This window comes from Xenopus tropicalis, chromosome 5 (assembly GCF_000004195.4).
Source record: "Xenopus tropicalis strain Nigerian chromosome 5, UCB_Xtro_10.0, whole genome shotgun sequence".
Taxonomy (NCBI): Eukaryota; Metazoa; Chordata; class Amphibia; order Anura; family Pipidae; genus Xenopus; species Xenopus tropicalis.
The window spans coordinates 116687456-116759544 of NC_030681.2; the positions used below are offsets into that span (position 1 = coordinate 116687456).

Here is a 72089-nt window from a genome sequence, read left to right on the forward strand (position 1 = left end):
AGCGAAAATACAGTCTAGTAGTTTTCTCCATAAAGATACTCACTTGATAATAAACTGCCCATCTCCACTGTTAACCACTCATTATTGGCTCTAGCTGACAAAATATGACAGAAATCTGTATACCTATTGCCAGCTCCCTTTTATATAAAACTACTTAGTTGCTCTAAGCAGTACTAACAGGTTAGTGTATATGTTATTCCAAAATGGCAGGCATGTATGTCCAATAAAATCAATCAATCCCACTTCTTAAGAGCCGGAGAATTTATGGTTAAATAAACTAACAGCTGTTGCTCGTAAACATTAAGTTCAGATACATGGGCAAACCTTGTGCTTATAATGATTCCCCAGCTGCCCTAATGCTCAGGACCTGGAATAAGTCACTGGGGATAATGTGACAAGATGCCAGATAATCATCGTTTATTGCCGAAACAGACACATATGGACAGAAAAGCATAAGGAAGAAGAATTACTTAATGGCAGAAAATTATACAATAATAATCATTGCTGATGGGAATAAACACCACAAAGGAAAAAAGCATAGAAAATGTTACATTTGTACAGTATGCAGTTCACTAACTATAATTACTTACTAACTAATTTAACTTAAAACCAGTTTGTAGAGAACGTGCACTTAGTGTGTGGCATTAGTAATGAGGGAAAGCTTTCACCCAGTATGGATTCACAGCAAAAAAAAAAAAAGATACTATATGTTGACCTAAATAAGGGCCCAGCACACCATAGCAACATGCCTCGGCTACCTACCCTTAGTTCCATCTCTTCCATTCACCTAGTCTATGGAGTCTATGGAGCATGTGTGTTACGGACTGTAGCGTAGAGGAGCCCATAAACTGCCAGGGGTAACCTCTATAGTGTAGCAGGAGAGCCCTGCCAACCCAGTATTCACCAACCACCCGGACTTTCTGCAGTGGAGTTGACAGGGATCCGACACAAGGCCAAAGTTATTCCTGTACCACAGGGATCAGGTCAGACAAGGTCAAAATCAAGCAAATGGTCAGTGGCAGGAATCAGGACAACAAAGGCTTTAGCAAAGTCAGAATACACTAAACCAGCTTGGGCACTGAAACTGACTAAGAAGCACTATTTACATTTGAATTTTGTGCCAAAAGTGACATCAGTCACACCGGGTGGCAGTGCATGCTGGAGTGCGGGGACCAGTGCGCCTAGAAGTAGGGTCCTGGTGCGCCTTAAAATGTGACTGCTACATCTAGACCTGAATAGCCTTCAGCTACCTAGAAAATATTTGTAGCCCTTTCTTGGCTGTTTTGGCCTTTACCAGCTTCTCTTAGGAATAACAATCTTCTTTCTCAGATGAGCCCCACAAAATGATGGGAGTCCTTTGCTCTTAAACAGGCAGCAAGAAATACTTCAGTATATTCACTATATCAGGTACACTGTTACAACATACATCTTGGTGAAGCTCAAGACTGCTCTTTCTAGCTACTTTGTTTATCTCACCACCCCAAGAGCATTCTATAACATGATCTGCTGCTATCCACTGCCTTATTACGGGGTCCCTTTACCTGGCTTTACTAAGGGTCCTCTTCTTTTAGGGCACAGATCTTAGCTTTTACTCTGGTCTTATGCTCCAGTCTCCTGAGCAGCATTCATGCTGCATATCCAAACAGTCATGTGCTCCCTCACCTTAAATAAACGATAGGCAGGACCAACTCACTCTTCCCCTGGGCCTATGGGAGAACATCCTTCCCCAAGGGCCTAGGTTACTTCCCGAGCAGTGACTACTCCTTGTGTACCCTACTTATACTTTGCTTCAGCTCCATGAAATATAGCCCATGCTATAGCCCGGTCCATTATTGCTACACAACGTTATGTCAAATTAAAGACACACAAGCAGGACTGATATCAATATTATAAAAGCTAAAAGCAAGTTTTAGCTTTTCAGCTTGGATTTTATCGCTGTATCTATCTCAATCCTATTGCAGAACAATGAGATGTCTGACTGGGGACTCTACCCTGTGGCATGCGTTTGACAGCAGGAATACTCCGGTTGCTACTGCCTAAACTGATTGAGTAGGTGGAAGAACTGCAGGAAGACCTAGCGGCAATGTAACTTGTTTTGTTTCACATGAATTCACTGAAGATGAAAATCAAAATTCACGTTGAGTTACAGTGCAGCAAACATTTGCTCTCAGGAAGCAAATCCCACAGATTCTGTAGGGTTTAACCCTTTCACAGTCTTCTGATTGGGTAATTCTTTCTCACTCCAGGCCATTTATAAATTGTTCTTTATGCCTGGACATACCATTTTTTCATTGTTTTCTGTAATTCACTTTTTGTATACTAAATGCAGTATTATTATATACTGTATACAAATGACCAGGAACTCAGCAAAACATCTTACATCTTACAATATCTTACATATTTTGGAAGGCTGACCTTAATATTATTATATTTCCCCAGTCCAGGTGGGTGTTTTACCTTTAAGTTAACATTTAGTATGTTATAGGATATCCTATTTCTGTCAACTTTGCAAATGGTCTGTATTATTTATTTTTTTATTTTATAGATTTTTAATTATGTGCCCTCAATTGTCTGCCTCTTTCCAGTTTTCAAATGGGGGTCACTGACCCCAGTAGCCACAAAACTATTGCACTGCAAGTCTAAAATGTCATTGTTATTGTTTTTATTTTGTTTTTTTATTACTTATCTTCTTATATACAGTAGGCCCTCTCGTATTCATTTTCCTGCCTCTCAATCAAACCACTGCCTGGTTGCTAGGGTAAGTAAGATCCTAGCAACCATATAGCTGTTAAATAACAAACTTGAAAGCTGCTGAATTAAAAGTTAAATAACTAAAAAGGAACAAAAAATAAAAATGAAAACAATTTGCAAGTTGTTCCCACTGTTTACTCTGGAATCTGATTAGGTGCAACGGGATTGTATGCTATTCCTAGTTATCTTGTTTATAACTTGATTTCCTTTGGGTGACTAAGTCCAATGTGTTTCAGGATATGAAAGGTTAAATTAATATGTAATTTGTCTAGTAACCTTGTTGCATCCTTGTGGTGGTGCTGGTGCCCATCTGTCTGCTAAATCCAACACCAGCACTTTCAATATGGGGGCTTCATCTCCTGCTGTGGGTCTTTCTTGTCTCTACCTTGTCTATTGCTTCACCCTTAAAGTCGAGAATGGGGATTAAGACAAGATGGAGGAATTATTATTTATATTTTCAACTGAATTCAGTATATGGCAGGTAGCCAGTGTGTATTTGAGCAGACAGGGACTAGGAAACAACTGACATAATGGGCCCTGAAACCCATCATGAGATTTATTAACCCAGTTATTAAGGAAAGGACCACCCTACCTTACATTAATGCCCATTGGGCTCTTATGGAACCATCAACTCAGCTGGATCTGTGCAACCTGGACGAACAATAAGATTATGGAATGCAGAATACCAGGCTTTCTGTGGCTTGGCTACACATGGGCTATTTGTGGGATGCTCTAGGAAACTATGCTTAAAATGCATCAACATCTTGTGCCAATAAAATTGCTATAAAAACATATCCTTGACCTCAAAGTTCGCTTGCCTGATAAATATACTATGTTATAGCTTTTGCGTTAAGAAGGCCAGTTACAGGCCTTAATTTAATTATTAATTAAACTTGGAAATCACATTGAGTTTTTTGCTTATCAGGCTACATTGTAATACTAGAAGTTATAGGTTGTATAATGGTCTGAAACACAAGTGTGTGACTAAAGTTTGGAGAAAGCTACTTACAGTACATTAAAAAGGTGGCTTAGATTTGGGTTGAGCCATTTACTCCTGTTACTTAGATTCATTGTACCATATGAATACTACATTGGCTGCCAAGTGTAATATATAAAGAAAATGGCTGGAACCACTTTAAATTCATAGTTGGATGTGTCTTTTATCTTTAAAAAAATCACTGTTTGTTTTGTGGAATATATAGTGTGTTTCTTGCATATCATAAAGGAGTACAATGTGACGCAAGCAGACTGGCTGAGAGAGATAAGGGGTTCTCTTGCCCTGTCTATTGTGCCCTAAAAACAACAGCCTGACCTAAAAACCATGCAACCAAATATAAATGCTTGACATAGCCTTGTAGTGTGGCTTTGCTTGAATGTGCATGAGTCGCTTTTTATAAAGAACAGTTTTGTTCCAGCTGTCAGAAGTGTTCTAAAACCTTTCATTATTGCATGTCAAAGCACAGTAAGTTTCTCTCTTACTAATTCCATTGCCTGCTCACCTTAGCCTTGGGTTATAGAGAAACCTCTTAGCTTCACTTTAATGAACCCGTAAGATTGCCCTTCGCTATCAGTGAAATATTACAATTCTTTTTGGGAATATGACCTACAGGACAATGCTTTTAAAGTAGATGTTCTTACCATCTGTATGCTGGAAGGATTTTTCCATACCAGTGCTTTGATTACATGTTCTGTGTATAATGTCATTTAAATGTTGGAATGCCCCAGTGGTTTATATTATGCGCCAAAAACAATTCAGTAGGCATGAAATTCTAATCTGCAGGGGGAAGGAGGAATACTTACTATTCTGATGTTAATAGTAATTATAATTAAAATCATATTATTATCCACCATGAAAATCATCTTCACCGTTTAACCTTGAGGTGCTGCATGCATTGTATTGTTGTTATCTCAGTCTGATTGCTTTTAACATATTAAAGGCTTTCAATAAATGTAAAATGAGGTGCTCCCCATACGGAGGTATTATTTGGCTCTACTGATTTAGGGCTCTGGCACACAGGGAGATTAGCCGCCCGCGACAAATCTCCCTGTTTGCCGAAATCGCTTGCACAGCGTGTGCCATCCCACCGGCGACTTACATTTTTGTCGGTGGGATGGTAGTTCGGGGAGATTAGTCGCCCGCGACAAGGGAGATTTGTCACGGGCGACTAATCTCCCCGTGTGCCAGAGCCCTTAGTTGTACAGGTATGGGATCAGCTATCAGGGAACCCGTTATCCAGAAAGCTCTGAATTACAAGAAGGTCATCTCTGATAGACAGCCTTTTAATTAAATTCCACATTTTTAAAATGCTTTACGTTTTCTCTGTAATAATAAAACAGTTACTTGTTCTTGATCCCAACTAAGATATAATTAATCCTTATTGGAGGCAAAACAACCCTTCTTGCTTTATTTAATATTTAAGTGATTTTAGTAGACTTAAGGTATGGAGATCCAAATCACGGAATGATCCTTTCTCTAGAAAACCCCTGGTCTGAAGCATTCTGGATAACAAGTTCCATACCTGTGCAATAAAATACATTAAAATTACACGCGGTCATCCAACCGTAATGTACTTGCTACCTCTCAGCAACAGTCCCATCTAGAGGCTTCAGGCATTACTAAGAACTCCCACACAACACACAGATGTTGCAGGCCTTTAATGGACCTTTACATGTAAAGTCAGATAGGCAGTGAAAAAGCATTTAGAACACATATTTTACATTGCTAATAAATTATCAGTCACAGTATAAGCCAGATTTGTAGAACTGAATATAATTCTGGTACCTGAGGCAAAGAGGGATAGAGTGAATTATTCAGTGTCACAAGGGCTTCCCTGCATCAGGTTCTGTTTAGTCAAATTAGTAATTCTCCATTCTTTTGTGCGCTGAAACCCCTAGAAATGTAATTGTTATCCCAGACTTTGAGATGAGATTTTGATCTGGGCTTCAAATAAAATGATTAACAACTAGCAATACCCAGCCTGGCAAGAACTGGAAACTATAACAATGATTCTTGTTGATATTAGAAAAATGAATCATTAGAAAATGAATTTTTCATCATCATATTTCTTTAAATGTGGTATAATAGATAGCAGTGACATCCAGCCAGCATACAAACACCCCATTTATGTGTAACAGTAGGTGAAGCAGACCCTGCAGCTTTTGGGTAAAGAAGGCCACCAAGTATAGCTCTGGATGAAAGCAAAGGTATGTTTGATACCAGGGTGCCCTAAAAATCTTAGAAGAGTGAGCCCATGTCAGTGTTTGCAGAGCTTTTAAGGACATGCAGATAGGAAAAAAGAATCACACTTGAGGTAGCGATGCCACATTCTGGGGGGGAATGATAGAAGTGAGAGGGTTCACATCAGATTCCTCAGAAGCACAATATATAAGATGTCTTGCTTTTAGAGCCCAATGGGCCTGGTGTGGATTCAGTCTAATGGTTAAGGAGATGTATTTCAGATGTATTGCAACCTTGCCACACAAACATACATGCAGGTTAAATAACCATAACTAATGAACTGACCTATGTGTGTATTTGTGTGTTAGGGACCATAGATTGTAAGCTTAACTGAGGTAGAAGCTGATGTGAATGATTATTTACTATTAACTATTTCTTTAAAATGCAGAATATTAAAGGGGGTTATTTGCCAATGGTTAAGCACATGTGTGGGAGCTCTAAAGGCCATTAAATTGCTGCCCACAAAGGCCCATATACAACTTAGTTGCGTGTAGCCTTTTCCCTGCATGCTCTGTTATTCTGCACTTTACATATGTTTTTTGCCCTATGCAACTTACACATTTCTTGTAAATGATCCCTTAGGGCTAATTCTCAAACAAAGGTGCTAAATTACACAAATGCAGTTGCCAATTGTAACCAATCAGCAAGTAGCTTTGAACTGTCTACTACAAGCTGGAAAATTAAAGCACCCTATTGGTTGCAATTGTCATATTTAGAAATAAAGGATAGTAATATGTGAACTACACCAAAAAATAGCCCACTTCAATATTATATCAGCCTTATAATACCAGCAGCACAAGCTGAAAATGCCTTGTAAAGAGAGATAATATTTGGGATACTTAAAAAAGTATACACACACTTCCAGTATTTTCAAAGGTTGTACGATGGTTGCACCATTCCCATAGGGCACTGTCCTGTTATTGTCTCTACAGTAGAATAGGGGAGCTGCATATAAATATTGCAGTCATTGAAGCTTGACTACATTGAAACAAAATATTTCCCATGATAGCAACCCCTTCTAATTTGTTTCTGATTTTTAGAGTTGTTTACTTGCTTAAACATTTTAATATTTCATTGTTCTGGGACTGGTAAATCAAGTTTGGAAAGAATTGTAATGCCGGCATGGTATCTGTAGGACATACATTTATTATGAAACACAAAGAAAGTAATATGATATTCTGAAGTTGCCTGGGGACCTTGAAAGACTAGAAGTTTGTGGAGAGAATGATAGATTTCGCACAAATTTAATACAAAACTGTTTGCTGTTCAGATCACAGATATTAGAATTAGAATATTACCGTCTCCATCATTAATATTGTTTAAATTTGGCACAATATATAGCAATTGCATCCAGCTGATTAGAAAAGATGAAAGAGAAACACCAGTTGCTAGGGGGCCTAGGGGAGGTGAGGACCAAGTAAGAACATATCCCAAGCATACAGAGCAAAAAAGGCCACAAAAAATAGCTTTAATGGGATATTGTGATACCAGAGTGGCCAGAAATCATAGAAGAATGAGCCCACTCCTGGACAAGAAGGTAGGAAAGAAGAACACTTAACGATTTCCTGAAGTGACAAGACTGTGGGAGCAATGCCACATTATGGAAGGAAAACCTTAGACTCCTCACAAGCAAAAGATCTGAACAAGGCATTGACAGAAAAAAATTGTGGTACAGCACTCGCTAGAATAGTACCCCAGGCCTGTGTGTTTTTCAGAAAAGCAAAATGCCAACCTGAGGCTAGTAATTACAATCTCTGGGGGTGCATGAAAATTTCTAGCCTCCAACCTTTCCTTGTCGGACTATCCATCTTGGTCATAAAAGAATGAGGTATTTGGATGTAGAGATACAGGTGCTGAGACAAAATCAAATTTTAGTTTAGGTCTCTTGAGACCAGGAAGCATTAGACCTATACATAGTAAGAGCAGTTATAAGGGCCACTTTTTAAATCCCTTGATGACCTATAATAGATTTTGAAAGCCCAGGAAACATTGTACCAGGCAAGTTCAGCATAAATATCCTTTTTGGGTCCATTTCCATTTCTTAATGTCCTCTATACAGTGATAATGGGTGAGTGCAGAGGATCTCTTGCCTTTGTTAGCACTGGTTTTGAACAGTATTGACCTTCAAGGAGCCTACAACCTTGCTTTCAGGGGTATAAATGGATGAAAAAATTCAATGATGTACTATGTATTATGAGTACACCCTTAAGCCTCTGCTTGCCAAGATGAATGGAGAAATATAGCATATAGCAATAATGAATAATATATGGTGCTAGTTTAACCTTGCGCCAAAAATTTATATTATTAATATATTCTCTGCATTAAGCTACTAAGACATGCCCTCCCCTTGAAGCAAAACAGGGATTGTTTGTCCATATATTGCAATATACTTCAAGCTGGCCAACTGCATCAAAGTCATCAGTCCTATACTCACTTTTATCTGATTCATTAAGAATTTTACTGCTTCATTTTACATTTTTCACAGGGCACTGCTCCTGTATAAACTATAGCAAAAAAGGAAAATTTGTGCTCACCACTAATCTTTAAACCTTTATTTCACATACCACTTGTGTGCAACGTTTCGAGCCACATTAGGACCTCACATATAGATAGATACAGGTATGGGACCTGCTATGTAGAATGCTTGGGACCTCGGGTTTCTGGATAAGGGGTTATTCCGTAATTGGATTCCATACTTTAAGTCTACAAAAAAATAATTTAAGCATTAATAAACCCATGGTATTGTTTTACTTCAAATAAGGATTAATTATATCTTAGTTGGGATTAAGTACAAGGTACTGTTTTATTACTACAGGGAAAAAGGGAATTATTTTGAAAAATTTTAATTATTTGCTTATAATGGAATCTATGGGAGATGGCCTTCCTGTAATTTGGAGATTTTGAGATAATGGGTTTCCAGATAAGGGATTCCATACCTGTAGTGCAGAGGACCTCTTGTCTTTGTATGAATATTCTGGTGAGCACAGCTTTACCTTTTTGCTATAATAAAAACCAGTCCCACTTTGAGCTGATAAAATAATTGAGTAGTCGGGTGAGACAGGTAGCGGTTCTTGATGGGGATTTTATTTCAGCCTGTGATAGTTCAGTTTTGAAGATCCCCTTCCTTTAGTACAAAAAAAAGAATGCCAACTGACAGACTGGACTTGGCCAAAGACCCAGTAACAGAGAGATATTAGATTCTAACATGAGGTGGATAGGTTTTTATATAATAGGTCAATAGCACAATCATATGGCACTGACATCTTAGCATAGACATATTATGTACTTATATTATGTACATATATTGTACTTTACATCTGCATTGAACTGGTGGTAACTCCAGGGTTCCCCCTGTGTTTTGCACTTATAGTTTCTCCCAGTTTCACCAGCTGAATCCCATGCAAATGTCATTATTGATGCTACACACGTGCAGTTTAGGTACAGCAGGATATTGCTTGAAAATTCACATTTTCTTTCTAATACTAACTAAGGTGATTTTTTTACCCTGATTTTAGGAACATTATGCATACACTACTAGGAAAATGTAAGACATTCTCTTGTACAAATTCATTCAAACATCTTTTGCTGTCTGGTCAGAAAATATTTTAATAACTGAAAAAAAACTGACCTCTATCCAATGGTTAAATCTGCTGAAAATAATGTAGTTCTAGGATGCCATCTGCTGGTAACAATATATACAGGCTTGTTCATCATGGTGAAAGGCCAAAACAATTGTATGTGCCTCAGAAAAAAATGAAAGAAAACAGGTTTTTGGTACTAATAGCATATCATTGAATTCCAACTCATGAGAAAACATGGGGCACCACAGCTGCAATTCACTCTTAGATTCAAGGATTGTGCTGCATTTGAGCTGCACAACTGCAACTTCACCAGCACCTAAAGCAACTGTTCAATAGAAATATTAAACTGAGTAAAAAGATAGGCCGTACAAGATAAAATATATTTTCAATATAGTTAGTTAGCCAAAAATGTAATGTATAAAAGCTGGAGCGAGCAGATGTCTAACACAATAGACAGAACATAACTTCCTCCCAGGGGTGGGCCAAGCCGACCAGGCTCCCTGGGCAACCCGGTTGGCCACCTCGCCCCTAAACCTGCCCCCCCCAGGTGGTGAGGTCAATGACAAGGGAGCGCTGACTAGGGGCAAGCAAGAGAGGTACCTCCGTGGCGCCCCCACTGTTCTGCCCTAGGCAGGTTCTTCTTCTGCCCACCCCTAGTTCCGGCCCTGCTTCCTCCTTTGCATCTCTGAAGGGGGACGTGTGACATAACTCTTCAGTTAGTCTGCTCTTGATCCTAGCACACAGATTACATATTTACATTACATAACATATTTGATTTTGCACAGACTATTTACCCAGTTTTATTTTTACACTTAGAAATTCCTTTAATAAACTAGCCTTAATATGTGTCTACCGGGTGATACCAAGTGGCAGAGTTGGCAATAAAGGTAACAGCACTCTCCTTGAGTCACCACCAGTGATAAAAGTTTTGGAAACCAAAATGTAATGCTCAGAAAAATACCACTGTATTCAGCTCTGCATTGCTTGGCTCTCAATATGCTGCACGCAGGCATTTGGTTGTGTGTTTGTACTATGCTATAAATGGAATGCGGAACATCACATGCCAATATGCTACAACATATTTGGTCTTTTAATAATGGACTGTTAATGCCTCTTTAGCTGTAATATTCCTGGAATCTTAAAATAGTATCTACTGTAGCTTCTGTCCTCCATCCGCCACCCATGAGACTGCATACATAGAAGTGAAAATTTCAGGACTAAAAAATATGTTCAGTTTTACTATGCCAATAAAACTATGCAGATTAATCCTGTGATATTGGAATTGTTAGGTGGATCTCACTGTATAATTGCCATGACATATAATAGAATGCGTAAGCATAGTCAGACACAGAGACTAGCAGCTTTTACATACTAGCAGGATTTCTCTACTTACACAGTCCTCATTCCAAAAGAATCTTCTACGCGTTTCACATATACTGCAACTCACTTACCTTAAAAATGCTACTTAAGTGTCCCCTTTCCCATTGTTCAGTGCATAGTCCTAACTACAAAATAATTCTTTCTATCATATAGGCCACTACGCTTTCTCAGGAGGTATGATTTCATGTGTCACTACTAACCTTAAAAACGCTACTAAAGCGCCTCCTTCTAATGAGGAATTGAGCTTCATACTTACTATACTCAGCCCAGTACTTTATAATTAGTGATGAGCAAATTTTTTCAGCAGGCATAGATTTGCAGAGAATGGACAGAGAAGAGGACAGATGGCTTGAAAGAGGTGCAAAAGAGGCCATTTATGCCAGCCTGGAAAAACCATCCCTGAACAGAGGAGGGGGCCTGCGACACCGCTTGTCACCAACATACAATGCCGCTTTGACATCCTTACCCCGGCGGTTTCACAACAGTTCACACTTCCAGTCATGTACTTAACACCTGCATGAATGAGAATCATGGTACCATTGTGACTGGATCATACCTTCTTACACCTGTCAGTTTCAGCCAACACCTAACTGAACAAGTTCAATGGAACCATTGTGATTGGATGTCTGTGACTGTACTACCCTCAAGGGTTTAAATGCTGGGGAATTCCCTACCAGTCATTTGAACTGAAGAAGCCACTCGGATGAGTTGGTGAAATGTTTTCAAGATAAACACAGAAAAGTCCAGTTGTTTTAGACTTAAATCTACTAGATACTGTATATCATGACCTGGATGAATGAGAATCTTCATAGACATTTTACCAATCTTGATTGTAAGCTTTTCAGGGCAGTGACTTAACTTTGTGCAACTTTTTGGCATTTACTGTTGTGTTATTTTCCACTTGGAATGTCCTTGCCAACTATTTAGCCACAGCCTACACCAGTGGTGCCATATGGATATACTTCCATATACATGTTCAATATGTAGAATGTTCAATATGTACAATAAAAAACATCTAAAGTTCAAAGGGGTTTAGATATAAAACATATTAAGATGAAATGTTACAAGAAGACTAATTATATTAACTTTTATAAGGGCCCAATGCTCTCTAGACTACTAACTAATGAGCTGTATGATTTTAAATAGAATATAGCAATAATATGGAGCTAGCATATACCAAAGAAAAGCATCAAGGGGCTGGATAAAAGACACAGTCCACACACTTGTATGTAATTTCTACTTCCAGAATGTTTGAAAGTTGGCACATTACTTGTTTCTAATATAAAACTTTGCATGTGCTGCTGTACAGAGATGTTTTACACATATATTCTTAGAAACGACCTTTGTAGAAACCACCAAACCTTGGAAAGCTCCCAGTTTTTTTTTAATGTAACATTGTTTGAAGTACATATCTAATGAGGCTTCGGCTCTGTGCAAACAACAACAATAGGATAGAATATCACACAGGGGGTCTGATGGAGTACAATACAGACTAACGGACATTTTTAAGGACTTTACAAAGGAACAGTAGCAAAACACAGCAAAATAATAATGCAACAAAAGTGTTTGTAAAATAATATTTTAAAGTTATACATCCTTAATTGTTTTCATTGGATACATAGGAATTTAGATGTGTGAAATGATTTGGTATGCCAAACTATAGAGCCACGTGACAAAACTGGAAAACTTGTCAGGGAACTGGGAAATGAGGTTCAGTTTTGATGAGTGGAAAGTTATGCACTTTGGTAGAAATAATATAAATGCAAGTTATGCACTAAATGGTAGTGTTTTGGGGGGATCCTTAATTGAGAAGGATCGAGGGGTTTTTGTAGATAACAAGTTGTCTAATTCCAGTCAGTGTCATTCTGTGGCTACTAAAGCAAATAAAGTGCTGTCTTGTATAAAAAAGGGCATTGACTCAAGGGATGAGAACATAATTTTGCCCCTTTATAGGTCCCTGGTAAGGCCTCACCTTGAGTATGCAGTGCAGTTTTGGGCTCCAGTCCTTAAGAAGGATATTAATGAGCTGGAGAGAGTGCAGAGACGTGCAACTAAACTGGTAAAGGGGATGGAAGATTTAACTATGAGGTGAGACTGTCGAGGTTGGGGTTGTTTTCTTTGGAAAAGAGTTGCTTGCGAGGGGACATGATTACTCTGTACAAGTTCATTAGAGGGGATTATAGGCAGATGGGGGATGTTCTTTTTCCCCATAAAAACGATCAATGCACCAGAGCCCCCCCCCCCTCCTTTAGGTGTTTTTTCACGGTGAGGGCAGTGAGGTTGGGGAATGCCCTTCCTAGTGATGTTGTAATGGCAGATTCTGTTAATGCCTATAAGAGGGGCCTGGATGATTTCATAGTATCATAGTATCCAAGGCTATTGTGATACTAAAATCTAAAATAAGTATTGATATTGGTATATACAGATATATATGTGAGTGTCTAGATAGGTCGGTAAGAGTGAGTGATATGTATGTATGTATGTGCACTGGGGTTCACATGGAATGGTTGAATTTGATGGACTTAACTATGTAACTATGTCGTTAATTTAGACATTAAAGCATTTTAGGAATTTCTGCTGGAAAATCTCACCACATATTTCCATATTTTCAGAACAACAAAATAGCCAAATATGCAGGTAGACAGTAAGAAAAGGAACTATATCTAATAATGCAGGTCAGTAGAAAATTAGAAAAGGGATATTGCTGAAACAAATGCATCAGTGAAATACACCCCCCTCAGATATTAATAATTGTTTGTATATTCAGTGACTCATTGAGGGAAGTTGCCAGAATGTAGGAGGAGTAGGGTGGGATAGGGTGCACAGACTTTGCTTTGGAAAGCCTTGGTATATCAGTGGAAAGAATACCCAATAAACTCAAGTTCAAATACAGTAAGTTGGACACAATGCAATGAACATCTAAATTACTGTATATACCAGACCTTGCAAAACTGAACGAAAGAAAGCAAAAAATGAAGGGCATACGTAGCTATTGGTGCAGATCTCAGTTCGCTGAACTAGTTTATCAAAAGTTCTCTTCGTAAATTCCCAGGGCTGGAAAAGTCTGTCATTTCAAAACACTGGAAACTATTACAGGGTGAACTAAACATAGCTCCCATTCTAATGAACTCCCAGCAATGGCATATACACTTCCTAGAATGGCCTGTGACAAGCTGATGAGAGCTTATATTAAATCTGGATTTCAATATTCTTCAAAGCATTTAAGAAAACCAATAGAAAACCTCGACTGCAGAAGGTGTGTCCAGCCTTAGAGTATAATGATGGACATTATATTATTACAGCCTGGAACAGACATAACATATCCATTACTACAATTCTTAGCTGCAATTTATCTGTTGATGCATGCCTACACTATTGTGTGCTATTATACTTACATATACTTTACATTTATACAGTATGAGGTCAACATAAAGATATGGTGTGTACAAATCCCTGTGTGCATTAAGAATTTTGAAACGTATTCTCAGGAACAGAAGAGGCTGATAATACAACATATACTGTGGAAATGCTCTTCATGGGAAGAAACCCAAGATATAGGTGAGGGACCTGTCATATTGCTAGGAGTATTAAAATAATTAGTATTAACAGATCAAAATATTGATCCTAATATTGAAACCTAACTTTAACTTGCACAGTGTTTTGACTGATTATTCTACCAACACCTCACTAAGAAAGCAGCTTGACCAATTCCCATGCAATAAGGCATTTCATTCTGGTGTATTATGGACTTTGCTTACAGCTTTGAGTACAGCACTTTATGTGTGTGGTTTGTGTGAGTGTGTGTAATAGGGAGGAGCAATAGTGTTTATTGTTATTGAAGGTATCAGTGCTTGGCAACACAAGGTAAAGGGGCCAGCAGAACACAACATAAAATGAGGGAGGGGTAAGCACATAAAGGAACAACAACACTACGCAGGGTTTGTAATGCTTGTGCTACTGTTACACTGTTACATAGTAATGGATTTTAGCATGTTATTTCACACAGAGTGGTTTAAAAAAACATTTTTTTAAATATATTACTGTATCTCCCTGACTAGGTTAGTTGTAGTTGTATGAATATTCAAGAATATGATAGTAGTCTGGTTATATATTGGTTTTAGATCTGTCCAATGAAGGTTTTGGTAAATATTTAAAGGAAACCCACAGCTTAACAATGAAGTAGGATAGAAATGCTACATATTATATTTTGGCCTTCTGTACCAGCCCAAGGCAACCCCAGCCCTTTAGCAGGGAAGATCTGTGCCCCCAAAGATGCCCCAGTAGCCCCCCATCTTCTTTTCTGCTGATTCCCTGCACACGCTCTGTGCTGACATCACTTACTGAGCTTAGGGACTGACTCACAAAATACTGTGTATATAAATAGGATTAACTGTCAGTATATAAGGCTGATTAGTAATTAATACAGATAATTACTACATGGCAGCTCAAAAACCAGTGCTATTAGCATCAGACTTTAGTAATTAGCCCCATAGCACCAGCTTATATTACAGGCCTCATTTTCAGCTTGGTAATTGTGACTATCCCTTAGCTTAGCTTCTCAACAGCTGCCCAAAGAACACTGAGCATGTGTATGTAACTGAAACTCCTAGCAAAATCCAAGATGGTGAGCTCCTATACACAAATTTGAAGGCCCTAAATATTACTGTTATAGAGATTCTTAAACTTTTGGCTGGTGGTGTAAGTTCAGTATATAAAATACCACATCTTTACCCATATTTGTTTTTAGGGTTTAGTTCTCCTTTAATAAATAAGAGGGAGTGTCTGCAAACAGTAAGTCATCACAGTCCAAGGGGGGCTCAGGTGCTGTGCCCTGAGCCCTCAGCTGAAGGAGTGGATTTCATCCGGAAGGAAAAAGATCAGGCACTCAAATGAGCAACTCTCCAGACAGGCGTGTAGAAGAAGTCCCAAAATGTTATTTTGCACACCCAAAATCACATTTAGTCATATCGAGCTTAGTTCTCCTTTAAACAATAAACAGATAATTTATTAACTGTTCCTGTATGGGTAAAGCACACTGAATACACAAGTTATCTCACATATATTTTACAACTTATGCAAAATATTCAATATGAAAAAAAAGTTAGAGAAAAAAATATTAAAAATATTAAAAAGCAAATATATTTTTGTTCACATTATGCGGTGCCGAGATAAAAAATTAAGTACCCAGTCATCAATTTTGTTACCTAAAAGTTACCCTTATTTGTATGTGTCGCTTTAAGTTTCAGCCAAACTAAACCAACCTCTGTGCCCTCTAATGATTAACAGCACAAGTGGTAACACTGAAGCCAGCAGCTGCCAGGCATTCTTGCATTAGCTATATTTAAAGCTTTTAAGGAGCACTGAAATCATATCTGGAGCTAAGCCGACAATACCTGGGTAACACAATAGATCTTAGAGGGATAATAATGGAAGAAACAGGTAAGAAATTCTATAAAATATTTTTATGATTGTTAGAAGTTTAGAAGGTAGATGGGGTTGTAGGGAATTTGCATTCTGTACCAGACTGAGCAAAGCAAAGGCTTGGGTTATTTTAACTTACCACTCAACATTTAATGGTATAATGGAATGATCTTTCTGCGAGACTGCAGTACATGGAAGAGCTTGTTAAAGGAAGATTCTTCCAGGAAAGGAATTACAGGTATGGGATCCCTTATCCAGAAACCTGTTATCTAGAAAGTTCCAAATTAGGGAAAGGCCATCTCTCCATTATAAGCAAATAATTCTAATTTTATTAAATGATTTCCTTTTTCTCTGTAATAATAAAACAGTACCTTGTACTTGATCCCAACTAAGATATAATTAATCCTTATTGGATGCAAAACCACCCCATTGGGTTTATTCAATATTTAAATTATTTTGAACACACTTAAGTTATGGAGATCCCTTATCCGGAAAACCCCAGGTCCCAAGCATTTTGGATAACAGGTCCCATACCTGTACGAGTCCAAAAAATAATTACATTTCTTAACTCTTACAGCAGAATGTACTGTATGCAAAACATTGTCCTCCCAAGTACAAAAAAAGGAAACATTTGTCATTATATTATACATTCTAGTTTCCATCATTTCATTTGTAATCATTGCATTTAGGCATGGATTTATTTTTATGGTTTTATATGGCATCAATTTGAATGTCTTAGCAAAGCAATTTTTTAAAATTATTGAACATAAACTTATATATATATATATATATATATATATGAATATAAGACACTGCCAGTTACTCAGCCTATAACCCTTTGATAAATTGGAAATTAATGTTTTTGCTCATTTTTCAATTTAATTTGAATTACATGAATTTGCAGTTTTACTATTAACCATCAGTGATACAGACAAAAATATAGAATGCAAAATAGTGCTCAAAATACTTTTTGCCCATATTTTGGCAATATATTTTTTAGTTGGCTGACATAGTATTTATATATCTGTATTCTTATTTACACTACTTGTATACACAGTGCTATATGCAAACAGAAGTTTGGAATGACGGATGCTACAACAATGAGCCGGCCACTGCTCTTATACATATTAAAGGGGTTGTTCTCAGTTTATTACCTTTTAGTACGGTGTAGAGCAGTGATCCCCAACCAATGGCTCGGGAGCAACATGGTGCTCATCAACCCCTTGGATGTTGCTCCCGGTGGCCTCAAAGCAGGTGCTCATTTTAAATATCTGGCTTAAAGGTAAGTTTTTGTTGCATAAAGACCAGGTGTACTGCCAAACAGAGCCTCCAGTAGGCTGCCAGTCCACATAGGAGCTACCAAATAGCCAATTGCAGCCCTTATTTGGCACCTCAGGTACATTTCCCATGCTTGTGTTGCTCCCCAACTCTTTTTACAGAATGTGGCTCACAGGTAAAAAAAAAAGCTGGGGACCCCTGGTGTAGACATTGATATTCTGAGATGATTTGCAATTGGTCTTCATTTTTTATTGTTTGTGGTTTTTCAGTAATTCATCTTATTGTTCATCAACTCACCGGTTGCCTTATCAACCAGGCAGTTGAGAGACTATTTTATAATTAATTAAAAAAGGTACTAAATAGAATGACAAGTAGGGAAACATAACAATAATACAATTGTAAACATACAAAGCAATAATTTCTGGCTGTCGGGGTCAGTGACCCTTATTTGAAAACTAAAAATATGTAGAATGTGAAGGCAAATAATTCAAAACCTATAAAAAAAAATAATGAAGACCAAATGCAAAGTTACTAGGAGAAGGACATTCTATAACATGCTAAAAGATAACATAAAGGTGAACCACCCCTTTATCAGCAAAAGTTAAAGTATTGAGTACTTGCCTTGAATTTACCCTTAACGAGCTGAAAATGGTGTAAAAGTATCAATTATTCTACTTTTTTTACTTTTATGTCTTGGAATATAACCAAATAAAATTCTTTATGTATTAGGTGGAGGAAGGCAGCTCATTTATACACGTTTATAAAGACAATCACTTTTTTATGTTGTGTATAATATAAAGTTTCATAACTAGTAGTAACTATATCAATTATTCTGTTAATCTAATACTGGACACAGGAAGAAGTCAAGTGAGGAGTAGTAGATATAATAAATGTGTATATTTGCTGTAAAAGTGCACAGGGTGGAAAAAAGATTAAAATGACTTGGATTTCTCAATGGAGATAGTGAAGCCCTGACTAAATAAAGAAGGGTTGACTATGAACAGTTGTTGGAAAGCAGAATTAGATAACGATATGCTATGTATGATATTCTTGCCATGTCTAACTGAACTTCTCTAACTGAACGTATTTTATTCATAATCAGAATAAATGCTTGCTTTGCCTTTAGCCAGATTTGTTCATGTTATGGCTTCCTCTATATGAAAGCTATGCTGAGTCAATGACTTGAAAGGGATTGCACATTGCACTAGGGACAATCTTCAGCAGTTGCCTCTGCAGTTAACTTGATTTTCTTCATAATCCTGTCATCAGTTACCAAAAGTGCATTACTCCACCCGTCTCTTGCTCCTTGTGGAACAAATCAGAGGTCTGTAGCTTGCAGGGAAATTAAAATGAACTGTTAGTATAATATAGACAGTGATAATCTGAGACAATTTGCAACTGGTTTTTTATTTTTTGCTGTTTCCCAGTTATTTAGCAAAATGGACTAAATAGAAGAATAAGTATTACAAAGTAACAATAACAATTAAATTGTAGCCTCAAGGAACAATCGTTTTTGGACTGCTGGGGTGACTCCTATATGAAATCTGAAAAGGGGCAAGAGGACAAAGGCAAAACATTTAAATTGTTTTTGAAAAAATGAAGACCAACTGCAAAATTGCTAGGAGCAGGACATTCTATAAGTTAGTAAGTTTATTTAAGGTGAACCACCTCTTTAAAGTGCTTAGCAGAAAAAGCCATAAAAAGGAATTGCCCACAGAGACTTCAGAGTATAAATCAGACCTTAAAATGAATCAGCTTGCAGCACCCAGGGGTGCATAATATCCAGGCTATTTGGATCTTAAGAACTACATTAAGTATAGGTATCAGAAAACACAGTTTATATATGTGTGTATAGATAAGTCAGTATAAGTGCTGTATATATGCACCAAGGCTCGTTTGATGGGGTTGAATTTGATGGACTTTTTTTCTCAACACAAATTAACTATGTAAATAAATGTTACTATGTGTGTAATATTATGCGTCACATGTCTTGTCCAGCAATAAGGACCATTTAAAATATACACTGTAGGGACCATTAACAGAACAGTAGGATTTTTTTTCCAATTATGTTTTTTTAGCGCTAAGTGACAGAAAAAAAGTGTTGGATTTTTCGGGATTTCCTATGCATCAAAACAGTTACAAATCTCATCCCAACAATTTGCCAGCTAAAACCTGCCGAGATCATGTGGAAGTCAATGGCAAATGGAAGATCTTTCTTTTGAGTTTATACAAATTTTTAAAAATGAAATAAGTTAGTTTTAGTAAATGTGCCTCTACAGTATACCTTGATATGGTTTTATTACATTTAACAGTTTGGACTGTTAGCCACTAAGGTGTGAACTTTCTTATTCTATGATTTGCTACAGATCAGTTCCCCAGGTCATTACACAGAGGCAAGGATACACCTGCATCACATGCTTGCACACATACACATCAATCAGGGGGTTAATGGGTTACGATCATTTCTGTTCATATCCATTTCCCAAAAAGGCTGTGCATTTGTTCCCTTAGCCTTGCTAAGCTTTCTTATAATCTATTAATCACTCTGATTAGTGATGAGGGAATCTGTTCTGTTTCCGTGGCTACTATTTTGTCGCCCGCGGCTATTATTTCGTTGCGTGGCTATTATTTTGTCGCGCGGCTATTCTTTTGATGCCCACGACTATTCTTTTTTTACACCGGCGACAGTTTTTGGACGTGCGGCGAATTTTTCCACGGTGAATTTTTTCATCCGTTTCGCAAAACAATCCGTCAATGGTGAAACGCGGAAATTCGCCGCAAATCCATGCCTGTCAAAACATTTCGCACATCACTAACTCTGATCATGTATCAAGAAGAGATGGATACAGAGACTATGTGGGTCTGACCAGATCTTTGACCAATGTAATATAATTAAAATAAAGATACAGTAGCTAGACAGTCAAAGCACAACAAACCTACTGCTTTTTAAAGTAAAATGGCACTTGATATTTTCAAATGACTGTAGCCAGTCAGCCCAATTAAACTGCAGGTGGCGATGTTGTTTCAAATGTAATTATATTAGCGTTTTTAAAACTACCAATATCTAAAAAATCTAGAAGAAAAATTATGTAAAATTCAGAAGAACTGAGAAAAGCAATTTTAGATGAATTTGTTTAGAGAATTTTATTAAGCACATAAGTAGTAAGTCCTATGCATTTTGACCAAGTAGAAAGCCAGAGATGTCAGGTGCCACATCATCCTACCTGCTGATTGGTTCTTATAGGTTTGTTATAGCCTTTGAAATGTTTATCACATTAACTCCTTAGAGTTATTTTTGACATTAGCAATTAACAAGATGACAGTTTATATGCCAAGGTTATTTCCAAATGCTTGTCAAAAAGACTAGAAAAAAACGCACCCACCTTAAATGAATCTTAAAATGTTTAGACTGTTTGCTCTTCCTGCAGGAATAATGGCATACAAAAAGTTCCTTGTCCCTGTATTACTGGGTGTCGGATGGATTGCTGGTTGTGTATTGATGATCTATGTTGTTTTCTCATGATAACAGTAAGTAATGTGTGTGGGGTGGAGGAATACATCAATTCACTTATGTAAAATGTCTTTCCAGCCATTAATAATAATAATAATAATAATAATAATAATAATAAATAACTATTTGCTATTTTCAGAATTATCCACAGCTCTGTAAGTAGAATTAAAATCATTGCATGATAGTCACCATTTTATTAGATGAGTATATAACACTTTTCACAATATCACCCCAGTTCTGGTATTAAGCACACCTACAGTATGGTGCACAATCATTCCCAGTAATCTACTTATTAGGCAATGTATTTGTTTTCTGTTGTAGGAGAGATGATCTCATGAGAGACAGAAAGAACTGGCTGTCAAAAGAACAACACTGATGTCTGCAAAGTTCTCTACAGTCCTGGAATGTTACCTCACAATAAAACAATTATTTAGCAATGTGCCTTGGTTTCTACATGATAATTACATGATGCTATAAAAGTAAAGATCTATTTATTATAAAAAACCTCATTCAGAGTTGCTCTTTCAATAGTATGTTGGATGATATAGAGAGATCCTGGCTTGATTACTAGAAAAGCAGTGTTGGACTGGCCCACCAGGATTATTATTATTATTATTATTAACATTTATTTATAAAGCGCCAACATATTCCGCAGCGCTGTACAATAAGTGGGTTTCATGCATTGGACATACAGAGTAACATATAAAGCAATCAATAACCGATACAAGGGGTGAAGAGAGCCCTGCCCAAAAGAGCTTACAGTCTACCAGGAAAACTCCCGGTGGGCCCAGGTGTCAGTGGGCCCTTTTGCTTCTAACTATTTAGCCTATTTCATGGTCATTCCCTATTTCTGTGTGGGAACAAGGAAGCTTGATAGATGGAAGATCAGAGTTTAGTATGTAAAGAAAAGAGACTAGGAGAATAAAGAGTTTGAGGGAGGAGAGAAGGAATTAAAGTTCTGAGAGTAGGACCATGTTCCAGGGTTTTCTGGTGGGCCCCTGCCATCTCAGTCCGACACTGTAGAAAAGTAATGGATTGTGGGGACTCAAAAACTGTATTTCATAGATGATGGGGGATGTTAGGGGAAGACATATGAAAGATTAAACTGGGGGTGGTAGAAGAATTGAAAGCATACTAAAGGTGTTAGCATTTGGCGCAGCTCAGCAGCAGTGCTGGGCACTAACAACCTTCTGAAACCTTATGTCCTAATGCAAATTGCATGTGGGGATAAAGGATTCAGATGATTATTTCTTGCACTTAAAGAAATCGAAAAAAAAAATTGTTAACTCATTTTTCTGTAGATCTGGCCTTGTCTGCCCACTTAACCCTCCTCCTTGCTTAGAACCCCCTCCCCCTTGCATACTTTAATTATTACTAATTGCATTATGTCATAATGCAAACTTAGCAACTGTCTGCGCTGATATAGCAAAGCCTGGTGATGTGGGGAATATGTTGATGCCATTTTTACACCACATAGTAAATCTGCCCCATAATAAATGCTCTGACTATTATAATGCTATAATGCTATGTACATCTGACTGTTATGGTGTCACACTGTGCGAGGTTTGTCATAATACATTATTTAGTCAGACATGTTGGTGCAACTAATGTATGCCCTGATTGTTATGATGTATTGCCTGGCCAGGTATCCCATTTCAATAACCAATTATGCAAAGTCTAGCCAAGCATAACTATAAAACTGCCTGCCTATTGTAATATATATATATATTGTATAATAAAGTATCATGTAGCCAGGCTAAGAGAAAAACACAGAAAGTATCCTCTAGCTCTTATGATATTATAATGCTTTGTCTCTAGCAAGCATAACTATACAACTCTCTGCCTGACTATTATAATATATCATACTGTATCCTCTAGCCTGGCTTAGCATAATAGCACATAACTCATGCTCTACCTAATGATGTTATAATACTAGCCAGGTATTAGTACTAATTAGGGGACTATTTATTATGCTGTGTAAAATGAAATTTGCCAAGTAAACAATGTAAAATGCTGTGCAAAATAAATGGCAAAATTATCAAGGTGTGTGTTTTATTTTACACCATCTGAATGTCAGTTTTGATGCCGTTACTTTACATCACTTTAGACCCTGTTGTGGAAGTACGTTCCGGTAGAAGTCGCTCTAATTAAAAATGTGTAAAAAAATTAGCCTGGCAAATTCTGTTGCTGTTTTTTACACTGCATAATAAATCTGACATATAAAACTGACCTGCTTAGAACAGTCCATTCTGCCCTTTGCAGCAGCGATGAGCACTTACCACCTCTCCAAATATTTTAACTTGATACAAATGTAATGCAGGGAGAAAGGATTTAGACAATTATATTCCTACACTGGAACAAATATTGATTTCTTTTTAAAGATTGATAATTATATCCTCATCTATCCCTGTGTCAATCCATTTGCTCTTGTATTAAACTGGTTCAGGGTTTTATATGTAGTTTTTAAATTGCTGTGATCAAATTTCGGAAATCTTAAGCATAAAAAAGTTCCTAATTGAATCTAAAAATGATAAATGCACATTGTTTGATATAAAGAGAAAGCAAAGGTGGTGCCACAAGATGGCACTGTGCTTCAGTTCTTCATATGAAATCATTGGAAATATTCTAACTTGACAACCACTCAACAATTCAGTTCTGTCACTTTAGCATCACTGCGGCAATAACATTCAGCTTCTTAATGGGCGCAAATGATAATATTAAAGAGTGACCCAAATCTACTTAATGTCAATATTTGGATGTAAATATTAATCAGTGAAGCTTTTGAGCTTTACAAAATCGTATGTAACCTTTTCCAGATTGATAGTCATCAGTTACTTTATGAGGATTTCATAAATATTTGCTGAGAAAAAAATAATTTTATTGCAACATAGTTTTAACAGTGGACTCCAGCTGAATACCCAGCAAAAAAAATGTAAACCACTTTCTAGCCAGCTACCTGGCTACAGTTGGATGAAAATGAATTGAGTGAGATACTTCTTGTGATGTTGTACTGTGGAGAAAGTGAAGTCAGTGAGTTCAAATCAACAGCAGGTGTCACTATTGTTTTATGTTAAACTGAAAACTGTTACTATCTTATAAATTAGGGAACAAAATCATGTCAAGTGCAAAAGTGCATAGAAAGGTGCTCTGAGCAATTTTACACCCATTTGTTTTGAGGGTTTACAATTCCCAGAATTCCTTTTGTTTCCTTTACAATAACTGAAACTATGCTGTGAGTATATGTTAGAAAGTGGTTTAGAGTTTTCTTTCCTTCTGCAAGCTGAATTTTTGAGCATTTGACTGGACTTCCATTTTAATATATTTCTTTGGATGTATCCGTAGTGGCCAGAGCTACCATATTTAGAGCTGTATTGGTGATATTTGGCTTTACATTTAGGGCCGTGCCACATGGAGAGATTAGTCGCGCCGCAAAAACAAATCTCGGTTGTCGCGGGCAAATAATCTCCCCATGCAAGAATGTAAATCGATTGACTAATCTTCCCGTGTGTCACGGCCCTTATGGAGGGTAACAGGTTACTGATAAAGTACTAGCAGACCAAAAAAATGCTGGCTACATGATACTCATTTGTCTTGTTAGGGCTCTGGCACACGGGGAGATTAGTTGCCTGCCGAAAAAGACTTGCGAGTCTTTTTCGGCGATTTCCCGAAATCGCCCCGCCGCTTCTGCCATCCCACCAGCGACTTACATGTTCGCCGGTGGGATGGCAGGGGAAGGCAACTCGGGGAGATTAGTCGCCCGAGAACAGGGAGTTTTGCCGCGGGCGACTAATCTCCCCGTGTGCCAGAGCCCTTAGGGTGAAGACACACAGAGCTAATAGTGAAAGCTATTTTTTTACAGCTACTAAATGCCAGAAAATCCCCAGCCATAGACAATACTGAGAATTACCTCTGCTAAAACACAAGTAGAGACAGTTATCAGTAAATGATCAGCATTGTCTATTTTAGTAGCCAAGACAAGTAGCTGCTACTAGTAACTCCATATGTCTTCCCCTTATGGAAGCACACAGATATTTCTTCATAATGTTACTTCTTCATGCAAAGTGTAGTAGAACTAACAGACCTACCGTAAGGGGCAATTCATTAAAAATAAATGCTGCCATTATGACTTTTTTTCACAATCATTGTTTTTTACCAGAATTTATTAACCAGAAAATGATAATCAAAGTTAGACCATCTTAAACCTGCAGACATGCCACAGAAGTCAATGGGAAGTATATTTTTACCATTTAGGCAAATTTATAAATAAAGTTTTTTATTAGTTGTGAGCCTCATGTGCTTTTTTATGCCCCACTCAGATTTGGGTCCTTTTAATCAGTGGCATAACTAGTAAGGGCCAGACCCCGCATGAAAACAGCTGGATCAAATATGTTTTTGTTGGTGTTGTTTATTGTACCAGTGCAGATTTACTGGCTGGTTAGGGAATGGGAACAAGAGTCCGTGGGGGTGGCTAAAAACAAGCAGCATGCATCTTTTAACACTGCAGCTGCCAGTCTTGATATGAAATACCATAGATTGTGAGATTATATTTTACATTTGATAGTAGGTCTGATAGATCTGTTTGAACAACAGGATTTAGCAAAATGTGAGATTAGAGTTTACCACAGAAAAAACTCAGTGCTAGTGCTAATTCAGTGTTATTCCCACAGATACCTTATGTTACTGATAGCTGTTTTGTACTACAGAGGGAATATTCAGAAAACATACGCTGACAGTAAGAAAGGATGGCAGTCTAATGGCTAGCGTTGCCACCTGGCTGGTATTTTACTGCCCTTGTTACTAAAAATGCTGCTTGATGTCAATGTTTTTAATAGGAAAGGAAGATAAAAATGGCCAATGTTATTAATAGGAAAAGAAGATAAAAACGTATGGAGGCCTGCATTTCCCCAGAATAGCTGACAACCCTACTTATGGCTGGAAAGAGCTGAATGTTAGGGCTGCAGCTGTAGATGTAATGTTCTATTGCAGAGAAACTAAAGCACAGAAATTGATGTTCATGCTGCATTTTGCTATTATATGCAGAAATTAGCCTTTACTTTCTAATGTACCGTTATGTAGTGAATGGTTTGTGCATTTATCTTACATGGTGCAGATGGCACACCTCTTACTTCAGCTGGGAAAACAATATGGTTGTTTGTACCAGGGAGAGGCCAGTTAATTAAGCTCCCACTGCATATACTTTATATACATAAAGTATATACAAGCCGGGATACAGGTCAAAATGTCCAAAAAGACATCTACAGCTGCCTGATGTTTTGGTGACAAGCATGCTCTAATTGCTACTGCTAATGTTTGGGTGGGGATTTGGTGGTTTTGATGCCATAATTTTAGCTTGTAGAGAGTGCAGCCGGCAAAACACATGTAACTGCTCTGTGTGCCATTGCCCATAAAGGCATGTCTTGGCCCAACTCTGCCTGTGGCTTTAATTGCTTATTCTAATGATCAGTAATCTAATTCCATCGGTAAGACATATTGAGCATCTACAGTGGTTGCTTTTCTTTCTTTGAAAGGAGCAATTTGTTATGTAGATGACATTAGGCTTCTGTAGGTTTATATAACAGAAGTGATTTTTCAATGTCAGACCTGTTTTTATGTGAAACCCATTTGCTACATTGCATTTAAATAGTTCTATACATTGCATAGTTCTTTTTATTTTCAAATACAGAATATTTTTTATATGAAAAAATATAAAATAGAACATTACTCAATGCATAATTATACTAATTCCTTGGAGTATTAAATTGAAGGACATTACACATTGAAACATCAAAACAGTAACTGTGCTAGGTGGGAAAAAGTCACAAATACTGAAGTTTTGATATGCTGACCTGACCAGCTTGTTTGTGTTTTTCCAATAAAATAAATCACATGCTGATATATGTTGGCTAGTATGCCATCATAATTCATTTTGTGCTAGACATTACTGGTCCAAATGTGATCAACAATTTAACTCCTTGCTGTTGAAATGTGTCTGATTTTGTGTCAGTAACATTTTTGCAAGAATTTTAATGTTACATTAACTTATACCAAACTACTACACTACTTATGGTATTGATCTTTAAAGATATCTCTTACAGGACCTGCTTATGTACAACAATGTGTTCACTTGGACCCCCCCCCCCCCCCCCAAGTTATTTATATGGAGGGTTTAATTAACTTTTAGAATAAATACACAAAAGTACTTGTGTTATTTAATACCCACCATCTGGTTAGCTTGCACCGGTGCTTATCAGCTACAGGAAGCTTACAGTACTAATAAAAAGCTGAATGAGCCTTCCCAAATGGAGACAGCTTGACCTGTAATGTCCTAGTACACTTCAAGGCCTGATCAGTCACGCCACTTGCTAGATCTCAGATAATGAGCACAAAGACTCAGGCACTCATATACTTCACCTAAATGTGTTCAAACATAGGACTTCCAGACACGTTTAGTTTCCTTTCATCTCCAATTATTCTGTAATAGCCTAGTTTAAAAATTAAAATCAGCAAACCTAGGGTTTCTTTCTTATAGAATATGCAAAATATCTTTCATGTAAAACAATTGGTCTTTAATGAACTTTTGTAAAGTTTGCCATACAGATAATTTTAGTTTTCTTGCTCATAAAAATCTGCATATATTACATGTAGTAGACAATATCCCATGGTAATTACAGTGACTGTGTAAGCTTGCAGAGGGATCCATGTTCACTAAGATAAGAGGGGTTTGCAAAAACAGACTGCAATATTTCTACAACAAATTAAAGACTTTTCATTTTTTAACTTGAATAATGTAATTATAGTTACAATGTAAATGCAAGCACTGTAGCAACAGGCTCTTCCTCATTATTGGGGAAAATAGACAGCACATCCAGTGTGGAAATAGCATTACTCTGTGTGATATACTGCCTCCATCTCAGTCAATCAATAATCAATTTTAAAACTGTAAAACTACATTTTTATCTACAATTTGGTATAATTTCACATTCTAATACACTTAATTAGAGTTTGATCAAAGGTCAGAAGTAATATTCCCAGCTTTTCACATTTTATAAGTCAGATTTGTTTCCTGTATTTATCTTTTTTTCTTAGCTTTTATTTATGGGACTCCCCCAATTACATGGGAGTAGGAGAAACAATAGGTTACCTGAAAGCAGTTCTAATGTGTAGCGCTGGCTCCTTCTGAAAGCTCAGGCTCAGGCACAATGCATTGAGATGGCACCAACACACCAATATTACAGCTAAAAAATACATTTGTTGGTTCAAGAATAAAATTCTAAATGGTGCAGTAAATTATTTCAATGTAAACTGTGAAATTTAGAAATAAAAAGTATACCATAAAAATCATGACAGTATCCCTTTAAGAAAAGTGGTAACAAGTTATAAAATGTTGTTATAAGAAGTTAAATGCTTTAATAATCATCCTGAAGGCTGATTAGGCTGAAATATGGGAAGAATACCTATTGCCCCCTAGTTACTCTAGGAAACCCAGTTTGAGGACCAGTAAGGGAGAAATTTGTGTAACTTTTAATTGCAGTTGCTGTCATCTTACTGTATGTCTGTCACCTTTGTGAATCCTGTACAGAATCTGATTAAATAAAGGCATTTCATCTTCCAGTCATGTTATACCTTTTTAAAAAATCATAATGTCCCCATACAGCACTCACCTTCATCAGTTTAACTCATCCTACATGTGTAGCGCAGCAACAACCTGACTTACTATTATTAACCAAGAACACTAATCCATTTTAATAGAAAGCATCACAACAGTAAACCTTTATTGGATTAAACCACAACATTTTAATTTGTTGGTAAAGCCGCTCTAACAATGGGATTGTGGCACATCTGGCACGTGTTTTTTACAACTTTTTAAGAGATTTATTTTTACTGGAATGTTTCACATGGAGGAGTTCAATGCTTTTAAAAGCCTCTTTTTGCATTTTGATAAAGTCAGGAGATGTTCTGCTCGTTGGAGAGGGCAGGACTGGGCCTGTTAAATGTGCAGTGTGCACACAATTTAATGGGTTAAGTTAAAAATTGCAATTGAAAATTGAAAGTTATTATTATAAAAGTTGAGTGAATTTACAAAAATATGTTATTGCATGCATAGTAAGGCCAAACTACTGCCATCACCATAATTTACATTTTACTGCTGGGTTCATATAGGCATTGTTGCAACATGAGAAAGCCTTGGAAAACTCTGGTGAATTCTGTAACGTTCCAATTACCCTGGAAAAGAAAATTCTTCATTGTCATTTTTGTTTGAAGTAGTGTTATAATAATTTTCAACAGTATGATTTATTTTTACAATAAGAAAATGGTATGATCAACCAAATAAAAGTATTACAGAACACATTTGACACCTGTTATAGAAGTAAATGGGCATCCTGTATACAAGTTCAGTAACCTAGAAAACTCAAAGGTTAGGGTCCAGATTCCACCAACATTACTAATGATTCTAACTGCCAACCCAATACCAAAACCGTGTACAGTGGAATGAATCCTTAGATTTAATGGGACACCCACAGCACAGTGTTGGGGTCCCTTCAGATTTTCTACGAGAACTTGCATCTTTACTGGTATAGGCCGTGTTATCAAATAGATGTACCCAGGAGGCAGCAAACAAAATAAGAATTTTTATGTAAAATATTAAGTGCATGTGTGTGACAAAAATTACCCAAAATTAAACTGTAATTAACCATATATCATTCACAAAATGAAAAAATGAATTCTGAATTGATTCATGTGCCACCATCACATTTATATTTTATTATACATTTGTGTACATATTTACAGACCAACAGCAGTTCCCCCAAAGCTATTATTAGCCCTAATTATGTGCCGCAATGTAGAAAATCCATAGCAACCAAAGTAAGTAAATACTGTGCCTAATACTGAGAGCCATTTCTAAGTTTCACCTACTGGTTATTAATACATAATGGCCCAGTACACTACAGCTTCTAACGAAGACCCTTTCTCACTGTCACTGTTTAAGTAGGTTTGCTAAAGTTTGTCTTCTAAGGAAAGATGAATTTGGTCTTTTTTATTTTACTAATTATTTAGTGTTCCTTCTGTACTTCAGTTCGGAATATAATGTAATACCCACTCTAAAAACTACTCTTCAACATATTCATGTAGATTAAAATCTTCTTTGTTACGCTGAGCATCTTTTGCTGATAGATCTACTTTTCAAAGTAATTGTTACTTGGCTGTATTTCCCTTGAGGGTTTAAATGCCAGGGAATATCCAACCCTTTTCTAGCTGCTCGGATAAGTGGTGAAACGTTTTCAAGAATATTTAGAAAGTGCACTTTAGACATATCCCTAGACATATCTACTAGATATTTTTATTTGAAGTTTCTGAACCTGCTAGTTTGCTTACAAAACTACTGCACAAATATGGCAGCCCCTCAAAGAGGAACATGACTGGACAGCTAAAAGCATCAGGCAAATACCTTTACATCAAAATTATAAAGCACATGCAAAGGCAATGTCATGATAGATGTATCACTATAAATATAAACTGATGTAGCATCAAAAGTCCCACTATTCCTGTCAACCAGGATGTGGTTTCAGTTACAGGTTGGAAAGAGCCTGAACAGAAAGATAAGTAATTGATATAACCAAAATAAATATTTATAACCAAAACAAGTATTTCTCTTGACTGTAACACCTGACCATGGCAACCAATTAGCAGTAGGCTTCAAAGAGGCTGAAATAAAAGGACAATAAAGAAAAGCTGCAATATTGCTTGTATTATTTCAGTCTACAAAATATTTAGATTTCCTGTTTTGGCCTTTCTATCCATTAGACTCTACTGCACCAAGAGGTTTTTGGTATTAGTATTACTAATATCTATCTTAATATATTATACTCTCAATGTATACCTATTTAAATAAATTGCCCAAAATAAAACTCAATAGATTTTATTAAGAAAAACAATTTAACCAACCTGAATATTCCTGGGGTGTGAGAACCAGTTTTTATTAAAGTAGCAGCATATTCAGGTCTGTGCATTCCACACCAGATCTGCAGAAGGTAAAAGGAAATAATACTTTGAAATTGCATACAATAACTTAAATAATAAAGGCAAATAATGAATGTTTTTTTCTATACTATAAATGTTATCAGATTAGTATCAGTTTGAGATAATGCAGTTTAGGTTTTAAGTCAGACTCAAGTAGCTTTGTGAATTTTCCCCTTTTTTGGAAAGCTTAATATGCCCTAAAGTACTGCATGTGCTGTATTATTGACATAACATTATTGGGGGCTTCTTTAGGTTGGGAAACATTAGTTTAGCCTGTTAAGCACACACAGTACTTTCTTAAAGGACCAGTATTCTTAGTGATGGGTCATCCTAGATTATTCACACCACAATTTCATTAATTGACTTGGTGAGGCGGTGTTTGATGTTGTTCAGGTAGATTGAACATGCCCAGGTTGTTAAACCCAAAGTAATTGTGACCTACTGCCTGAGGAGTGCTGCACCCAAGTGAGTGATGAAATGCTGATATGTTGTTGGTATGTGAAGATTAAATAAATGAACATGCTGTAACTGTTCAGAGCTGAGCTGGGATATTGGCTTCATGAAATCAGATAAGAATAGAAATACAGTTGTCTAGGCATATACAGGATATCACCTTGGTTGACAACTGGTTTGGTTGATGGTGCATGAGCAGATGAGGAAAAGAAAGAAGCTGCAGATCATTCTCAGATCAACTAATTCATATAGTTACATAGGGTTGAAAAAAGACCAGAGTCCATCATGTTCAACCCATCCAAGTAAACCCAGCACACATAACCTATACTTACCTATTTATACACTCACATTCATAAACTATATATATACCATTAATACTAACTGTAGATATTATTATTACAACAGCCTTGGATACTATGCTTGTTCAAGAACTCATCCAGGCCCCTCTTAAAGGCATTAACAGAATCTGCCATTACCACATCACTAGGAAGGGCATTCCACAGCCTCACTGCCCTCACCGTGAAAAACCACCTACGCTGCTTCAAATGGAAGCTCCGTTCCTCTAATCTAAAGGGGTGACCTCTGGTGTGCTAATCTTTTTATGGGGAAATAGAACATCCCCCAACTGCCTATAATCCCCTCTAATGTACTTGTACAGAGTAATCAAGTCCCCTCGCAAGCGCCTCTTTTCCAGAGAAAACAACCTCAACCTCGACAGTCTCACCTCATAGTTTAAATCTGTAACCTCTAACCACAAACTTGACATTGCTCTTTGGCCATACTCCTGGATGCTAATGCTCGTAATATCTGCTTTCAAGTCTGCAGGCTGTTCAGTCCCCATTTGGCAAGGCAGCCAGTGTATGCCCATCTTTAGGAGCCAGCACATGCTCACATGTTATTAATACTTAATAAATATTAAATAGGTTAAAAATATTCTGTTGTGTCATGAATGTGCAACATAACTTACCTGCCCAAAGCTTATGAAGAATAGTTGGTCACTATCCAGGTCTATTCCAGGGAGCAGATCGTCTTCCTTGTGACTTTTCACATAGTTCTTGAAGGCCTTCAGAAATTATTTTCATACTTTAAAATTATGTTTAGTACAAACATAATAAATGCAGATATCCAGTACATATAAATGTCCAATTTATGTAACTGAATACTACACTAATGGGTGAGAAAACATCTGGTTACAATTACATACAGATGGGGAAGTAAAATAACAAATAAGCATCAGCAAACAGCTGGGGACAGGCCTAGAAAATCATTTTTATACGCAGTAAGCTTTAATTTAACAAAATCAATTTAATTAATAATGCATCATATTGTGGTGCTTGGCTGTTTTTAAATTCCTACAGATTATCGAGGATTGACTCCCCCCCCCCCATATTTATATTCTGGTGTTTATACAATGCTGACACATTTCTACAGTGCTTTACAATGATTATATAACATTCACATCAGTCTCTGCCCCAATGGAGATTGTAGTTTAAGGTCCTAATCCCATTCACACCCAGTAGGGCCAATTATATTCAGGGACAAACTGGACACTGGGAAAAAAGACAGGAAACTGGGGAAAAAACCCGGTGAGCCCTGCCGACCCAGACCCAATCACTGCAGGTGCCCCCCAAAACTTACCTCCCTCCCCCAATCGTGCCTAGGTAAGTTTTAGATATGTGCACTTGGGGGAGGGGCAGGGGTGGTTTGTGTGTGGGCAGCAGGGGCCCCCAGAAGGGTAAGGGGGCCCCTGTGATGGCAGCACCGGAGGGCCCCACACACCCCAGTTAAGTTATAGTTTGGTAAACCTAGCAATCATGCCATTTTTTATGACAAAGTGGTCACAGGGTGTTTTTTATGTATGCTCCAAAAAAAAAAAAAAAAGTGATCAATCCTCAGATAAACAGAACAATTCTAATAGCATATCATGGAATATTTTCCATTTAAATGTATTATAAAAAGGGCTAATGGTTTTGCATGTTAAAGTCAGCAAGCTTTTAGATAAGACACAGAATAGAAGTAAAAGATGTTATGTGTTGCACAAAAGTAGCAAACTGTACCCTGTAGGCTCCTCTAATTCCACCGTTATCTGAAATATTTTCTCCCAATGTAGAGATGCCATTTAGCTGCAAAATCAAAAACATTATAATTTGAAATTATAAAAATGCTATGTATTGGCCCTCTCTCTCCATCTAAAACCCATAACATCCAAGACATGTCTATTACCATTAATTAAAAACTCCATTATCACCCTCCCTTTGCCCAGTGCCTTTGGGGTTTTTCCTTAATTCTGCTCTGTCCTTCACTCCTCTCAACCAGTCTATAACTAAATCATGTAACTTTCACTTACCAAAATAGGATTGCTTATCATCCAAGATGTCACCAAAATTCTGGATCACTTTATCATCATTATCTACAACTGTAACTTCATCACTTATCTACTACTGTAACTATTGTAACTGGCCTTTCCCTCCAGTCCATAGTGAATGCTCCTGCCGGGCTCATACACTTCAGCAATGGCTCCCCCTCTGCCAGTCCCTGCACTAACTCAAACTAATGACTCAAACTAATGACCCTGACATTCAAAGCAGTTCATAACTCTGCTCCCCCTGTTTCTCTTATCTCCAAGTACTCACAAAAATTCTTATACACTGTTTAAGAAAAAACAAAGTTTCCAGATTTAAATACAGCTTACATATTGGCCTCCTGCCTCATCCCATGAGTAGTTGCCATACTGGTTCACAAAGCACTGGGACAAGTTACTGAAGTTCATCATAGATGCATTAGTCCACCAATTCACCAGATTACCATGCTCATCAAAGTTACAGCCTGCAATTAAAGTAATTTGACAGTAGCATTGTTTCTCATTTGAACCTCTTGCAAGATATCCATTTTGAATATCTTACTTAATTAATATAATATAATGTTCATATGCTCTACACAAATATGCTGACTTTATTGCCCTATATGCACAACATGATAACCTTCCCTGCTCACTTTCACGTTGCTGAACAAACAGCTTTAACTTTATACCAAAATAAGTTAGAAATTTAGAAGTATAAAATGAACAAATCTGGCAATACTTGTAAGAAGGTTTCCAAAACTAACAAGGATTGTGATATTACTAATATCTACAGTTAGTATTAATGTTTGTTTACATAGTTTATAAATGTGAGTGTATAGATAGGTCAGTATAGGTTTGTGTGTGCTGGGTTTACTTGGAAGGGTTGAACTTGATGGACTCTAGTCTTTTTTCAACCCTGTGTAACTATGTATGTATGTATGTAAATAAAAAGAGAGGTTTAAACAATGCAGGGCCTGATTCACTAAAGGGCGATAAAAATTATCGCACGCTTTTTCGCATTAAAAAACGCAAAATAACTTGCGCGCGATTCACCATAGTATTATCGCGTGCGAAAAATCGACATTTTCGCATGGGGTATTTCTCGCACTAGTTTTACCGTTTTGCGTTAATTTCCGCGCTGAAAAGAATACGATCGCATGATTCACTATAACTTTTGCGCGCTAAATATCGCATTCGGCTATACGAAAATTAACACCTACTACAGGCAGGCGAAAAATTATACAAAAGTACAGTAAATGATTTTTTGCAATAAAATATGGGCTTACAGTGTTATTTATTCAAGTCTGTGTTTCCCCCAGAGTGACGCAGCCGCCAGTTTGCAGCGAAATGTTCATTTTTAATACAGTAATTTTCTGCAAGTATTGGCGTGTATGGCTAACATGGCGTGCGTTTATTTGCGCAACTATTTCTATTTGGCTACAAGTGATGAAATGTTTCGCCAGGCATGGATTCGCAGCAAATTTTTGGACGTGCGTTGAATTTTTTTCGCGGCAGATTTTTTCATGCATTTCTCAAAACAATCTGCCAATGGCAAAACGCACGCAAAAATTCACCGCACATCCAAAAATTGATACAAGTGTCAAAAAATAATAGTAACGGGCAACAATTTTTTTGCCCGCACAACATTTTTGCCGTTTCGGGGATCTTTCGAAAGATTTGCTAATTTTTCACTAAAGAAACCAGAACACATTTGCTCATCACTAGTGGCTACTATTTATAAGCATCTACTATTTATATGTGGCTAATATTTATATGCACCATTTATATGCTTCGACAATTTTTATACACTAATTCTATGCTACCATTCATATTCGGCGATTATTCGCGTGATTTAGCGCATGTACCGGCAAATACCGCATTGAAATAGTCTTTCGCGAGTTAAATAACGCTTGCAATATCGCGCGTAAAAAAGCGCGAGTATGCTTATAGTGAATCGTGCGAAAAATCGCCAAAATTAAGCGGCGGTAAAAATTTTAGCGCACAATAAGAATAGCGCACGTTTTATCGCCCTTTAGTGAATCAGGCCCTATATGTTTTAATTGGAAGTCGTTTAAAAGGAATACAAATATCTAAGAGTTTTGCTGCCATTAATAAATGAAGCCTTTGTGTTAGTTTTATAGGTTTTGAAAGCTTGGTAATATATAAAGAATTTGTTTCCTTACCCCTATTATCAAAACCATGTGTTATTTCATGTCCAATGATCATGCCAATTCCACCATAGTTTAGAGCACTTGGCTGCGATGAACTGAAAAATGGTGTCTGCAAAATACCTGCAGGAAACACTAAAGACAACAATTGTCTGTTATCATTTTCCTGTCAATTTATTTGCTTGTACCTGTGCCATATACTGACACTGTTACTGCCATCTTTCACAATCTTACCTAAACCAAGTATATTGCTTTTTTAACTACTGATAAAATAAGATGGCTGCTTACAACCCTGTACTTATTCCTCATTACAATGACCTTTTACAATGATCATGCCCACAGAGATTATGAAAAGTTCCTATGCCACTGCCACCAATTTATCCCAATACAGTAGTAATATTTGCATAGCACGTCAGTTACATATACTGTATATATATGTAACATATACAGCAAGTCAGACCACTCAGTTACAAATTGAGAAATGCTATCAGCTTGCTTGTATATTAAATATCAAGTGAATATTCTAGGGAATTACAGGCTGCATACGGCTGAAAATGAATGTATGCATAAAACTTAATGTTTACCTATTTCATTATATGTAAGTGAGTAAAAAGCATTTACATGAGCTGGTCCAGGCACCCACCTGTAGAATAATCACAAACATATTGTTAGCACCCTGCAGTTATGTTTTACTGTGTTTAAAAAAACATGGCTGTTTATTATGGTGTGTCTTTATTAGCACACACACCAATTCACACACATAAACACATAAATAAATGGATAAAATTAATAAAAAATTGTCATTTGTCTTTTGTCATGTACTCCTCTACCCAACTGCAGTTACCCAAGATTAAAATATCAAAACTTCTATCTAGTCTATTGTTTAGTAACATAAAGCCAAAATTTTAAATAACATTACTTTAAAGGCAGTGGCATAACTACAGCAAGCAGACACAGCAGCTGAGGCTTTGATTAAGTGCCTCTTTCTGGCATGAAACGCGTCAGGCTGTTTGTGTTTGAGATGTTTTTTCTTTAAATAAAACAAAAATGTTTTAACTGCACCGCTATATACACATTTTTTGGTCCAGTTTTCTTTAGTTAAGCTGATATCTTTGTATGTGTCTTTTACACAGTGTCATGAACAGGGTCATTGTTTACTGTATAAGCTCTGAATATTTGATTATTGGAAAAATCTTTTATTTGAAATGTATGAGATTCTAGAACTGACACATAACACCATACAGTGCTGTATATACAATAGCACTAAATAATAAATATAAGATATGCATATATACATATCTTGGGCCCTTTTTGGAAGGGCCTTCGCTATGTGGAAGAGTATGTATGGATGGCTTTGTTGACTACAACTCCCACTGCCTGATGTAAAATAGTGATAGAAAAGATGGATGCCAGGAGTTCTTTTGCAGTAACTTTTATTGTCCAATTTAATAGCAATGCAGTGCAGGGTTATCTATACTCACAATGCAGATGGAATGGTAGGCATTAAAAGGCACAAGATGGCAGCAAAATCAGAATGGTGCATCTCTGCGGAGGACCAGCTGGGTTAAGTGGATTTATGTCCTTATAGCCCTTGTCACTACTGTGGTCCCTTTACTATAGCAACAGAACCTGCTAAGGAGACTTCTCCCACTGTCTCTCCTGGTTGAAGCACAATAGAGCTGCTCTACTAAATAAAGCTGATTGTCTCACTTTCCTAGAGAGTGCTTTTATAAAGTTAACCTTTTCTTACTATTCCTTATTCACAGGGTCCCTCCATGGGGGCTAGATGCTTCTGGGCTGTGTTGATCCCAGGCTGCCTGGAGCACATCCACCTGGGTCGAGAGAGGAAGGCCGATATACCCCCTGCTAAACACTATAATATAGAGTGCAGGAAATGGTCATACACCTTATGGCCCAATAAGACATAATATGCTAATAGCAAGTTACATACAGGGGCATCTGCCCAGAAACAATGGAAATAAAAAAGGTACAGTTTAAAGCTATAGAGAACTTAAACCCTATAGGTCCCTACCATACCATCTAGTATTTTAAAACTGAACAAAACCTACTGGAAAACATTTTAACAGAGATAACATACTGTAAAAGAAAGGAAATATGCAGTATTCTAGACTGTAATTATCCAAATGTTATCTATATTATAGGTGTACAATAACAGCTTTGCAGTATGGTGTAAAGCTGAACTCAAGTGAAAGATTGAAATACTTACTCATTTTTGTTGACCTGTTTTCTTAGTCTACTTGTCATTTTCTTTTGAACAAATTCTATATATTTCTGTTTATTTTCAAATAATTCATCCACTCTGAATTCCAGCTTAAACAACACAAAAATATTTTTATTTAATTATATAATATTTTTTTTTGGTTAAAGGGAGCCCTGTATTATACACAGGACATAAACGGGTGGTCAGTACAGGGCTCCATAGCACCCATGTGCCGCCCACTACAGGCGTAATAAACAGAAAACAGGCCTTTAGTAAATGAGAGTGCTATTCTAACTGCCAGCAAATAGGTTTCTTTTTTAATATGGGCAAGGCCAGCGCAGGATTTGTGATCCGGGCGCTCCGAGGCCGCGCCTCCCCCTGTGCGCAAACACCCCCCCAGAGAGCGCATTCGCGAACCCCCCCATCCGTGGCAGCGAGTGCAAGTGTCCACGCGCATACATTTAATCTCCCATACGGAGCAGTGGGGAGAGGTCCCCATTGCTTTGTATGGGAGCAAAATTTTAAAATTTAGTGCCATCCCTAAACTTCTGCCGCCCTAGGCCCAGGCCTTTGTTGCCTCTCCACAAATCTGGGCCTGGGGAAGGCTATACTTTTTCAAAGAGCAAATGTTCAATTGTAATTGGTAGGTATTGTGTTTTGTGACGTACAATACCATTGCACAGTCTTTTTTCACAATGAGTGACAATGTTACAGACAAAGGTGGTAACAATATGGACAGCAGCATGTTCAGCTGCTGGGGCTAAACAATATGAATGTGCCAAGTGTTACTGTGTGGGATAAAGAGCAATAACTTACACATATTCAGAAAAAGTTGAATTATTTGGCATAATTGGGAGATTTTTTGGTGACTCCCCTACAGTGATTAATGGAGCTATAAAGTTGTTCATCTGGTCAAACAGCTCTCATCATACCTTTATCTTTCGTCTAATAGATAGGGATAGATTACTACTAATATCAATCAAGAAATATGGCAAAAAGGCAACATGGCTGATCCATTTAAGGCATTCATGCTGTATTTTACAGGAAATTTAAACAAATGCAAAATTGCACTTTTTGAAATTTACATACCACCTTCTGTTCATTTCAACTGGCAACTGGTCGTCTGAAAATTAATTTTGTGAGAAATGCTTTAGACAATGAACTTAGTGAGCAGAGATGAGGCTTCTGACATTTTTCTAGTCAGTTCAAAACAGCAAAATCATAAGATGTTCCTTTGCTCACAAAATTCGAAAAATAATATGGGAAATTTTACATTTATTTTGAAAGTTTTTGGTTTTACTTTTCTTTTAAGTTATGGCTTTCACTTTTTAGGAAAACACAGTTAAACCTATGGTAAACCTATGTGTTATACAAACAGTAAACATTTGCATTGGTCAGAGTTAGTGTTCTTACAAATGCTGTTTATCTTACCTCTGAATAACCTTCATTTAATTTAAAATCATCCATGATATCCTCAGAAAAAGCAATCCTTTCATTAATGCTAGCAACCTAGAAATAAAAAGGCAGACTCATTAGAGATAATCCTGTTTGATGAGAAGGCTCAGGTATCATATCATTGAGCAAGTTTGCAAAAAAATTTATTTCACACAGCTTTTTACACCATTTTTTTCAGTGAATTTAGTTTTACACAGCATAATCAATAGGCCTCTTAAAGTACCCCAAACACTCCTCGCTTTCTGTCCCTACTGGATGAATTACGGTATATTTTTTGCCAAAAATGTATGTTCACCCAGGAGCTGAATCTTCCACATGTTTGTGTCACTGTGTCAGTCATATTTTTGAGTAGTTATCTTTAGGAGGATTCTGATCCCACCCAGGACAGAGCCCCAATTATAATTGGGTCCGTTCTCCAAGACCTATGAACAATACTGACAGCTTTTTTTATCAGCATAAATGAATGAAGAAACTCCTTAGGCAACTGCCGCCCGTGGAAGATTCTTGTCTGCGGAAACCCACTTTATGTGCCTGCACCAAGGCTGACGCAATGGCTCCAGCTGCAGGCACATAAAGAAGCTTTTAGGAGTGTAGGAGTGTAGGGGCAGAGCCAAGAATTGCCCACCTATGGCAGTTTCCTTACATTTACAGGAATCTTATATGATGAAAGAGCTTTAAAGTAATAAAAATATAATGCACTGTTGCCCTGCACTGGTAAAACTGGTGTGTTTGCTACAGTAACACTACTATAATTTATATAATAAGCTGCTGTGTAGCCACGGGGGCAGCCATTCAATCTGGAAAAAAGGAGAAAAGGCACAGGTTACATAGCAGATAACAGATAAATTCTGTAGAATACAATAGTGTTTTATCTGTTATCTGCTATGTGCCTGTGCCTTTTCTCCTTTGAATGGCTGCCCCCATGGCTACATAGCAGCTTATTATATAAATTATAGTAGACTTTCTGAAGTAAACACACAACTTTTACCGGTGCAGGGCAGCAGCACATTATATTTTAGTTACTTTTATACACTTTCATTTTTTGGTGTTACTGTTCCTTTAAGAGCATAATAACCAGCCTGTTTTGTTGTAAACAGACGTTCCAATGGCCTAATAAAGTATTTATTTAACAAAAAACAGTCTTCTGAATGACTGGAAGATGACTGGTACTCAAGCCCTAAACCCATTGCTTTAACTTTCAAGTTATTACTATTCACTTGGTTGAACATGTCAGAACTTGCCAAAAGTTCATTGATGGCCCAGGTTCTGCAGCCCTGAACCTGTAGCAAAGGAGAGAAAATCAGATTTCCAGACAAGAAAGGTATGCGCTCACCAGATCACCGCCTGAAGTATCAATTAAAATGTAATTTTATGAACCTTTTATTGGAACATAACTAAAACATCTTGATGCATTTTGTGTCATACACTTATTTATAACCATAAAACAGATCAGTTTTAATTATGTTCCAATAAATGTTTGAATTTTAACTAATACTAAGGGGCACATTTACAAAAGCACGAATGCACGAGTGTTCATGCGAACGATCCGAGCATACTTTTGACAATTTTTTCGGGCGTCCGCACGACTTTTTCGTACGGCGCACGACTTTTTCGGACGTTTGCACGAAAAAATCGGAAAGGTTTTACTGCTGTTTACAATTGTTTGGTACGAATATTTTGTGACTTTCGGATCGCCAATACGATATTATCGTGACTAATACGATTTTTTCGTAAGTATTTTCGTGATATTTGCGATCTTACGAAATTTTCGTTTCCAATACGATTTTTTCCCATTCGTGATTCGGATTCGTGGATTAGTAAATGTGCCTCTAAGGGTGGCTAAGAGCATAAGTTTCTGGTTAAGAAATTAACTATTTATGACCTCTTTAATTTTTTTGGCTTTAACATGTACAGTAAACATGTATATAAATTGGTACCTTTCTTGCAGCTCGCTTTTTAGTGTCTTCATCCATCCAGTCCATCTCTTCTAGCATTTCCAAAAATGCTCTACGAATTTCCGCAATTATTTCCTTGACTTTGTCTTTGACCTTCTTATTGCAAGTACATAGAATATTTGATAAATATTTATTGCCAAATTGTTTGTATTTTTATCATACAGTTATTATTCTATGGTATGTGTATTTCTGCATTACCACATGTTCTATGTCTGCTGATAACGTTTCTTTTAAATATAGCCTTCCAATGGCATCCTCCATATTGTCATTAAGGTAGGTGACACACGTCTGCCAATCAGAGCCTTCCGCAGCATTTCCATATAATGCCTGTTAGAAAATAGGCTTGTTTATAACAAGGGAACCGTTCTCAAACCACATACAATTCCCCAGGTTTTATATACCCCCACTGCACTTTTGGAGTCAAAACTCCCAATGATGACATCATACTAAACAAGATGCATCATCATGTTTAGACAGCTGTATATAGGTGCCTGTAAGTGTCAATATAAATAACATATAATAATGATCAACATGGGTAAAACATAAAAAAATATTAATATGTCAAAGAGCACAAAGAACATACAGAGACATGACAAACAAGGCTTAAGAAGATGGAGAATACAAGAAAAAGCAGAAAAGATAGAGAAAAGTAGCAACAAAATAAAATGTTTAGCAACTGGTTTATCAGATGTATTCTTTTCATAATCCTCCATTATTGAACTTCTATGGTTTGCCATACCCGTATGAGAAGTTGTGATTGTCTTGTCAATGTAGTATAGTGCACAGGGGCAAAAAATAAAAATTACAAAAAATTACATGTAAATTCTCCATTTATTTTACACAGCTTTTTACACCATTTTTTTCAGTGAATTTAGTTTTACACAGCATAATCAATAGGCCTCTTAAAGTACCCCAAACACTCCTCGCTTTCTGTCCCTACTGGATGAATATTGGGATGTACCAGACAGTCTCTCGGGTTGCTGCCCCTACAACAGGTGGAGGAAAGTTACCAAAAGGTAATGATTTATCAGTTGCCAATGTAGTCAAAATCTACTTCACTGGGTGTCCCCTGGATAATAGGTAGCTGTAAGCAACCTCCTCCTAAGTATATATACAGTATATATATTTCTCTTGTCAACATGTTAATAAAAATACAAAATGTTTATTTTAACACTGTAACAAAGTGAAGCCTTGATTCACCTTTTTCAAATGAATTCCAGTATTCTTGTATTCAAGACTCAGATCATTTATAGCCGAAAGGATATACCTCCAGCCAAGGTAGTTCTGGAGCTCCCTGAAAAGATAGATTTAAAGAAATACAGTCAAACACTAATCATAAATTATAGCAAAGAATAAGCATGGGATTCTCATAGATTCACTCACCTGGCTTTATATTTGTTTAAAAACCTTAATTTCTTTAAATAATCAGAGCAAATGAGGGCCACTTGCTCATTCTCTTCAATAGAAACTCCACCAGGTGAAATAATGGCATTAATTAATTTCAGCCAGTTAATATTCTGCAAATAATAAAATCTTTATTAGCAGAAAATACTTAATACCTGGAAAATGAATGATCTCTGTGATTTATGTGGGCCTATATTTACTGGATGTATGTATGCATGCTCTTATTTATATAGCACTATGCAGCATTATACATTAAATATAAATTTGCTTTTTGTTTCCATGCTTTTAAATCACTTTTTAATTTTACAGAGCAAGGTACTGCGCCTGTATAATAACCTGTTGCAGAGCAAAGTAGGGCATTATGTAGGGAAATCATGAGGATGAACTCCCTTCCAAGGACTAAAGCAGCACATGGAACAGGTTGAGTAGGAAATGTGTAAATAAATATAAAATGTTAAAAAAAGCAATTTCACATAAAAGCAAAAATATGTTTAGTAGCTGTGATGGCTGTCCCCCCCATTGTAATTACTTTATGCTGGAATAAGACACAGATTTGTTGGTTTGTTGGTAACCTCATAACCACAATAGGAGTTGTCCTAGGCAAATTGTTACAATCTTTATTTAATTCTCCCTCAAGATTAGCAATGGCCTAGGGTTCTCCCTTAGATCATGGGCCCACTCTCCAAATAAATTTTCCTCCTCTCCTCACCCAACCTCTATTGTCCTAATCTCTTTTCTTTCTATGTTATACTATTTTTTTGGTCTATTTAGCCCCTTTGCTCCCACACAAATAAAGAAATAGAGAATGCCCATGAAATAGGCTAAATGGTTAGAAGCAGGAGGGACTACTGACACCTGGGCCCACCAGGAATTTTTCCTGGAATCCCCGTGTCCCAGTCCAACATTACTAAGAACCAGGGATGCACTGAACCCAGTTTTTCGGATTCCGAATCCATTGTAAGGGGTTCGGCCGAATACGAAACCGAATCCGAGTTAGCATATTCTAATTAGGATTTGTAAGGGTTAAATGGTGTTCCGCGTGGAGAAGAATTTTCCACTTTCGTGTTCACGCGGCGACATTTAACCCTTCCATATCTTAATTAGCATATGCTCATTAGGATTTGGATTCGGTTCGGCCAGGACCATGGTTTTGGCCGAATCCTGGCAGAATACCAAACCCAATCCTGGATTCGGTGCATCCCTACTAAGTACGATGCATTGGTCAACCCCTCATTACAATTTCTACCTTGTAGCACCATTAAAGCCTTGTGCACATATATTTACCTGGTCATTCATTTTCAGAGGATATGTTTTTGCAATGCCTGAAAGTGTCATTTTTTTATAAATATCATTGAGATTTTCTCTAATTTCTTCTGAAGCTTCTGCCTAAAAAAAATACAGGCAAGAAAATAATACAGCAGCACTTCTATTCTCTTAAATAGTATCAGTATTGCAAACACAGAGATATTAATACATATATCATGTATTGAGTGTGGGTCTATTTAGTGCCAATAACCTCACTTGTAAATTATACAACCTTCTAACTGACCATTGATTTTTCAATCTGTAAATCAGGCCTTGAAAAGGATTACAGTATATTAGTTTACCTTAGCGATTTCCCTTTCCAGTTTAAAAACCTTTTCCATTTCTGATAAGATTTTATCCTCATTAATGGTAAGATTCCTTTCTTTGCGGATAAGCATTGCCACCGAAACCATTTGTTCCATATAGGCCAAGCATGCCTGGAAGAAAACATGGAAAAAACTTCCCAAGTTGTTCAAAACTGAGATACTGTACATTAATGCAAGTTTTCTATTACATTAAGGGGCCTATATATCAAAATTCGAGTTTGCCGTTTTTTTACAAAATGAGCAAAAACAGGGCAAAAAAAGCACTTGTATTTTGGTGCACATTTTTTTTCTGACCTCGAAAATTGGAAAATATGCCTCCCACTTGTGACAACTGCTTATTTCAATGAGAGTTCTTATTTTCACATTGTATAAGATAAAAGTGTGCATATTGTGATGTATGACTGAGAGAAATCTGTTTCATTTCGCTTCGCCAAAAAAATCGAATATACCCAAGCATGGTTTTTTCACAGAAAAAAAGGCTGAACACCAGGGAGAATCACATTATTCCATTCATTTTCAAAAATGAACTTGGAAGTTTTGAAGAAAGAAAGAAATAATTAAAGTTGTTAGAGACAATTCCCTCTGGCTTCTATTAAACCTCACAAGCTTTTTCTTTTTTATCTTTAATAAATATCAGCTATTTAAGGTTTCAAAGAATATTCTTATATACAGTCACATTTGTGCTTTTTTTTTTTGCACCATTTTTTCTCGAAAAAAAAAATGTAAACTCAAATTTTGATTAATAGGCCCCTGTATATTAACATGTACAGTATCTCAGTTTTAACAACTTTGGAAGTTTTGGATAAAATTTTGCATAGTAACAAAACACTTTCACGTTTATAAAGACTGTATCAATTCATCAGAATGTGTCTGACTGCTTTGAGCAGTTGGGCCCATTCTACTCAATGGGGAGTTAGTTCTCATTGACAGCACTGATCTCTAATCAGTCATATAGTCATGATCGAAACTGCTTTACTGAAAAATTTGTGAAATGGCAAATATACTTTTTTTCCACCAAAACAAAATGCAAGGTGAAATTCCAAGCAGATTTGTATCAGGCATAGCCATTTGGTACAGTATACCAAACAGTTGGAAATAGGCCATTTGGTTAATAAATAAAAGCACTTACTATTTCAGAGGTACCTTTACAGTCATAATAATCTTTAGAGGGAAGACCCAGTCCTGGCTGATCAATCTTTGTGGGGAAAAGCAACATGTTATTATTATGTAATTACATGTAACAGGATATAGAACACTAGGAACACTCAGATAGAGAGCTGATTAGATAGAAATCATAATTTAGATATTTAATTCTAAAAACAATATGTAAGTTTTGGTAATAAAGTAGTGTTCTAAAACTATTTACTTACATTCTATACATATTCTATAAATTCCCTATTCTCTCATTGCAGTACAACACAGTTTGCTTCCATGCATTAATAGCACTAGTCACTTATTTGTAATCTGATTTATCTTAAATTTGTATTATTTGTTGATTTATTAAGAAAAAACAATGTAAATGATTTGTCATTATCTGTTTTATGGGGTATTTTAAGGTGGCAATAAGAATTTCTATAAAATTAACTTTTTGTCTCAGTTCATTTTTTAACTTGTTTGAAAGAAATGAGTCTTTGATACTTATTGTTATTTTAGGGTTAGAGTGAAACTGGCAGACGGTAGGCTGGTATTCTCCATACATATGGTAATGATGTACCAGTCCTGCAGCTGAAAGAGGTGTGAAGTGATGATTTGTCACACAGCGGAAGGCACAAATCCCTAATGCTGCTGTCCAGGGATAATAACTCACATATTATAATTTAACTGCATTACCAACACACATTTTAAATAAAATATGTCATATTAATGTATGCTGGATCACAGAATAAAGTCTTGTTTGTGAGAAAGAAGACATTGACAGTTTAACAATACCTAAAGAATAATGGCTAAAATACACAAAAAGCTAAGTGCAAGGGTGCACAATCAGGTCCCTTTGCACTCATCAGTTGTGCCTAATCCTTCCACCACAAGTCAAAGATCAGTTACATCACCTTTTTAAACTCATTTCATGGAAACGGAATATGTTTTCCACAAGATATAAAATTAACAAAGTAAAAATTCAAGGAAGTAGAAAATATTTCTTCAAAAGGATTTTGGACATGATTACTTCCCATTAGTTGTATTAAATACATATGAACACAACCACAGAAAGGCAGGCACTCACAGAATCCACTCAGATCATTTAAAAAGACTTTAAGGTAACTGCAATGAGCATAAAATGTGTAAGGTTTTGTTTGATTTGCTACTTAATCTATGGGTGCCTGCCCATCTCTGATTGGGTTTACACCTCTCTCCTTGCTGAACACCAGACACTATAGCACCCAGACCCAAACTACACAATGGCTCTACATCATTTCTGATTCAGGGCTTAATAGACACATCTATTAGTCTTCTTTGCATTGCCAAAGCAATTGATGGTTTTACTGACATAGGATTATACCTAAACATGGAACATGCAGATTCCAACATCTGTCTGCTTGCAATAAGATATAGTTAATAAAACATCAGCAGTCTAGAACAATGTTTGGGTATCCACCATATTTAATATGCATGCACATCATTTTATTATGGTGAAGGGTTATACATTTCATTTCAACTAAAGCTTACATGAAGGATGTAGGTACTGGAGTTTGTCAGGTCTTCAGACACGTAAACATTAATTAATCCAGATTGTCCATACTTTGTTATGAAACCTGCTATAGACTCTTGAGCAGACCAAACCAAGCCTAAATAATGACAAACGTATTTTAATAACTAAACTGGTGCATTTTAGTAGCCATGTTATTAAATCTACCCCATATGTACAAATAGGATATTAGTACAATCCGCTTCTAGTTTAACTGGGATGAACAAAATTTTCAATTGAAAGTCTCAGCATTAACCACAATAATTAAAATGCTCCTAACCCCAAAGAGTTGTGTCACTGATTATATTCACAATCCGTACAAAAAGGAAATTTGGTACAGGTATTGGACCCCTTATCCAGAAACCCATTATCCAGAAAGTTCTGAATAATGGAAAGATCATCTCCCATAGACACCATTTTAATCAAATAATTCTCATTTTTATAAATTATTTTCTTTTTCTCTGTAATAATAAAACAGTACCTTGTACTTGATCCCAACTAAGATATAATTAATCCTTATTGGAGCCAAAACAATTCTATTGGCTTTAATTACTCTTTAAATAAGTTTTTAAGCAGACTTAAGGTAGGAGATCCAAATTACGGAAAGACCCCTTATCCAGAAAACCCCAGGCCCCGAGTATTCTGGATAAAGGGTCCCATACCAGTATTATGTGAACCATGTATGCATACAACTAAGTGTATTTAAAAATCTTCATCTTAAATCATGTATGTAGTTAAATGATTTAAAGTAGACCAAATGCACAGTTTGAGGGATAGGGATAACATACTTAAATTGTTATTTTAAATTCTTTTCTCTAGTTTATTTTAATAACATTTTGCCAGCCAAGTAATGTAATTTTATTGAATGGGACAAACAACCCAGTTCTTACCATATCTGGTCTCCCAGTTGTCCACTGCTATTGGCCAATCATAGAGAGCAGGCAAAGTCTTAATTAATGGCCCTCCTTTTCTGAGGTTTTTTATAGCTGAAAGAATAACAGCCATTATGAGTTTATATAGGGATTTTTATTTAACATTAAAAACATTAACAAAGCAAAACAAAAACATAACATAGTTAAAACCATATCACAATATATACATTATTCACAAAGAAAAAGCTGAAGACCAGGAAAAATCAAAATCCACCCAGTACTTATTCACACTCTGTTTTAATAAACACAAACTCCCTTAAGATTTTCCATATCGTCTGGTCCATTGAGTCATTCTCTTTCCCCAGAGATTTCATGCATCTCATAGCCCAGAGGTGATACTGAATTGCAGAAAAAACAGTCTCCCCATTAAAACAATGTTTCCTATGAATAATCCCTTAGGCTCTCTCAGCATAATCATTAGGACATATGCTATAAATACCCAACACCTTAAGCACCCCCTCATATAAACTATTCAACACAGAACAACCCACCAAAAAGTGCTTGTGACTCTACTCCACCCTACACCCCCAGGGACACTCCCTATTTACATGGCTCAGGTACTTCATGTATAACTTGCCCTGCAGAGACAGCCAGGCATTCTCATACAGCTTTGCAGGGGGTCTTGCACTGTTTAAATAAGGGCCTTACTGGGACAGTCCTTATAGACAGCGGAACAGTAAAGAAGGATGTTAGTACCCTGATGTAGATTTGCTTCCGTGGGGTTGATGTGATTTCCGTTACCTCAATGCCCCACCTCTTTATCAACTTAAGGGCATGGGCAATGTGTGGTGGGAAATAGCTCTGTCTGACTTGGTACTCTTTCGCCCTACTGCCCTGCAGCCAGTCTATGATAAAAGCCGATGCCCAAGACCTGACACAACATTGCCACAGGGAGCTTGTTCTTTGAGTCAGACCCCCAAAGTTAGACTTCAGGAACATGACACCAAAGAAGGAGACAGGACAGACCATCCCCAAACCTCCCTTTTTCCTCTGCAGGAACGTGACCCCTCTTTTGATTATGAGGTTAGTGATATAAATATATGACCTACTTTCATCTATACAGGATTTGTAGAAAGTTTTGACTTTTTTTATTGCAGGAATGTCATCAGCACTTTCCTTCTCGAGTGCATCTGAAAAATTGAGACATATGTTAAAAGGGATTGCAGTGAAAAATCTTTACGTTGTCACATTTTGAAATAAAACAGGTATTCACACTTATTTCCCATGTTCATTCTAAAATATTGATAGAGAAAAGGTAGGAATATTGGTTCAATATATTTTAAAATGACAGCATAGCAATGACCCAAATGAAAGCTGTTCTTTCCATGACTAGATGTCCCAGGCATTACAGGCATCATATTTCACAATTAAATATCCATTCTTTGTTGATGTTCTGCAAGATATGGCACTGCCACAATGCAGGTTTTCTATTCTGTAATAAATAGGCCACGTATTTTCAGGCCCCTAAAAGCAATCTGTTTATGCGGCAACTTATGTGGCACATTTATTATATCTAATGTAAAAATATGTAAAGCATCTGACAGGCTTGTAAAAAGCATGACTTTTTAAGGATACAGTGATAATTATGAAATAATTTATTTTCCTGAACTACTCTACTCTTTACAGAAATGTTAATAATTTCTGTAATATTTTGGCAACTAGAAAACTATACATTATTGAGCCATCACATTTTATCCATAATGTTAAAACAGTAGTGGCAGTTACCCAGCATGTGGGATAAGTCAAGGCAAAACTGACCCTGTGAGACCTTTTGTAATTATACTCATGGTATATGGACACCACTGGCATTGCATTCATGCCACCGCACTGATGCACGCTTGTGCCAGGTTCTATGCACTATGTGCTTCATAACATGTGTGACAATGCATGCAGCAAGACTCATTGCATGTCCTGATGGCTTCCTGGGCTAAATGCCTTTCTACTGTGTTTCCTTGCATTTCTTGGTCTAGCCTGCATCTGAATGCCTGATCCCTTTGCTTTGTAACCATGTGCTACCTGCTATGACCTGGATCCATTTGACCTCACTGTCTGTCTCATCCTTTGTACTACGCCATTGTTTGGCCTCACCGGCTACTCTTCACTTCAGTTTGCTCTCGGTACAAATCTCAGATGACTTTAAAAGTTAATAAGAGGTATTACTTACTTCATATTTACCTGTTATGGCAGCTGCAATATTGTAGGCCCTTGTAGGCATTAAGATAAATTAGTAGATGGCAGAATATATAAGAGACTCAGAAATAAGAATTAATATATAGATACTTTTGTGTTCTAGACTGGCATAGGAAGACTTATCCTCCATAGAGATAGATATTGGAATTGGGTATCATAGGTGTCTCTGTGGGAGAAAGGCACATTGGCAGGGCCTCTAATAAGGATAATACATAACAATCTAAGGATCAAGGGCAGACAGCTGATTATTGGAATAGGGAATGCTATTCTATGCAGGATAGTGTCGTTGCAAGCGAGCAATACTTGCATGTAAGGAAAGTTGGTTTAGAAGCTCTGTCACAAAAAATAACACTATGGCATTTAAAAGAATAGTATTACATACATGTGCACAAGGTAGCAAATGACAAATATTAATACATTAGATCTACCAGGTTTTATTGACCTTTTAAAACAACTTCAATATCCGTTCTGAGAATGTCAAATGTATTAGAAACAATATTGTTGTCTGGAATTCTGTTTTTCTTTAGCCATCCTCCACAAGCATACTGATAGAAATCATTGCATGGATCTGTAGCAGCGTCCATGTTGGCTATGATTCGAGCGGCTGCAAATAATGTAAGAAAATTACATTTCAGGGTGACGTCAATATTACGCTTGTGAAAGAAGGAAAATCACCAGGGACGCCCAATGAATTTATCCTTATTATAATGTGGGTTTGATAGGAAATACATTTACAGTATATTCATCTTAAAAGTGCTCTAATAGCAATAGTATCATCTGCGGGGAAGATATTTACTGCTGCAGGGTTAATTAAATCAGTTACATGTTACTGCTGTAGATGTTCACACTTATTAATGCTAACGGTTGATATTGTTCTTAACTTTGCCTGAAGCTGCCCATAGCAACCAATCAGTAGGCAGCATTTACTGGCTTGCTGCTTGAAGAAAACAACATCTGATTGGATTATCTGAGTTACTACGCCTGGAGAAAATTGTGCACTTACCCATAGAAACATATTCTCTATGACATAAAGTATCACCTTTCTAATTAGTGAAATTGGCTAATTAAGCATGTAGCTAATAGCCAATACAGACACTGGTTTTTAATCACATGTGCAGCCATGAAATTAAAAGTGACAAACACTAGTAGTTGAACGGATCATACTAAAGAGCTAAGTGACTTTACTGTTTCACCATTACAGAAAGTCCAACAAGTCAGTTTGTAAAGATTTCAACCTGGTAGATCTGCCCCAGTCAGTTCAAGAAGTGCAAGAATGGGATAATTCACTAGGTAATATTGTCCTGACCCTGTGAATCATGGAAATGTGATTTACAGGGGTCAAGGTCAGATGGGACAGTTTAGTAAATTGCTGCCAATGTGTGAATGTGATCTGTTTAAAGATTGTATAATGGTGATGCAAAAGGGAGATCAGTAAGTAGTTACCAATTCTTTATTAATTACTGCATTTCTCACATTAATCAGTTATGGCCATTGTGCTGATCCCCAAAATATAAAGAGCCATACACACCGAGATTCAGCTGAATACTGAACAGAATCTGAATCCTAATTTGCATATGCAAATCAAGATTAGAAAGGGTGAAAAAGAACCGCATGCTTTATGTGCTGTGAAAAATTTTGCAAAAAGTCACATGATTTTATGGATTTGGTTCGGCCAGGGGCATGGATTTGGCCAAATATGAATTCAGCTGAGAAAGGCCAAATCTTGGCCGAATCCTGGGCTGAATCTTCGATTCGGTGCATCCCTAACTATAATAAATAAATAACGAAGAATAACTGAAAAGTTGAGATTGCCATTCTATAACTTACTAAAAGTTAAATTAAAGGAAAAGTAACACTAAAAATTTTTAAGTAAAAAATCTGTTCTACCCTGCCCCAATAATTGCCCTATCCTGCAAACCATTTAGTATTTTGAATGCTTTATGAGAAAATACCTGTTAAAACTTGGCTTCTGGTCATTTGATAAAGGCCAATAGGGCGATGCAGGCGAAACTTCCACTTCCTATACAGAAGGAAGGCTAGGCTCGATCAATCGATCGCCGCATAGTAGATGCTTCCCCTGCATCGCCCTATCGGCTTTTTTCAAATGACCGCAAGCCAAGTTTAACAGGTATTTTTGGTTTGCAGGATAGGGCAATTATTGGGGCATTTTTAGTGTTACTTTTCCTTTAAAGGTGAATGTAGTAAGCTGCCCTTTGAACGTTTGTTTGTTACCCAGTATCACTGGATAGATTTTAATATTTTTGAAATATATTCTGCCATGAAATGTTCTGCCAGTAAAGCAAAAGACAGATGCCTTTTCTCTTATTTTCCCTAAAATTATTTCCCCGATTATTCTCCAGTCAAACCACATTTAACATTAAGACGTACCCTATATTCTTATCCCCTCATCCAACTTTATACATTACACAGCCTATCCACTTATATTTGCTAGTGGTTATGTGAATTATCCAACCACGTTTTAGCACCAGTATCATCATTTCCATCAAAAGCAAGAGAAGCACATATTCTATTTCTAGCAACATCTTATAGCAATGCCTGCAAACCGTGAATATGTCATGTTTTTTCTAATTTAATCTTACATGCTCACATTTCTTTAAATCGATGTACAGTTAAATTGCCAGTAACATGATGCACCGATTGATGACATCAGACAGCTGCCATTAATTTTAATTGTAGCAAATGGAAGTGCATTTAACTCCCACTCTTCTGAGCAGAAACAACCCTGAAATAATCAGTAACTTCTCATTCTGTGATAACAAGATGATTCTCCTTCCGATATGTAACAGGGGGGCTTTTGCTTCTCATTGCAGACTGCAATACTGGCAGACTGGTATAGGGGTGAGGGGCACAGTAGTAATGACTGCAGACATGGCATACACTCCAGGACCCCGAGTGGCCCAATAGACTGATGGATGTGAGGCGAGTGAGATAAAATCTAGGCACCGTTGCTGGTATAGAATGTTAGGAGTTATAAGATGGTGAGCTACTCATGATTAGGCATCTGTGCCAATTGGCCCCTACTTATACCTTGTAGCTTTTTAATGGTTCGTACTTCTGCGTGTTTGAAAGGAATCTTAACTTATACCATATATACACAGAAGATCACTGGAACGTACCATGTGCAGTGGATAAAGTTGGCATATCTAAAGGGAACTAAGGTACTCATTTACTTGGGTGCAAAAAACACCACATAGAAAGTTACTGAGCCAAGTCTTTCTTCCTTGTTGCCAGGCCTGGAATGGCATTCTGTGGATTCTGGTGAATGCCAAAGAGGCAGCTGTAAAATTCATAGACAGACACTAATTATTGGGCTGGTGGGGGTCTGTTTGGGCTTCTGTGTACTTGGAATGTCAGAACCTATTTTGAACCCCAGTCCAGGCCTGCTTGCATGTTTCATCCATAGTTCCAGTGCACCTATTTCTTGCAACTGAGGCACATGTTGCACAAAGCAGAAGGGTTCACATTGTGCACTGTCCCTATTTTTTTGTTTTGTCCCAACTGCAATATTGCTTGCAATCAACAGGGATGTAAGAAAATGTGCACATTATGTTTGTAGTTTATTTGTTTTTGGCAGTGAATACTTTGAATTAAACACATTTCTCACCAGTTGAGATGCATGCTTGTGATGTGCAAATACCATCTATAAAGAAAAAGAAAAACAATTCAAGTTACTATGACTGGATAATGGCAATTATCATTAATTCAGTGATGATGGAAGTTACAAAGGTGCAGAGTCAATAATATACTGTTATTTAAAATAATAAAATTAACTTTATTATACTGTCATTGTTTTAATTGCTATTTAAATATATTTGATTAAGAAACACACCCACAATTTCAATTCTAAAATTATACTTATCATTAAAATGATAAATATTTGATGTAGTGCTGATAAAAGATAGCTTGCTTAGGTACTAACAGGGGAGACAGGCCTCACCTCAGAAGGAAGGGAGCCTTCCTGATCTCCTCAGCATTGACAGGGTCAGTAGAGGAGGCCAGTGTTTTTATGTTTTGTATTAAAACATTCACAAGAAAATATAATTAACAACTCAGGCTGACATGCCAGTTGATGATACAAATCTTATGGACAACCCGTGCCCCCCCCCATCCCAGTCCTCTTACTAGGACATCCTGATATGCCAGAAATTAGTCACATGACATGAACTATGTAGCATCAGGTACACAGACACACTGAAATAAAATGATTTAAACAGAAAAAGTGAGCTATATTTACCATTGCTTGTTGCATATGCTAATATCATAGCAATGCTTATGATGCCCAGGAAAATACATAGAATAATAAGACCTTTTTCCAGTGGACTTAGACCTGGTTTCATCTTTGACTCTGTAGTGCTAAACTGATATATATCCATCTGTATCTTTATATCTCAGTTTCCTGCTCAGTCTGTGTCTTAAGCTTCAGAACTTTCACAAAACTGAAATAAAAAAGTAAAATAATCAGAATAAATACAAAAATATTAATTTATGAGTTAGATAATTAGCAAGTAGTAATACCCACAGTTTTGGTTGTTTTTCCACATATTTACAAAGACAAAAAATGGGTATTTACATTAGGCTAGGAAGTTTTCTTTTAGGCATTTTGACCACCACTGCTCTCAGAGAAAAAAACATGTGTATTGAAACTAGGGTTGCCACCTGTTTGGTTTTGATCCAAATAGTTTGGTTTTTATAGGCCTGTTCAGGTCTCAAGATAATGTAAGAGAGAATATGAGTGCCAATTTAAAGCTATAACCCAACAGCCTGCTGCTAAAATCTGAATCAGTAATGTTTCTGATGTTTGGAGAGATTTAGATAAGGGAAACATGTTAAGGCATATTCACGTTCATCATCCAGTTCTTCCCCTATAATGTTGGTGCCTATTTAAAAAATGCCCTTTCAAAGTATTGACCCCTAGGGGCGTTCCTACCAGTCATGTTTATAATCTCCTTAAGATTGACAATCAGTCCAGAATATGTAGAAGGAGACCCTAGGAATATACCATGTTGCAAACTGGTGAAATATATTAGCAACAGCTCACTTTATATGCTGTTTCTTTCATAAACGTATTAGGGGATACTGTCTTAGAGCTGCACAGACCTTTGACCATTCAGACAGGGACCAGAAAAGCTGGAAATCTTTTCCGCAGACGTTCACATACTGATATAGAGTCTCAGGGGGGTCTCCAGTAACTGAGCATATATAATATTTGTAGAATGTAAATGTTAACAGGTGACCTTTACTACAGTATATCATAGTCCCGACACACATTGAGTTGAACTATAGAGCAGGGTGCTGATTAGCTTCTCTGTTACTGACACAGACATTTTTACATACAATAAAGGAATCTGGCAGAGGGGCACACATTGGCTGACAAGATATATATATTTGTTTACTTGTATGTATCACCTAAAAAAACCTTATTTCATATAAACTGACACATGAAGCCTCTATTGGATTGATTCTTTTTGGATACCTTCTAAATATAGTTATAACTTATCTTTTCATAGAAATGTTGCATCCACATACTGTATATTTATATAGATTATGCAATTTATTATGAGTTTTATTGTCCGGTGAGAGATCTTCTTTTCATTGGGTGATCGACAATTCTTTCCTCTTTAATTTCCTTTGATGCATATAGAACATTTTTGAGTAATTACAAGGGATTTTGGCGTAATGTGTTTTGTATGTGGCAACTGAAATGAAAGTGAAGGGGTAGGTATTGTTGGGCACTTCATCCCCCCCACAGGAGAGGAGATTTTCTGCTGGGCAATAATGCACCTAGTGTCACATTGCCCTAACAAATGATCTACAGATACTTAATGGAAGGGGTGTTTCATAAGAAGGTAGTTTGTTACCAGACAGTAGAAAATAGATATTACTAGTTCAGGCATATGCAGCACTTTATTGTGGTATTAGACCCTCACTGCTCTTCTACACTGTTTCTATTACTTATTACTTGGCCTTGCTCGCTTGCTCTGCACCTAGGTCTCTTATGTTGTGTGCCTGTGTATATCTCATATTATGTATCCATATGCTGTATGCTGAATGAGTTTCCGAAGGCAAATTTTATTAGTAGCATGACAGATTAGTACTGTAGGTGATTTGCTGTGCCAAGTGACATGCAAATGCAAAGTAGACACACAGCACAGTAGTCATTTTACAGAGCGCTGGTAAGGCCCCATCTAGAATGTGTTGGTCACTTTTGGTCTCCAGTATTCAAATGGTATATTATTGAGTTAGAGGGGGTCCAGAGAAGGACAACTAAGCTGGTAAAGGGTATGGGAAGTCTCAGTCCCCATGAAGAAGAACTGGCCAAGTTGGGTTTGTTTACACTGGAGAAGAGGCGCTTAAGGGATGATAAGGGGGCCATATATAAGGGAATCATATAATAATCTCTCTAATGCTTTATTTACCTTCTAACTGACACAAGGCCACCCATTCCGATTAGAAGAAAGAAGGTTCCATCTAAATATTCAGAAAGGATTTTTTAGTGTGAGAGCTGTGAAGTTGTGGAATTCCCTCCCTGACTCAGTCGTACTGACTGATACATAAGAAAGCTTCAAGAAGGGCGATAGCTCTTAGTATAAGTTGATCCAGGGACTGGTCCGATTGTCATCTTGGAGTGAGAAAGGATTTTTTCCCCCTCTGTGGCAAATAAGAGAGGCTTCAGATGGGGTTTTTTTTACTTCCTTTTGGATCAACTAACAGTTAGGCAGGTTATATATGGGCATTAAGGTTGAACTTGATGGACGTGTGTCTTTTTTTAACCTAACTTACTATGTTACTATGTATCAGAACTGTGGGGTCTGCTTTCTCTATCATTGCTTGTAAATCCCTGCTCTCGCTGGCTTTTAGATAGGAGAGTGGGCGGCTAGTCGGAATTTATAAGCAATGCAGGGACATGATGCAGAGGATGCAACAGAGCAGGCGGGGGGAGGGGGTCGGGGGTGCTAGAGTTTGCTTCTCTGCACCTAGCCCATCTGAAGAATTTTTTGCAGGGGGGCCCAGCGCAGAGTAGTTACACAGCTGAATAATATATATTATCCTGCCAGGCTCCCTTGTCAGCAATATGAAATCAAGAAGGGGGTTTACCATATAAAGGTTATAGTGTGATCTTTTATTAATATTTCATTAGATTAAGCATTTATTTGGTACTGCCACTGAGTCTGATTAAGACATTCTTGTATGGTTTATATAAAGCACAGTATGTCATACACATGCTGTTTCATTTATGCTTATGGCCCTGACTTAATATTAAAAGAGGGTAGGTAGTTTAGTCCCAGGTAGTTCTTCCGACAACCAGGCTCGTGGCAATCTTAGGGGTAAGTCTGTTACATACATTCTAATCTAAGAGTACTTTTTTGCCTTTATTATTAAAAAACAGCTTTATGTTCTCATTTTTCCATCAGCTGGAAATAAAAAGAAAAAAAATATTTTCTGCTTTTATTTGACTGGAAATGTTACAGAAGTGGCTTATGCCATATGGTAGGTGCTGCATTAGAAGTATCAAGCAGATGTACAGACTAAAATATCATTGTGCCAATGCTGCTGACAAAACTTTGGAAAATCTTACTGTTTTCTATATAATTAGCAATATGACACCAGCCAGTCCAACTGAGCACAAAATTGACTGCTCATTGCTCGAAAGCAACAGATTTCCTTGTATACAAACCAGATTGCTGTATGCCAGGTGGGAGCAAATGAGCGGCCCAAAGTGAAATACTAAATAGAAAGTGACATTTTTATTATCACTCATCGAGGATTTGACATATTGCTCAGCGCTATTCTGGGGATTGGCCTACTTATTTGTCAACACAAACATTAGATAGAACCAATGAATTACAAAAAATGTAACTTAAGGATACAGCAGGATAAGTGAACTTGCAATTGCCTTTACCTTTATTCTACATAAAATAGATACTGAAAATAATATATTTGCAATAAAAAATTAAGCAAAAATAAACAAGCAAACAAAATTAGGCCAGGATCCAGATAAAAGGATAGGGGTGGTGTTGGGTATCCTTAATGATACCCAGCTTTGACGCACGGTACAATTTGCCAATATTCCACAAATCTTTTGAAAGGTTTGCGGTTTTGCAGTGAAATGAAACTGGACAGATTTGCAAATTTTTTGGCAAAGTGAAATGGGATAGATTCGCTCATCACTAGTTGGCACCAAACTTACTGGATGACTAATATTAGTTTATTTCACTATACAGGTATGGGATCTGTTATCCAAACTGCTTGGGACCCGGGGTTGCCGGATTAAAGATCTTTCTGTAATTAAAATTGTCATACCTGAAAAATAATGTAAACATTAAATAAACCCAATAAAATTGTTTTGCTGCCAGTGTGGATACATGTATTTTAGTTACTGCCAAATACAAGGTACTGTATTACAGTGAAAAAGGAAATTATTTTTAAAAATGTGAATTATATGATTAAAATGGAGTCTATGATAGTTAGCCTTCCCCTAATTCAGACCTTTCCAGATAATAGGTTTCCGGATAATTTATCCCATAGTACCGACTCCCTGATATTATTATGATTATTGCTTTTAGGATTTTGTTAGGGGTCTGTTAGAACACATAAGTATTCAAATAGATTGATTTTGCCATGAACATTAACATTTGTTTCTGGATTATGAGTTTTTGCATTTAATGCTAATGGCTTAAAGAGGAAAAAATGAAATTAAAAAAAAACCTACAACAAGGGCATTTAGCAAGTTTACTGAATTAGCCAGAAACTAAGTCTAATATTTAATACGTGGTGATCTTTGCCCCTGTACAGCACATTTTGGTCCAGGTTGTTTTATGGGCTCAAAATAAAAGGACACATTTTAAAAGGGCACAATAAATGAATAAAGCATAGATTAATTAAAATCAATAAACATAACATTGCAAATGCATATTTTTTATCCTTTAGCTGCTGCCCTTAAAAACCTTAAAAACTGAGACTTACCCTTGTCATTATGTACCCTTATATGATAGTTAGCCAACGCAGACCACAGTCCAACGTGCAGAATTTCTCAGAAAATTAATAGTTATAATGGAATTTATTTTACAAAACAATTCATTCTTTTTTTAATTCTTATTAATAGCTAATATTAATACAAAAAAAGGCTTTCCAGGTTCCCTTGTCTAGTACCTTGCCCAGTACTAATAATCAATTATTGTACTATGACAAATGAATGAGTAACAAGTCCACAGTCTAATTGTAAGTTCTCACTATCTACACAGGATGAACCAGGCATGTAAACATTATAACTTTACCTTTTTTTTGCCTTTGGGACTTGAAGTTCCTGCTGTAATATAATCAGCTGAAATCCTTATTAGTCCCACTTTGTTCATAAGAAGCCTTGGTTAACACATGCAGTGTGATTAGCTATAAGTAAACAAACTTAAATCTCACAATTGCCTGAAATCATTTCAATAAATATCACACAGGGTAGAAGCAGAAAGATTGCCTTGCCCTTTTTCTGCCCACAGAAGGCATCCTGCCAAACATTCCATAAATGACTTTGTTTACAGGCTTAACATTAGCATTGTTTTGTGCCTGAGTCAATTTATTCATAGCTATGCAGGCAACGTTACACTGATGTCTGAACACAGCATTTTTTGTTATAAGGTAAATTGATGTAATGAGACAGTAGTGCAATTTCTGTTAAATTACTGCTAATTTAATTAAACTAATTTGGGTCAGACTGTTAAAGGTCTCTACAAAAATTCAATAAACACTGTTTCATAAAGATCATGGATTCAGGTTAAAAGCTACTGGTTTTTCATCAAATGTCCATTAAACCCATAAAGGCTTATTTACAGTATATTCACAGACACAGTGGGCAATTGGCGCTTTTCCCCAGAGTAAGATGCGTCTTAAACCACTTTTATTAAAGGTACTTGCGTCAAAATGTCCTCTGCACACTTATGTGTATAGTTGTGCTCAGTGCCGCTCAGTCCCTCCTGCCTTCCATTCTGAATTGAGCGTTGCTGTGCCTTTTGATGCATGGCATTGTGCGAACCCTAGAACTACTGTCACTTCCTGATCAGGCGGTAGCTTCAGGGTTCCTCAGCTTCCTGCTTCATTGCATTTGTGACTTGCGTCTGAAGAATCGGGTGCAGACGTTACTCACACACAATGTGACCTGAGTGAAAACCAGAACTGACGCTGGGCAGATTGTGAAAATATTAGTTGCATCTGTGTCACATTTACATTAAATCGCACGTACAGTGAAAAATCTGACTCAGTTACACTGGATGCAGTGCGCAAGAGTCAGACGCTGTGCATTTGTGTTCAATGCCCGAATTGCATGTGCAATAATGCATGAATTCTGGGGAAACCAGTGGGAAAAAATTGTGGGAAAAAAACATGGCAATCACATATGAAAGTGCACTTTGCTTACTGCCTCAGGGTAGGTGAATGTGCCCTATAGTGCCCTATAGCCCCTGTATAGGCCTGTCTTTTTGTTTTATAAGTTCTTTTATACTTCATTGGAATGAGCTTGGTACCTTGCTGCATAAACATAGAGGCAGAGTTACAGAGATGTGTTCTCTGCACTGATTCAGTTCTGTACTTTGGGGATGTTTATTAAAACCCAAATAATGACTGTGTTCTTTAGAATATAGCCACTGCAGCAGTTTTGTGGGCAGGCGCTGTGAGCATCTTGTAGTTTTTCTCAATAATAAAGTAGGTCATGTATTTGTACGGAATAATCTTTTGTAGCTGCTTTGAATTAAACAGCACAGAACAATTCTGCATACTATGATATATATATATTTTAGTATACTTGCCTTTTAATAAGCAAGTTGGGCAGCTATCTGGTTGCTAGGGTCCAATTAACCGTAGGAACCAATAGCAGTTTGAATCAGGGTCTGGAAGATGAAAAAGAGGATCTAAATCGAAAGATAAGTAACAAAGTAATAATAATAAAATTGTAACATCACTGAGCAATAGTGCTGCTGGCCTAGTGATTCCTATTTAAATGATTTGATTTCCTTTTCTGCCTCTTTATAGATTTTAAATTATAATTTTAAAAAAATTGAATAGTTGTTAAGAATAGGACACAAGCCACAGCTGGGCCTAGGTGCAGGATGTGTACCCTTTCATGTTTCCCCATATGCAGTCTCTCTAGATTACTTAGATACAGTGCTGCTGTCAACTATTGCTTACTAAGCTAAGCTCTGTTAGTATGGGTGCTGCTGTTTGTACAAGAATCCAGTAAAGGATCATGTAGAGAGACTTCCATTAGGTTCTCTTTTACTTATTTTTTTCATTGGTTCATTGTCCAAGGAACTGAGAGCAATGTTTTGCTGATACAAAATTATGCAGAACTAAATCCATCATCCATCCCACGTCCACTGGGGACTGGGCGAGTTGGAGATTCAAACATCAAAATCTCCGGCCCAGTCCCCAATGTAGATGTGAGCAGCTGGTATCATCCTAGGCCTGGGCCTAGAGTAGATTCTGGAGAGATGCAGTGCTGTTGTGAGGGTCTATTGGAATTGAAAGTAAAAAGGATGAAGTGTAAGAAAACTAAAGATAGTGAGATACAGATCATTTTTCTGCAGGTGAAGCTTCAATACTGTATATGTGTGTGTTTAATGTTCCTCTCAAGGCATGTGGTTGATCAATGCAGCATGATTTAAAGGATGGAGAGGGGGTAATTACATACATCAATGTACAATACGCTCAACTGCTATCCTTGATGCTATTGAATTACAGCTTCCAGCAACCTGCCAGCACCCTTTTGAAGGTGCATCTCACAAACAGCTGGAGGGCTGATTTATTGTTTCTGCTGAGCAAATCTATTGTTACACAATACCGTATTGTACTTTTTGTATTTATATCTTTGCCTACAGGTGGGATTTAGAGAACCCAAAGCAGAAACTCTACACTAAAATCAGACCTGTAGTTAATCTGAGTCTTGTCCAGAAATGTTATATATATATATGAGTAGTTTGACCTAGAACAGCATAAATCCCTGGAGCAAATTCTAGGAATGCATGATGCATTATGGGTAATAAATCTGTCCGCTGACAATTTTAAAACCTGTGTTGATCATCTGCAAACAATGAAAAACAAAATGTTTCTTTTTATAGACAGAACAGGAAATATAAACTATTCTACTAGGAATATAAATAAATAAAAATTAAATTTTGGAAATGTCCTCCAGTCCTAACAGAATCTTGTTGTACATCACTATTGAATTTTAGGCACTGTTGCAGCTGCTTCCTCCCAGCATAACTATATTATTTTCATTTAAGTTATATATATATATATATAGCTTCTTCCCCAGAACGCTGGGCATACTGGTTCCTGCAAAAAAATAGTCTAACATTTGAATAGCTGTTTTCTACATGTCTTACTCTTTGGGATGAAATTAAACATTAATAAATCCCTTGTTACTATCTTGAGAAGAGGTGATATGTTACTGTATGTGTATGAATTATTTAACATGACCCTAGTTCTACAGGTGCCCGGAGTTCCTGTATCTGCTGCCTTGTACCACATTACTGTGCATTGAGCCAGCGGCAAATTGTGGATGGAGTGTTCGGTACAGGTAATACATTTCATTAGGTTTAGAAATGGAAACATATTCATAAACCTGAAGGATCCTGCAAAGCAATCCCAAAGAATCACAACCTTGCTGGCAGGATGATATACAGGTCACAAGATCTAATTTGTGATCAATCTGAAAAGCTAGGTGCACTAAGGCCTCTTGAGAAATGTGTGGGGGATAATGGACCATGTTATCTTTGACAGGATCAGGAAGCCCTACTAGAGAAGGTTACAAATAGCAGAACCAGAGGAAGCACAGTAATTAGAGCCATCATAGGGTAAGGCCATGGCTTACTTATAGGGGCAGATTTATCAAAACACGAGTTCGAATCCGGAATAGGAAAAATTTGGATTGGAAACGAAAATCTCTATGAAAAAATCATATTAGTCACGATAATATCGTATCAGCGATCCGAAAGTGATGAAATTTTCGTACCGATCGGCAAAACCGATCCGATTTTTTTCATGCTAAAAATACAAAAAAGTTGAGAAAGCGCCAAAAAAGTCGCGCAAGGTACGAAAAAGTTGCGGGAAAATATGATTGGACCAATTGAACGAACGCCGAGAGCGTTCGTGGATAAGTAAGTGTTCCCCATAGAGTCAGAAACTTTTATATGGTGATCCGCCTGTAGGAAGTTGATCACAAATTTAATTTTGGCTATCTACAGGAAAAAAGCATTGCAATAAATTAAAATAAAGTTTGCACATTTCTTGGAATGCAAAAAATTCCATCTGATGCCCCCAAAAATTGATCAGAAACCTTAGGTTACAGAGCATGAATGTTAGGGGAAAAGGCAGGAATCGCAAGCATGCTAGAGGACCGTAGGTGAAACTGCATGGCATTCAGGGGAGAATATAGGCATTATAGGGGGAGGGGGAGAATATAGGCATTATAGTGGGAGGGGGAGAATATAGGCATTATAGGGGGAGGGGGAGAATATAGGCATTATGGGGGGAGGGGGAGAATATAGGCACTATAGGGGGAGGGGGAGAATATAGGCATTATAGGGGGAGGGGGAGAATATAGGCATTATAGAGGGAGGGGGAGAATATAGGTATTATAGGGGGAGGGGGAGAATATAGGCATTATAGGGGGAGGGGGAGAATATAGGCATTATAGGGGGAGGGGGAGAATATAGGCATTGCAAGTATTGGATGATCTAGTTCTGTTTTTCTTCTTGCTCATTTGAATGCAGCAGAAAATTCTGTATTGGTATCAGGCACTTCACATCCTCTTATGCTAACAGAACCACACCTTTAGTTACACTTAATGCATGGGTGCTGCAAGGTTCTGTACTTGGTCCCTTGTTATTCTTCCTATACACTCTCTAGCGTTTTTGTTAACATTGCCCATAGCAACCAATCAGATCTTTGCTTTTGGTTTCTAACTTGTAGGTGACCATTCAAATCTAATAGCTGATTTGTTGCTATGGGCAACATCACCAGTGATGTTTGTCTCCAATGTTAATAAATACAGCCCAGGGTCTTTTAGACATCTCATTTGGCTTTAGATATCATCTGTATTCTGATGATATCTAAATGTACTTATCATTAACAGCTGAAAATGAGACTCAAACCTCTAACTGCCTCCTAGCAATCTTCACCTGGATGTATCAATGCCACTTTAAACTAAACCTAATAAAAACTGAACTAATCAAATTTGTAAAGGTGATTGTACGTGGTGGGAACAAGCAAATGCCTCTCTAGCTCAGTGCACTCCCCCACCTTAGGTGTTACATAGTTACATAGTTACGTAGGGTTGAAAAAAGACCATTGTCCATCAAGTTCAACCCATCCGAGTAAACCCAGCACACAACCTATACTAACCAATCTATACACTCACATACATAAACTATATATATATACAACCAGTAATACTAACTGTAGATATTAGTATCACAATAGCCTTGGATATTCTTCTTGTTCAAAAACTCATCCAGGCCCCTCTTAAAGGCATTAACAGAGTCTGCCATTACCACATCACTAGGAAGGGCATTCCACAACCTCACTGCCCTCACCGTGAAAAACCACCTACGCTGCTTCAAATGGAAGCTCCTTTCCTCTAATCTAAAGGGGTGACCTCTGGTGCGCTGATTGTTTTTATGGGAAAAAAGAACATCCCCCAGCTGCCTATAATCCCCTCTAATGTACTTGTACAGAGTAATCATGTCCCCTCGCAAGCGCCTCTTTTCCAGAGAAAACAACCCCAACCTTGACAGTCTAACCTAATAGTTTAACTCTTCCATCCCCTTTACCAGTTTAGTTGCACGTCTCTGCACTCTCTCCAGCTCATTAATATCCTTCTTAAGGACTGGAGCCCAAAACTGCACTGCATACTCAAGGTGAGGCCTTACCAGGGACCTATAAAGCGGCAAAAATATGTCCTCATCCCTTGAGTCAATGCCCTTTTTTATACAAGACAGCACTTTATTTGCTGTAGTAGCCACAGAATGACACTGCCTGGAATAAGACAACTTGTGATCTACAAAAACCCCTAGATCCTTCTCCATTAAGGAAACCCCCAACACACTACCATTCAGTAGATAGTTCGCGTTTATATTATTCCTACCAAAGTGCATAACTTTGCACTTGTCAACATTGAACCTCATTTTCCAGTTTGCTGCCCAGTTTTCCAATTTTGTCAAATCGCTCTGCAAAGCAGCAGCATCCTGCATGGAACTTATAGTTTTGCACAATTTAGTGTCATCAGCAAAAATAGAAACAGTACTGTCTATGCCCACCTCCAGGTCATTAATAAACAAGTTAAAAAGCAAAGGACCAAGGACTGACCCCTGCGGTACTCCACTAACCACACTGGCCCAATTAGAAAATGTTCCATTTACCACCACTCTTTGTACTCTATCCTTCAGCCAGTTTTCTATCCAATTACAAATATTATGTTCTAGGCCAATATTACTCAATTTGATCATTAACCTTCTGTGAGGTACTGTATCAAACGCTTTAGCAAAATCTAAGTAGATGACATCAACTGCCATTCCAGCATCAAGGTTCCTGCTCACCTCCTCATAAAAGGCAACTAAATTAGTCTGGCAAGATCTGTTACGCATAAAACCATGCTGGCACAAACTAATAGTATTGTGAACTGCAATGTATTCAACTATCCTATCCCTTATTACCCCTTCCAGAAGCTTTCCTACTACTGATGTCAGACTAACAGGCCTATAGTTTTCAGGCTGAGAACGAGATCCCTTTTTAAATAACGGCACCACATTAGCAATCCGCCAGTCTCTCGGCACCATGCCAAACCTCAACGAATCCTGAAAAATTAAGTGAAGAGGTTTGGCAATCACAGCGCTCAGCTCATTTAATACCCTGGGATGAATCCCATCCGGCCCTGGACCTTTGTTTACCTTTACATGTTCAAGTCTCTTTTGAATTTCCTCCTGAGTGACCCACGCGTCAGTAGCTAAATTACTAGCACTGGGTATATTAAAAGGGAAGCCTTCATTTGAAGCCTTCAAGCCTTCATCTGGCTCCTCAGATGTATAGACAGATGAAAAATAAGAGTTCAAAATTTCTGCTTTTTCCCCATTCTCATCAACCAACGTACCTCCCCGTGTTACATTCAACATTACATTCAGAAATGAATCACTGAAAGAAAGTCACAGAGGCTGCTGCAAAAGTGCTTTAATCACACAACATATTTCTGGCTTAAAGCCCTTTATCAAGTGACACTTGAGCTTAATAGTGATGAGCCAATCTGTCCTATTTCGCTGCAGGAAAATTCAGGAAACAGTGAATAATTCGTAACTTTTTTGAAGAGCGCAACTTTTTTTTATGCAACTACAACTTTTTTGATGGAACTGTGACTTTTTTGACACAACTTTTTCCTCACTTTTGCGGCCGTTTTGCAAAAAAAATGGCGAAAAATTTGGCTCATCACTAGAGCTTAATAAAGAATAGTACAGATATGGGACCTGTTATACGAAATGTACGGGACCTGGAGTTTTCTTTATAAGGGATCTTTCAGTAATTTGGATCTCCATACATTAATTCTACTACAAAATCGTTTAAACAATGAATAAACCCAATAGGATTGTTTTGCCCCCAATAAGGATTAATTATATCTTAGTTGGGATCAAGTACAAGGTCCTGTTTTATTATTACAGAGAAAAAGGAAATCATTTGTAAACATTTTTAATTATTTCTTTAAAGGGCATGTCAACCCAAAAAAAATGTTTTTGCATAATAAAAGAAAACATAATTCTATGCAACTTTCCAATATGAAATAATTAAAAATTGCTAGCACTTTAAAAGTTATTAGTAAATGTAATTGCTACTGAAAGCAGCATTTGCTGAACTCCTGGTTGTTACTTTTTAAACAATGTTGCAACTGTCAGTCTCCTCCAGCAAGTCAGGTCTGTCAGTCTGCTGCCTGTGTTACATTGTTTCAACAGTAAAAGGGCAAATACTGCTTTTAATGGCATTTATATATACAAATAACTCAAAAACCATTACAAATTTGTAATGAATATATATTGCAAAGTTGCTTAGAATTGTGTTTTCTTTTATCAGGCAAAAAAAAATAAATTATATTTTGCGTTGCCTTGTCCTATAATAGGAAGTCTATGGGAGATGGCTGTCCCATAATTCTGAGCTTTCTGGATAATGTTTTTTTCCGATAATGGATCCTGTACTATAAAACAAGATTAAAACCAGGTAACATATTTTGTATTTATTTTTAGCTTTAGTGTAAAGCTGATTTTATCAGATTCTACCTCTTTAGATGTGTATAGGGACTTGATCAGCTTCGGTCTGAAGTTTTTACTTTAAAGTTATCTGAAATTATAATTTCTAAATCTCTTTCTTATGCTTTCATGGACATTAACTGTTCTTTTTAACATTTTGAAATAGGATTTCAGTGGCCTAAATACATTATATTAAAAGTTGTCTATTTGACTTTGGCATTTAAAATTCCCAAAGGAATACTGTCATGGGAAAACATGTTTTTTTTCAAAACACATCAGTTCATAGAGCTTCTCCAGCAGAATCCTGCACTGAAATCTGTTTTTCAAACAGATTATTTTATATTTAATTTTGTAATTTCACATGGGTCTAGCCATATTCTTCATTTCCCAGGGTGCCACAGCCATGTGACCTGTGCTCTAATAAACTTCAGTCACACTTTACTGCTGAGCTGCAAGTTGGAATGATATCCCCTCCCAGCAGCCGATCAGCAGAATGTTGGGAAGGGAGCAAGATAGCAGCTCCCAGTACATATCAGAATAGCACTCAATAGTAAGAAATCCAAATCTGGCTTGGGACTCCCCCAATTACATGGGAGTAGGAGAAACAATAGGTTACCTGAAAGCAGTTCTAATGTGTAGCGCTGGCTCCTTCTGAAAGCTCAGACTCAGGCACAATGCACCTACGCACCAATATTACAGTGTGTTCCTAATTCAGGTGCGCTAGCTGGCATAAGAAGGTAATAATGGTGTACTGAAGAAAATGTATATATCCCTTTAATAATCACTTTTCTGACTAAATATGTCCAGCTACACACAGTGATATATTAAGCTTAAAAATAATGAATATTTGAACCTGATAAAGAATAAATTTTGTGTGTGCAGATTAACCCACAGCCCCCCCTGACTTGAATGCTGTTCTCAACCTAGCCTTAGTTACATCAACTATAGCCTTAAAGACAGAACCACCTATTTGGCAAAGACCTTTCTGTGCTATGAACAGATATTTTTATGCAATATATGGGACAGTGCTAGAGGGTATTCAATCAAGTACAAAAAGAAAGGGAAATAGGGGAAAGTGGGCGTGATAAAGGGAAAGAGAGTGGGTCATCTTCCCAAAAGGTGCAGTTGCCAAGGTTATTATAATAGATACAACAGACCCATAGGAAGCACAGGTTACACAGGAGTGAATAAATCACTGATAGAATAAAGTAATTATTTGTACACAAGCATGCATGATCTATTATTTTTCTTTTCTTAAGACTAGACTAAATTGGCCTCCAGCTGAATAGCATTGTTTGGGGTAGAAATCTTGGGAAACACAAAAAATTTCAAAAAAATGCCACGCGCAACCAATATTTTTAACGCATAATTTTTTGTTGATGTGCACATCATTTTTTTTGATGCGCATCATTTTTTTTCTGTGGCGAATTTTCGCACCCATTTCTCAAAAAATTAGTCAATGCCGAAACGCGGAAATTCGCCGCTAATCCATGCCTGGTGACAAATTTCGCTCATCACTAGTACTAAGGGCTGCCCCACAGATTTTCTTGCAGGGGGCATGGCTTGGTATGCCACTGTGTAGCTACAAAAATGCTATTAGGTGAGGGGTCCCCTAAATATTAAATAACAATGCTATGTAAATGTAATACATCTTGGTCAGTAGACATGTTTAAGTTTCCTTCAGTTTATGCAAAGCAAAAGACCATGCAGGTCAATGTGAAAGTCAAAGAACACTGGAATGATATAATGAGCTTGCAGCCATAGGAGGAGGGTAACATTTTTATTGGCGAGGCAGTAGAAACAGTAGAAAGTTTTCCATGAGAGTACTTATTAGTACTTTATAAGTACCCCATGAAAAACATTCAACTGTTAACCTGATATATATATATATATATATATATATATATATATATATATATATATATATATATATATATATATATATATCAGGCTATCACAACCTCTGCAAGCTTGAAAGAGTTAAACAGTTGATTTACCTCCAGGACAAATAACAATACATATATATTCCTCCTAAAGCTTTGCTAAAGCCCAGTATTGAGATTATCCATCTTAATATTTTTCATCCATTTTTTATAAGATTCAGAAGGCAGAAATAGCAAACTGGAACAAATACAAACAAGCTCCTGATCTAATACATCCCCTTTAAAATTCAAGACCTGAAATCCTAGTTTGAAGAAAACGTGCATTTATTTATAATATCAAGTTTATGAAATGGGAATATAATAGCAAACAATTCAATGAATATCTTTGTCTGACAATAAGAAGTGACATTTATAATAGACAGATTTTAGTTGAACTCTTATCTTTGTGCCCTGTTTGCTTTTCGTGACCTTCAATCAGAGTTGCTATGACAACTAAAAGAATATGTTGTTAAAAAGATGAGATCCCTCTTGAATAGTAAAAAAAATAAATGTGCGCTGGCTGATTAGGAGTGTAGTCTGTGGTCCGGTATCTTTCTGAAGCTAGTCATACAAGCCAGGATTTGGTTTGGCAGTACGGCCAATAATGATCATTTTGCTTTAACTTCTGTGTCTGTATCACATCTCCTGTGAATCTATCAGATTACAATCACAATTGATCTGTTCAAACTGGAAAATGGATCTGCTGATGTACATTGTTGGCAGGTACATGGTGGAATGGCAAGTGGGGAAGTGACAGCAGCCACAGCTTTTTTCCCCTCCCTATGAGATCTGTTTGAGATCCAAATTAAACTATGATATTTGACCATAACCCTGTACCACAGTCATTGCAGGGACTGATACGTCAGATACCTTGGCAAATGTTTGACTCCATTTTGGATATAGTTACATAGTTAATTTGGATAAAAAAAGACAACAGCCTATCAAATGTATGTGCCCACCACACTGTGCCACACTCAGTCTCCATATTCATATGTTGAAAACTTTTGTGGGTAGAGTAATCCAATCATATTTTTATTCTGTATTCTTGGTTTTGTGAAATTAATGAAAGACTCCAGTTTGCTACAAATTATTGTAAAGTACTGAAAATCTAAATTATGAGGATAATGATATATACACACACACACACACACAGCACATAAACTAACATACTTGACAGACAAATATACCACACTTGCATATGTGTATGTATATATAAAAAATGGACAATAGGTCTCATTAGCGAAACTCTAAGAAGGCAGCAAGGACAGAGCTGAAACTGCTTTTTGCAACAAGTGCCAGATTTTTCAAAAATTGTTTTAAAGGTAAATATACCCTTCCTCCATTAACTGTTTCTAGCTAATTACTATCCTTTCTACACAGGGCCTTAAGACCAACTTGGCAGCTTATCTGCATGTGTATGATCCAGATGTTGATCGGACAGGCTTGATTTTCCTTTGTAATGGGGACTGCATTGGCTCATTGATCCGGTCCTTGTCCATAACATCTGTAACATGTGCCCACTCTATCCATGAAAGCCAATCAGTATAAACATCCTCATCCTCTTCTTCCTCATCAGGGATAAAAGTCATGTATGTATGTATATATGTATATCTTTATTTATAAAGTGCTACTTATGAACGCAGCGCTGTACAGTAGAATATCTTAATACAAACAGGGGGTTATTAAGATAATAATAGATAAATACAAAGTATAACAATAAACACAAATAAATAAAAGGCACAGTTGCAATAAGTTAAGAGTCAGACACAAGAGGATGGAGGTCCCTGCCCCGTAGAGCTTACAATCTAGATGTTACCTGATGGTGATTCTAGTAAAGATATATTTATCAATTCAAAAGAAAAAATGAGGACACAAAACATATCATACCTGATAATTAACATCTTATTATCTGTTAGTGGTTTTATTTTTTGTTTTGAGCATTTGCCATAACATTGTTGAGATATGGAGTAGTCTCAAAATAGTCTTATTTTCTTCTGGAACCTTTAGAAGCTTGGTAGAATTATCTGAGGAGGAACTTAATGGGCATGTGCTTTTTATCAAATTCAGTTACCATGTAACTATGTAATAGTAAAATTGACTATTATTGTTATATATATACACAAAACTGTTGCAGAAACAAATGAGAAAATATTAGTCTTACTTTTATTAATTAATTAAATAATTTTGCTATACACAGTATATACCTGTATGTACAGAAATATACAGAGAATTGTCTCTTTATCTGTGTCTTGATGCCACTCAC

The 72089-nt window shown here is 37.0% G+C and overlaps 2 protein-coding genes across 3 annotated transcripts; one reads left to right on the plus strand and one right to left on the minus strand.

Moving 5' to 3' along the window:
* The first annotated feature begins 16257 nt into the window (after positions 1–16257).
* Positions 16258–21597, plus strand: strit1 (small transmembrane regulator of ion transport 1). Its single transcript, XM_031902525.1, has 3 exons — positions 16258–16389; positions 21078–21177; positions 21482–21597. Exons 1-2 carry the CDS (start codon positions 16377–16379, stop codon positions 21170–21172), a joined length of 108 nt encoding a protein of 35 aa, XP_031758385.1. The 5' UTR covers positions 16258–16376; the 3' UTR covers positions 21173–21177; positions 21482–21597.
* Positions 21598–28416: 6819 nt separating this feature from the next.
* Positions 28417–55066, minus strand: mme (membrane metalloendopeptidase). Of its 2 annotated transcripts, none has more exons than XM_031902961.1 (22): positions 54869–55066; positions 54239–54274; positions 51056–51217; positions 49473–49553; positions 48382–48477; positions 47473–47591; positions 45938–46003; positions 44785–44919; positions 44462–44563; positions 43157–43290; positions 42974–43067; positions 41972–42100; positions 41756–41866; positions 39795–39872; positions 38370–38473; positions 36727–36785; positions 36158–36277; positions 34326–34459; positions 33691–33756; positions 32601–32696; positions 31106–31182; positions 28417–29383 (listed from the first exon to the last, which is right to left on the minus strand). In XM_031902961.1, the coding sequence occupies exons 1-22, from the start codon at positions 55005–55007 to the stop codon at positions 29284–29286; spliced, it is 2238 nt and encodes a 745-aa protein (XP_031758821.1). In that variant the 5' UTR covers positions 55008–55066; the 3' UTR covers positions 28417–29283. The 2 variants fall into 2 exon arrangements, with proteins under 2 accessions (XP_031758821.1, XP_031758820.1); XM_031902960.1 differs by having other exon boundaries at positions 41756–41869.
* Between the last annotated feature and the right edge of the window lie 17023 nt (positions 55067–72089).

Coding starts and splice junctions, on each gene's coding strand:
- mme (XM_031902960.1), bottom strand. CDS start 55,007: ATGGATATATATCAGTTTAGCACTACAGAGTCAAAGATGAAACCAGGT. Junction 44,920..45,937: donor GTAAAGGTACCTCTGAAATA/GTAAGTGCTTTT, acceptor GTTTTCTTCCAG/GCATGCTTGGCCTATATGGA. Junction 31,183..32,600: donor TCTTCATAAGCTTTGGGCAG/GTAAGTTATGTT, acceptor TACCTTCTGCAG/ATCTGGTGTGGAATGCACAG.